Source organism: Numenius arquata, chromosome 11 (assembly GCF_964106895.1).
Source record: "Numenius arquata chromosome 11, bNumArq3.hap1.1, whole genome shotgun sequence".
Classification (NCBI taxonomy): domain Eukaryota; kingdom Metazoa; phylum Chordata; class Aves; order Charadriiformes; family Scolopacidae; genus Numenius; species Numenius arquata.
In genome coordinates, this window is record NC_133586.1 from 40,830,030 (window position 1) to 40,900,766 (window position 70,737).

The 70,737-nt window shown below is 46.2% G+C and overlaps 1 protein-coding gene across 1 annotated transcript; it reads left to right on the forward strand.

Annotated features, from left to right (window-relative positions):
- Positions 1-10,592: 10,592 nt before the first annotated feature.
- Positions 10,593-59,577, forward strand: KLHL3 (kelch like family member 3). Its single transcript, XM_074155459.1, has 15 exons — positions 10,593-10,606; positions 19,118-19,234; positions 22,217-22,323; positions 27,604-27,725; positions 36,855-37,017; positions 40,005-40,114; positions 44,906-45,022; positions 45,996-46,145; positions 48,781-48,898; positions 49,653-49,850; positions 50,667-50,768; positions 53,783-53,911; positions 57,343-57,483; positions 57,686-57,829; positions 58,084-59,577. Exons 1-15 carry the CDS (start codon positions 10,593-10,595, stop codon positions 58,110-58,112), a joined length of 1,761 nt encoding a protein of 586 aa, XP_074011560.1. The 3' UTR covers positions 58,113-59,577.
- The last annotated feature ends 11,160 nt before the right edge of the window (positions 59,578-70,737 follow it).

A 70,737-nucleotide genomic window follows, 5' to 3' on the forward strand; every position in this document is an offset into this window, starting at 1 on the left:
AGAGGAAGAACTAAGATGAAGTGAAGTATATAGCTGGCATGTAAATAATAATAATTAGTGAGTGCAGTCACTTTAGGGTGGTCACGGAGACAGAAGTAAAGTAACTTTAGTTTGCTGTTCCTTTGTTTGCAGTTCAGTTCTGAAGTATACCTTTCTGAAATGATCTCAATAATTTGATGTCCTGTTCAGGAATGAGTGCTGGATGATGTTGGCTTCACCTGTGAGAAATAGGAAGTGAGAGCAATTAGTTTACTTTCAGCGTTTAATAATGAAAGTGCAGTAGTTTTCTCAAAATACAGATGTTCTTTTCGTTTTTGTAATCTGCGTGAACAGAAAGAAGTTCCCCAATTCTCTTTTCAGCACCTACAGCATCACGGCATAGCTCAGCGCAGTTTTTTAATAGTAATGGATATTCATGTCAGCTCTAAAGTAGAATCTGTTCTTGCTTCCGATTCTTGTGTGCCTTGTACATTTTATTTGGCTATTAAAATCAGCCTAACATACGCTTTTATAACACTGATGACTACTGCATTTAAAAAGAAACACGCTGAACACCTGTATAGGTAATGAATTGATCCTTGCATAAATGGGTGGAAGTACCTCTCGCTTGTTTGTTTTAACATCAGGTGATGCAAAGGCAGTTTAGAAGAGCAGTAATGGCTTTGGTCGCAGTAAATCTCTGCGGGTCACTGGCGGTATCACAGTATTTGCCAAATAAAAGCTGTGCTTTGCCCTGGGGGTGTGTGTAGGATGGGTTGGTGCTCTATGGTGTTCTCTTCCCCCTCGCCCCCCGGCTTAGATCCCTCCTGTAAAGCAAATTTTGCTTTCCTTTAGCATTGAAAGACCTAAGAGGATAGTGTAGGTGGGAACGCTGGTTTGTTACCCTGCCCTGTCAGCCGATACTATTGTCGCCATATAATGGCATTCCTATTGCTGCTGAAAGGGGTCTGAGCCTGAGCGGTGCTGAGGACCCCGACCTCCTGTTTCAGTCCGAAAACAGGGCAGCTTCTTTTTTCTGGGTACCTCAGAATGGTCTTTCTAAAATGCAAAAGTTTGGTTTTAATTGTTAATTACTCTCTAAAAAATAGAACTGGAGGGCGGCACCCTTCTGAGATGCACACGGTAAAGAACATGATATGTTTTGTGAGAGTGGGATTTTGCTCCTGCAGTCCAAGAGATGATCGGTTTTCTAAATAGGAAGTAACTTATCCAAGCCTTTTAAAAAGGATTGCTTGTCCTGTAGTAACTATTATGGATTAGTGTTTATCATGTAATCAACAGTTTGTACCACATTTACGTGGTAGACGTTGTTACGGACTTCTGCCTTCTAAGCTATTCAATAGGAGAAAAGCATTTCCAATACATTTTTCAAACCGTGTGTCTGTATATAATACCTTGGATTAATGCTGGGTGATTGGGTGATGTAGGGTGAAAGGCGATTGATTAACCCCCACACTTTCAGACTTTCACCTAAGCCAGAGGTGTAGTTTACAAAACAAAGGGTTATTTAATGTTTTTTTTTGCATAACTGATTCTGTGATGTGGTACTGTATGCAACCCTTAAAGACGAGTTTTCTGCTTGTTATTTTTGTATTTCTTAACTGAATAAACCAGTTACATCCCTGTTTCACTTTAAAATGTGTTTCCCGATGCAGGCACGCTGTCAGGAGTTTTGAGCCAGCCCAAACAAGCACTAGTTGCTTTTCTTGAGGGGCTTTTTTAGGTCTCCTGCTGAAGTATTCCTGCTCTGTTATTTCTGGTGTGTGCGTGTATACGCACACACGTACGTTACCTCTATTTCCTCTTACCTTTAATGAGTATTTATTTGTACTGTAATGTAATAACTTATTGTCAGGTGTCAGGTGTGTGTTTCTTACAACAAGATAGAAGTCTTTCTGCTACATATCCTTACCTAGGAGTTTTCTATCACTTACCTGTATGTGAGGACTTGTAAAAGGGGCTGATGGAGTTGGGTGCTTTCCTCCTGGATGTTCTGTTGTCCTAGTCTTCTTGCCTTCTTTGCTCCCAGAACTCTCCTCAATTTATTGACAGGCTGAGAGAGTTGGGGTTGTTCAGCCTGGAGAAGAGAAGGCTCTGGGGAGACCTTATAACGTCCTTTCAGTACCCGAAGGGGGCTACAGGAGAGATGGGGAGGGACTCTTTATCAGGGAGTGTAGTGATAGGATGAGGGGTAATGGTTTTAAATTGAAAGAGGGGAGATTTAGATTAGATATCAGGAAGAAATTCTTTCCTGTGAGGGTGGTGAGGCACTGGAACAGGTTGCCCAGAGAAGCTGTGGCTGCCCCATCCCTGGAGGGGTTCAAGGCCAGGCTGGATGGGGCTTTGAGCAACCTGGTCTATTGGGAGGTGTCCCTGCCCATGGCAGGGGGGTTGGAACTCAAATGATCTTTAAGGTCCCTTCCAACTCTAACCATTCTATGATTCTATGATATAAATGGGTGGAAATATATAGTCACCTTTGAACTGGTACCTCTTGTTGGTATGGTTCTAAGAGTGTTTCCCCTTAAAAACATCTAACCCATCTCATGGGGGAAATGGGGAGTGGGAACACTGGAAGAGGAAGGGCTGTAAAGCTGTACTTTGGTGCAGAAGAGAGACATTCTTCAGATTCTTGTATTTCCTGTAGTTTTATCTACTGAATAGACAGAACAGTTAAAAAGATGGAACACTTCAGGTCTAGGCTGTAGCCAAAAAGAAAAAAAAAGGTTTAAAAATTAAAATTCAAGTAGTGTTCTCTGTCCTGGGTTCAGCCTTTGCCAGTAGGAGTCCTAAACTAAGAGTCGCAGCAGCATTTTTTGAAGTACTTTCTCAGTGCAGTTGATGTTGGTGTAACTTTTGGGGTTTTTTTGGCTAAAAGTCTGTTAGGCAAAGCTGCGGCATTGCCTATTGCTGTTATAGAAAGCATCCAGCTTAGAGCACTGGCTATTCTCAGATTGTCAGCCATCCAAGTAACCAAAGCTCCTTAACTTTGAAAACTAGATGTCAAGCCCAGTCAGACTAATAATGCCATCTGTCTGAGGCATCTGGATATTAACCCTCTTAGGCTGCTGCCTGCAGTTTCATTCCTGAATGCTTTCACAAATGGAAAATACACGGATTTGGAAAGAATAGCTCTTCCTCAAAAAAAAAAAAAAATTTAAAAAAACCTGAACTACACTTTGTAGAGCTATATATAATATCGATACATATTGCACTCATTAAACTACTATAAATAACTCTTTTCATGTGTAACGCAGTAAGGAATCGATGCCAATTTAGAAAGGGATTACGTTTCTGGCTGGAAATGTGTCAAGATGCACATTTGCTCGCTCCCATCAAAGTACAAATCACTGATGAACGTTGCAGAAAAATGCCTTAGAAGCAGAATGAGCTGACAAATCTGAAAATAACTTCAGTTGTTCGAATGCTGCTTTATAACCGTGCAACTGCCAAGTGGTTTGTCTCACAGAAGCCCTGTCCTCCCTGGGAAAACTGTTTTGAATTGAAAGGCACGCAAAGCTGCGCGTCTGAAAATGCGCTGGTGGTCTGTAACCTAGTCAATATAAAAGGTGAATATCATCTCGGTCTCCTCTGTCATTTCTGTAACTTTTGCTGCTTTCTGTGGTTTTACAATGGGCTTTTCCTATTTTGTAAGACGCTTTTGCTTACCGCAAAGTCCCGGAGGGAAGGAAATGTGGGTCTAGGCACTGCGGGGAAGAGAACAGATCAGGAGCCCAGTCCTGATTTCCAGCATGTACTGGGATTAAAGCAATGCTGGATAAAATGCGTGTTCTTTTCACTTGTTCTCTTCCTCAGTGGATCAATAATCTTGTTTTCTTGACCGCATGCTAACACAGCTTCAGGGGAAAGCCTCCCTTTCCCAACCACACACCCTGATGGACAAATTACAAGGAGGTGGGCAGAGCGCAGCCCTGGGGAGGCTGTGCTTCCCTCGCTCTTGTATAACAGCACTCTCGCCTGGGTTTTGAAATAGTTTACTCCTGTTTCATCCTCCAGGTCCCCTCCCTCCTCAAAAGGGGTGCCCTCTGCTGTCGGGCTCACTGACTGCTCCCCGGCGGGGTTGCAAAGTGGTGAAAGATTTCTGATGCTGAATTCCCGGTTCTCTCGGTGTGGTTATCTAGTACCTCTTCAGGTTTTACTAATCTTTTAAGTTTACTGGGTAACAAATTCAGCCGAAGTCCTTCACTGTGTGATTTCATTTGGGTTGCTTTAATTGTTTTCTTTCCACCACCGCTGGAATAATGATGCTCCCTTGAGCGAGAGCTCCTTAGAGTCCTGTCTGATCTCAAGTTCAGGATTTCTCTCCCTGAGATCTCTGCTGGACTGCAGGATGGTTCTAGTTGTAATTGCTGATGCCTCTTGCGTAGATGTTTAGCAAAGTGCCTTCTGCAAGAGAAGTACTGTGAGCTTTCTACTGTTCTTTTCATGGAGATGTAGCCTCTCAAAAAAGAGAGATCCCCAGGAGCGTATGGGGGGGTTCAAGCCTGTGCAGTCAGTAGCCTGGTGCGAATTGCCATGCCTTTTTCTCTCTAGGCCCACCCATCCATTATTTTCTGCAACTATAAATGTAGGCAAATTAGTTTTTTTCTGTAATTACATCATTTAGCAGTTGTTATTGGAGTTTTCTTTTACTCCCCCAGCACCAGCTAGAATCTGGGTTTCCGTTCTGTGGCATCAACGTTATTTTTAAAGTCTCTTTGAGGCATGAGCTTGGTGATGAATCACAACCACGTGTGTTTGGGAAAGGTTGGGTTGGGTTTGTGATTAGCTGGTGGCAATGGGGAGTTGTTTTCTCTGTACTGGGGAGTCAGCTGGGAGGGAGTTGGGAAACATCGCCTTTGGAAGGAAGGTTGGGAAGGAAGAGATGGGCTTGTTTCATTGCTGGTGCTGCTCTAGGCCAAAAGTGTTGCAACGAGCTGGTGCCACACGTTCTCTAACGTCCTCTCAAAGTGTGTTTTCTTTCTCCCTCACAGGGTGAGCTTCTGCACAGAGAGAGAGGATGGGAAAGCTGAGCCCTGAAAAGCACACCACAAAAGTCCAGTAAGTGAACAGAAACCTGAGCTGAGCCCCTGACATAGAGTTCCCACCCTGAATATGCTATGGAGATTAAGCAGAAAAAGGGGTTTGCCCAGAAAATGCCAAGCAAGATAATAATGAAGGACAATGCATTATCTGCGAGGAAGACGTGCTGCTTTTCTGTTCAGGTAAAATAATGTGCCTGCAGAAACAATCTTGCCTAAATTTTCATGTGTGGCCGCTGTGTGATTTATTCATTGGTGTTGACGTTGCAGCATGTTGTGTTACGACAGTAGGGTGGTGGGACTGTGTTTCTTAGCTTTTGCAACAAAGCAAAGAAAGTTTGCTTTTGCAAACAAACAAGAACAAAACCTGAAATGCTTAAATACATTTCAAGAAGAGAGCGATGCAATGAGTATATAAGGAATAACAGTAAAGAGACTTGGGCTGGGGTGGGGAGATCCTGAATGAGAATAGGTTTGGTTTTGCTGGTTTCTTAGAATTAATTTGCAAATATTAATTAATATTTGTATGCATACAACATCTTTATGAAGCACACCAGTGGTTTCCCCTTATTACAGAAGCTAGTAGTGGAAGGATTAAGGGATATATTGTAGACAATCCCATTAAAATGATATTTTAACACTTAAGCAAAAATTTTTTGGGAAAAAAATCCCATGTTTTGGACAATAGCCTGAACTTACTCTCAAGTCCATGTGTTCAGCCTTTAGGGAGAACTGTACACTTCAGTAGGTGCAGAAATGGGAGTCAAAACTAAGGACCTATGAGGCAGGGGGACTTGATAGTGTTTAGGCATCTGAATACTGGCCTTTGCTGTTGTTTCGGTGCCCACAACAGTTGTTTTTACAGCTTTCTTCCTGAATGTTAATTTTTCCTTTTGAGTGCTCAATTCTATGCCATAAAATCTATCTGAAAATCTTCCAGCAAGTTTCTGATAAAGAAGTAATATGACTACAGGGCAGGAAGTCTGTGCTGCTGACATAGCTGGCTGCGGGTGACAACAATTGCTTATGCTATAGGAAAGAGTAAGAGGAGGAGCAGGAAGAACATTTTTAGCTGATGTGTTACTGCTGTGGAGGGTGAGCAATGGGATGGCTTACGCTCCAGAAGTCACAGCCTGGGGGTGAAGATGGCCAGGGGTGGTTATTCTAACGGTGGTAGCGTTCTGATGAAACTGTTGGAGCAAACCCACTATTTTTATAGGAAGGGTGATTTATGTTAAAGATTAAAGGAAAACGTATTTCATAAACCCCAGTGTTGCTGGCCGGCAGCAGAGAGGAGTGTGAAAGTGAGACATCTACCAGCAGAGGGCAACAGTCTCGGAGTCTGGAGATGCTCATGGCTTCTGCAGCACCTCTGCCTGGGGAGCAGGATCCTGGTAGGGGGAGAGTGCCGGGGTGGATGCTCCAGCCCCCTCTCCTCTGCAAATCACATGCTTCAGAAACCAGTGCTTCAGTGGGAAGTCTCTTACCTCTTAGGCTTCAGCTGCCAAAACATCACTGATTCCGGCTCTAGGAAGTTCCCTACCTAGAAGGTCTCCTAGAGCTTCCTTTTGAGCCCTGTGGTAACTTGGATCCCTGTGACTTGCTGTAGTGGCTAAATTTTAGCTGCTGTTTTGGTTTTGTTATGTGAAAGCAATATGGCATGCTCTAAATTCTAGCAGTGGTTGGGTAGCAGTTGCCTTCAGGACTTCTCTGCCAAGTGCTCCAGGACCATTGGGAGCCAGTGCTGTACCCAAGTACCACCTCCACATGACTTTGGTTAGCCATGGAGATACTGAGACATCTATTTCAATAGATACCTCTCACAGTTTATCTTGCATTAGTTATCTTAGTTGAGCTTTTCCCAGAAAATGTACAGTCTCAGTACAGATCTATCTAAATGAATATTTACTTAATTAGAATCATAGAATAATTTTAATTGGAAGGGACTTGTGGAAGTGATCCAGTTCAAACATCCCTCAAAGCGGGATCAGCTTCAGGGGTTAGATCACGTTGTTCACTTTTACATATATATATATATATATAAAGTTTGATTATAAGATTGAGACATATATTTTTCATTTTTTTTTTTTTTTTTAAAAGATATAACTTAGGCTGAGAAGATGCAGCCTTGGAAGCTTCCATGAGTGCAGTGTTTTATGTGTTCCTTTCACAGCTCTTCAATGCAGAAGCCATAGTTTTTTAAGAAAGATGATTAATAGTTTAGTGGAGGAGATTATACAACTAAAAAGGAGAGCTGCTAAAGATAGCAAATTATTTATGATATATAGCTTTTGAACCTGTATATTGGTATGTATCTGGAAATGGGCCTATACAGAGGAGTGAGGACTTCCTGACTGTGCTGTATTTGAACTGTATGGTCCTTTACTGGATTTTGGGGAGGGGGGCCCTTTATGGCTTCTGCTGCAGCTGTGGAGATTGACAGGGTGTTGTCTGGGCATATTGTTGCTCTTCACAGAGTTAAATTCTCAGAAGCCCTTGATGTGCTTTACTTACAACCTCAGGGTTAAATCAGCTGGGAGAGAGTTTGGGATCAGATTGGCAGGGTTGTTTTTATTCCCTCCCTTCCTGGCATTTTTACTGAAGAAATTCCTTGCTGTTGTAGGGACACTGGCCATGCTTTGATCTCTTCTCTCCCTGCAGCTCATTAGAGCTGGGGGGTTTAGTCCCTCACTGTAGATCTGAAGATTCTCACAGGAATCTGGAAAGGTTTTGGTGGGCCAGGGAATGGTGGTACTGGTTGGAACGGGCATTCTGTGGACCCTTCTGCTCTGAGCGTCAGTTGTACGATTGAAGGTAGATGAGATGTAGGAGGAATTGTCCAGCGAAGGGCAATGAGGATGATTCAAGGATTGGAGCATCTCCCTTACGAAGAAAGGCTAAGAGAGCTGGGACTCTTTAGCCTGGAGAAGAGAAGGCTGAGGGGAGACCTTATCGATGCTTATCAATGTATCTGAAGGGTGGGTTGAAGGAGGAGGGAGCCAGACTCTTTTCAGTGGTTCCCAGTGACAGGACGAGGGGCAACGGGCACAAGCTGGAACATAGGAAGTTCCATTCAAATAGGAGGAAAAACTTCTTTACGGTGAGGGTGACAGAGCCCTGGAACAGGCTGCCCAGGGAGGGTGTGAAGTCCCCTTCTCTGGAGATTTTCAAGACCCGCCTGGATGCAGCCCTGAGTAACATGCTCTGACATGCTCTGGGCAATCCTGCTTCAGCAGGGGAGTTGGACTAGATGATCTTTATGGTCCCTTCCAACTCTAAAAATTCAGTGAAATTCAGTGAATTTAGCACTACTCAGGACTAGGAATTTTTGAAAGAGGCTGGAAAAATTCCACCCATTGGGTGTTGCTAATTCCTTTTAACCCGCCTGCTCTTTCAAGATATCAATCTTTGCACTTAAAAACACTCAAGAAATTTTCCACTTGGGGCTGTTACCCAGCCACTATTATTTTGCAAGGCTGCTGTAAAGATAATCTCTGATTACCGGCACATGCCTTTGTCCCATTCCAGCAAGGACTACTCACTGGTTTGCTCTTGTCTGTTACTGGGATTTACCTTTCCGTGGCTGCTATCAGCATTTGCAGAGTCCAGGGGTACATGAGCCGGTGGGGTAAAGCACATAAGAAGGTATTGCTGGGTTGGTTCAACCTGGGAGCCTGGTTCCTGGGTGGACTGAAGCGAGACGTCGATTTTATGGCGAAAGCCTAATATTTTATTATTTAAAAAATATATGCTAATAAAAATACATGGGTACTTTGCAGCAATTTGAAGACCTGCTCTTGTATCTGGAATTTTTATGGTTACTGAGGGACTTGCTGAATGGAAACAAACTCCAGCCCTTGTTTTCTAGGTGAATTCTACTATTTTTAATATAGTTACTTTTTTTCTCTGGTTTGAACTTGTGTCTTGCTGTTTTGCGTGTTGTGCATCAAGAGTGTAGGACTGAGCGGGCACTCGGGAAGTACCTGAGGATCTGGATGTGTTAAACCGCTAGTTTAACAGGATTCTCAAAGGGAACACGCAGGAATTTTGCCTGAATCCTGTGTGGTTTGACTTCATGGTTTTATTTGTATTTCTTCTGTTTATGGGGAGACTGCCAAATAGTGTTTAAACAGCAGGACTCTCGACACTCCATCCCCATGTGACTTTGATAAAATCCTTTAACTTCCAGGTGTGTTAAGTTTTCTTATCTGAAGAGGGGGAGTGATGACTAGTTAAGATTCTCAACCAGCTTTTGAAAGCCTCATGTGGAACGTGCAATACCATCTGTTCAGTCATAATTGCCGTTATATTTTAAAAGATGTGAGAAACGTAGGTTTAGTAAGGAGGAGGACGTGGTTTGAGGTAATTTTATTTAGGAAAGAGATGGAATGGTATCTTGCAGGAGAAATCTCTTGATGCTTATATCTTGGCACAAGAATATCCTGTGAATGGAAAAGTAATGAAGAAAGTAAACGTTTCTTGTCTTTATTATAATTGACCTCTAGAGCCTCATTGTTGCAGAATAAGGTTGAGAAAATCTTTTAATAAAATGGGGGGAAAATATAGATTGAAGTTGAAGTCTCTGCGTTTGTGTCAATTAGAATAAAAATGGCAAATATGATTTAGTCCAGTGCTTCAGGCTAAAGAGCCCCTGCAGTTTAGAAGGACCCACATTGCCTACGCAGCATGTATTTGTCCCGGTAGATCGCACAGAAGGACAGCAAGACTCTTATAAATTGAGGAATTTTAAAAATTGGGGCTAGATCTTGCTTTCTGTGGACGGTGTGGGGAGACTCAGGGGGGGCTGGCACCCTCTCCCTCATCAGCAGGTCTGAGCATCACCAGTCCTCTCCTGTCTCTGCCCTGTGCGCGGGCTGGACCTCGTGGTGGGTACAGGGGATTTTCAGTCCGCTAGAACTTTCCTTTAGTCTATAGGTTGGACGGATTAATGTAGCTACGGGCCACTTGGCTCATCCACCATCTCCCCAGAGGCCACCTCTGGAGCGGTGGAGTTAAAGGCACTGATCTAAGGACTGAGATCAAGAGCCGATGGATGGGTGGATGGGTGGATGGATGGATGGATGTTGGGGAGACAAGAGCTTCTCCCCGCGGCAGCCGGCTCCCTCCTGTCCCGCTGCCCGGTGGGTTCCCGCTCTTCACCATCGCTCCCCCCCGCGTTAGGGGACGTCTCCGGGCGGTCCATTGACCCGTTTCGTTCCTCGCTGCCGTAACCGGGGGCTGTGCCAGCGGCTCTAACCGGAGGCGGCGGCGGGGGCCGGGCGGCGCGGTGGGGCCGCCCTCCGCAGCTGCTGTTGCCCAGAGACGATCGCAAGCTCGCCGGGGGAGGAGGCTGCGAGGAGGAGGAGGAGGAAGAGGAGGCGGAGGCGGTGCGGGCTGCGGCGGCAGTCGCTGCGGCGGGGCGCGGCGGGGACGCAGCGCTCCGCTCCCGCAGGAAGCGGCCCGGGGCGGGGGCGGCCGCTCGCAGCCATGCCGGGCCCGGGGCGCTGAGCCTGCCCCGCCGCCCGCCCCGGCCCCCCGCCGCCCCGCACGATGGAGGAGGAGAGGTAGGGACCGCTGCCGAGCCTTTGTGTCCTCCCCGGCGCCGCGGCGGGGCGAGGAGAGGGGGGGGTGTGTGTGTGTGTGTGTGTGCGTGCCCGGAGGGATGCGGGGTGGGGGATGCTCGGCGGGATGGGGGATGCTGCGCGGCGGGGATGGGGATGCTCGGCGGCGGGGATGGAGGTGCCGTCCTCCCCCCGGGAGCTCGCCGGGGCTGTGCGCAGGCATGCGGGACACGGTTTGAGGGGATTCCCGCCCCCCCCCCCCCGTCCCCATTCCCACCCGCTTGCAGAAATACCTTCTGCCATGGGCGCCTGCCGTGTTATTACTAGATGTTGCAATGTCATGGTGACAGGCGGCTTGGCCCCGCGTACCCACACCGAAGGACACAGAGTGGTTTTTCAGTAAGGATGTGTTTTAGATCTGAAGAACGAGGGAAGGGAGGCTGGCCGCTCCAGCGGGTGTTTTCTGGCATCGCTGGTGGAGCAGGAAAGGTGGGCTGGTGTGCTGCAGGGTCACTCCGTCAACGAGATGTGCCTCACCAAACACCGGGCTTGTGTCTGCCTTGTTTGTGTCTTGAGCCTCCAGCAGTTTACCCGCTGATATTTGCTGCTTTTTTTTTTTGAATAACGAATTAAAATCTCAAACGTCTGTGAAGCCTTCAGGGGTCAATTTACCTGTGCGTGTATGTGGAAGCTGTGCATCGCCCGGGTGTCACAGCGGGCAGGAGGGGGTCCTGTGTCTCCCTTGCACAGTAGCTGGTCCGTATATACTTTATTTTCTGCAAGGCAGCTATTTTGCTCCAAAACGGTGTGCAGAAGTGCTCACAGAGCCGACCTGATGTCCACTGAATGCATAAAAGAGGTTATCGCTGCACAGGGACTTGGTAGATACCAGAGGGATGTTCAGTGTTTCGGCTCTGCCTTCATTCTCCCCGCTGTCGGGGTGCCTTTTGCTCACTTGTGCTGCTTCAAACTAAACGTTAAGCTGGTTTGGTTTTTTTTTGGGGGGTATTTTTTTAAAAAACAGGATGTGCTGAGTGCTTCCTTTTGTGCTGGTGACCTTGTAGGGGGTGGGGGAACAGAGAGGGGGCTTGATCTGCTGGTAGTAATTGTCAGGGCTCGACAAAAGTTTTGTTTAAATATGATACATTGGAAAATTAAGCTGGGATCGACCCCCAAATTCTGGAAATTTTCCCTCTGTTGAGGGAAAACACTCACAGCAGCCTGTGGGAGTTGCTTTCCAAGCTCCAAAGGGCAGCTTTTCTACCCTTATGGGACTCAAAGGTTGCAATTGTTTGTGTATTTAATGTGCAAAACAAATCTTTCAGCCTGCCACATCTCTCTTAAATTGCAATGTAGGGCTTCTGCTTCCTGACATGCTCTGGGCAATCCTGCTTCGGCAGGGGAGTTGGACTAGATGATCTTTATGGTCCCTTCCAACTCTAAAAAATTCAGTGAAATTCAGTGAAATTCCTGTAAGGGTGTGAATGGCCACCTCTGGATATTAATCCAGATATTAATTAATTTCAAGTGCCTTATCTTGTTGTGCTAGATGCCAGTCTAGGGAATGGGTTTTCTTTCTTTTTTTCTTTTTATATATATATATATATATGTATAGTCTAGTGTTTGAGGAAGTGGAGCAGAGCTGTTTTGATACCCCAGGCTGGGATCATCCATGGCACTATTACTTATTACCTTTTTTTACGGTTACCAGCAATGTTTTTTACGGTTACCTCATTTTGCCTGGAGGCCTTTCGCTGGGAATACAGCGGTGAAAAAGTCACCGGAAAAGTACCTGGACTGTTTTGCCTTATCCATTTTTTTCCAGACCACCTGTTTTCAGGACATGAAGGACCGTCCCCGTCAGCACGTTCTCTGCCTGTGGAAGTGGGGAACGATTACCCAAATTGCTGCTTGTATTTCTAGTTTTTTTTGGGAAGAGGAAGGCGATCCTGAACTGGTTGCGGGCAGTAACGGTGTGGGGTTTGACTCTTGGCAAGGAAAACTGGAAATATTCACCTGCTCTCTAGTTGGAAAGGGCATGTCGTGTGGGACTGCGCGGAGGCTGCTTTGCCTGCTCTGAGCAAGTCCTGGAAAGAGGTGTTGAAAAATGACCTTGGTGGACGAGCACCGTGGGCTGGTTCTGTTCCCGTTCTTGTACTTTTGCCCCTCGTTTCAGCTCAGATCTATGTCATGCAGATTAGGCCTCAAATTTTACACACTCTGACTTTCATGACAGCAGAATTCCCTCTGGTTTTCAACGTTACTGCTTTTTTTCCATTTTTGTAGTCGGAGAGGAACGCGTTATTGGTGCTTGCATCACCTCTGACTCTGGTCCCAAGCCTGCCCGGACTCAAATATCCTGATAACTTGCACATCCGAGTTGTTCAGTGGTATCATGTGCCCGTGGCATTGCATGTGGGCAGAAGCAGCCGGAGGCAAGGGGGATTTAACCTGAAACATTCACATTTAGCAATAAATTATTTCAGAATCCTGATTTTCTTTTACTCTGTAGATAGGGATTTTCGTTTTATGGAGAAATTACGTGAGGCATGATACTCTGGTTCTGAGTTTGCAAGACGTGTTTGAGTTTGAACAGGAAAAAAACCCTGGAATGTTAATTTTCTTGGCTAAAGAATTAAAACGCCCGTAACTTTATCTTTGAGTGGGGGTAGTCTCTTCTTAGTATTTGTTGGAGAAATATTGTATTTACCTTTGAAAGCAAGTGGTATTGTTATATTTGAGTTATTTTGTGTTGTTTCCATTACTGTCAGCAAAGACTTTTCTTCTCAGTAGTTACTGAAGTCTGCTTTTCCCCTGAGGTCATCTTTGATATGAATATCCTTCTGGGGATCTGTTGTATACCAATTGTGTGTTTTTTCTAAGCTAATGTCTCCATGTTGATGGAAAAAATTCAACAAAATGGGAAAATAAAAAAATATAATCCTTTCCATTATGCTACCTCCCATATGTTTTAAGGATAATATGTTTCTCAGAAATCCTCTCAAAAATCCATCTAAGTATTTGGATTCCTTCACTCACATTTTTTTCTGCTATCATTTTATATACCCAAAGAAAAATTCAGAATTTGATATTTTTATGAATATGCCATTACACGGACATCTTACTGTGTCTGCCTGACTCAAGAAATAAAACTATTGAGCATAACACATTTGCTTCATGATTTTGGCTATTGATTCTAAACAGAAAATTACTCCAGTTAAGGTGAAACAATTTTTCATTTTGCTAAGACTAAATTAATATTTTGGTCTCCATTTATCTTAGTAGAGGCATTTAAGTTTTGAAGACTAGTGACTGCTATTGGGTATCTATCACATTTTCACATCAGAGCTATGTCAAACCTGTCAGAAACTGAAGATGAACATTTTACAGCGATGATTGTAACGTATCCCGCAAAGAAGCTCCATGGGCCTTGAAAATTTACAGTTAGCATGTCATTCTGAGTTAATACAAGGATTTGAAGTGCCCATGGAGGTGTTGGATTGCCCGTGCTGTGGGAGGGCTGGTTGCCAAGCCCTGTTGACTCTTTGGCCAACCTTGGGGGGACCGAAGCTCCGCAGTGTTACGGGACAACCCGGGAGAACAGACCTCAGCCAGCAGTGTGCAGGCAGGAGATGAGAGCAGCTCCCCAGAGAACCCCCCCCAAATGCAGCACAGTGGGATGAGGTTGGGCTGGGCTGGACTGGATACGCCTGGAGTCCCATCGTCTCTTCAATGTGAGAGCCTGGTGGAGGAGGACCTTCGTGGTGTCCACATGTGGGCTTGGAGCTGAGTGCGGTGGCTGTTCTCCCAGAAACATGAGCAGAAGCTCATCCTTCTCTGCTCCGAAGGAGAGCACATTTGAGATCTGCCCCTCCTTTAGGGTGAACTCCTGGCTCCAGTAAAGCCAGTGGTAGAATTGGTTTTGGCAGAGTTGAGATTTTTGTTCCTGGGGTTTACCAGCTCTCCGCATGGCAATAATCTTGCCAGGGGACAGTTTAGCTCTAAGGGAGGCTTTTATTCTTTCACGTAATCTACAAAGACATCTGTAATTACGCTGGTAACTAAGGCAACCCAACTTTATAGTTGATACAGAGCTACGGGTTATGGGTTTTTAAAATACCTTTCTGTGGGTCGGTATGTGGCCGCTCAGGCAGGAGCTGTGCTGTGAGCCCGCCGGTGGGTCCTGGGGAGGGGGAACACGGTGTAAACGGGGTTGTGATTAGCTTCACTGGCTTAATTTGGGATACTCAAATCGGGGTTCGTTTGTTCTACTCGGGGACGCGCAGGAGGTGGCGGTGGGGTTGGCACTCTCTGAAAGGAAGAGCCTCTTTGCTTATTTTAGGAGAATCCTGCTGTGTCCCTAACGAGGATGTTCATCTGGCCCAGGGAAATCAAATCATTTGTCCATTCGCTCGGTGCGCGGCCTCAGATAGCCCAGGAATAGAACAAATTGCTCCTGGCAGCCGGCTTGCCAGTCCCGCTGGTGTGGTAGGACATCAGCGAGGCAAACGCGGAGGTGCTGGGGGGAAAGTCTCTGTGATCACGAGGTGTCCGGCACGTCCGGGTGGTCTCAGGCAGTGCCTTTGATCAGAGGACCCTGTTCCACCTTTGCTTTCACTGAATTTCACTGAATTTTTTTTAGAGTTGGAAGGGACCATATAGATCATCTAGTCCAACTCCCCTGCTGAAGCAGGATTGCCTAGAGAATGCTACTCAGGACTGCATCCAGGCGGGGCTTGAAAATCTCCAAAGAAGGGGACTCCACACCCTCCCTGGGCAGCCTGTTCCAGGGCTCTGGCACCCTCACTGTGAAGAAATTCTTTCTCATATTCGAGTGGAACCTCTTATGTTCCAACTTGTGCCCGTTGTCCCTCGTCCTGTCACTGGGAACCACTGAAAAGAGTCTGGCTCCCTCCTCCTTCAGCCCACCCTTGAGATACTTATAGGCGTTAATAAGGTCTCCCCTCAGCCTTCTCTTCTCCAGACTAAAGAGTCCCAGCTCTCTTAGCCTTTCCTCATAAGGGAGATGCTCCAATCACTTAATCATCTTTGTTGCCCTTCGCTGGACTCTTTCCAGTAGTTCCCTATCCCTATTGAATTGGGGAGCCCAGAACTGGATGCAATACTCCAGTTGTGGCCTCAGCAGTGCAGAGTAGAGGGGGAGAATGACTTCCCTCGACCTACTAGCCACACTCTTCCCTATGCAGCCCAGGATTCCGTTGGCCTTCCTGGCCACAAGAGCACATTGCTTGCTCATTGTCATTTTGCTGTCTACCAGGACTCCCAGATCTTTCTCTTTGCCCCATTAATGTGATAACAATGTAATAAGTGTAATAATTCTTAGCGTTGTGGGTAAAAAAACCATGAGAAAAGGGCTATGCAATGCACGGTTTTGGTCTTCTCAGGTGTAGCTGTTGCTTTGTGGCAGGTTGTGTTTGCTTGGAGGGTTTAGGTTCCTGCATTTTTACATCGGAAACCTGTTGGTGATCTCTGAGAGTGTGCGCACGGGGGTGTGAAATCTTTCTCCCAGATAAAATCATCCTCCGTCCATTAGTGGAACACAGTTCTGTGGCAGCTGAGTCAGTCTCAAAGATGAGTTAAAGGCTCCTGGCCATTAGTTTTTCAAATGTGGTTTTTTGATATGAGTCATTTGAAAAAACTTTAAATAGCATATCTTGATTTTTGTTGAAACAAGTTTTTAGCCAATCTGCAATATTTTCTTATGGTGAGCCTTTGGCAACATGCGAAATCCGCCCCTGCTAATCAAGCTGAGGATGCCTTTTAGGATGCTTTTTAAAAAGTTACTTTTCATGCTTTTTAGGAAGGACCGATTGATGTGTTTCAGAAATTCTGAAGGAAGGTTTTTTCTTTTAAAATACACAGAGAAATGTTGGTGGAGTTGAGGCTTTATGAAGGCTTGTTGATCTGACATTTACTTTGGTGTTCAATGAAACTTGCCGTGTCCTTTGAACTGTGTCTCTTGCCAACGGAAAAGTTTGATAATAATGAATCTGGTCTCCGGCACAGGAGGGCTAATAAATAAATCTCAGCGGTGTGCTTTTTCTGGTTAGAGAAACCTCATGATTTTTGTGTGCGTCACTTCATTCTGGACCCCGCGAGGTCCATCGTGACCATGACCGAAGCAGTGTCCCGCGGAGGTCCAACTGTCCCACCCCGGGAGCGATGGGTACAGCTGTTCCTGCTGCCGCCTTTCGCTTTCACTTTCTTTTTTTTTTTCTTTTAGTTTTCTTTTTTTTGTTTGTTTGTTTTGTTTTGTTTTGTTCCTGTACGTACGTGTGTTGGCTCTGGAGACTGAAAGCTCGGTGAAGTCACTTGCAGTTCCAGAGCCTCATTTTTCACTCCCTGGCTCCTCCAAGGGCAGGTTTAGCTGTTTAAAAAGCAAGGGTTTACACTGGGATGTTTAGAGCTGTGGTCGGACTTCCCTTGGCCTGAGATTTCAACCGGGGCTTTTGATAGATACAACGCTGAGGCTTAGCTGAATTTGGCTGTGTCCCTGGAGCAAGGAGACTCCCTTGCTGGGGGGTGCGGACTTGGGGAAGAGCTGAGTGCCACCGTGGCTCTGTGCCCATCAATGCTACGTGTGGCACAGAATGAGTCCAGCTTTCTTTGGGGACAGAAAAGCTGTCGTTGCCTGGTACCGGTCCCTTGAGTACTTAATGTTTAACAAGAGGTACTCTCCTTTCTGATTTTTTTTTTTTTCTTTCTTTTAATCCAGACATGCTAAGCTAATTGGATGATGACTGTAACGCAGTCTGGGAAGTTGTCTCCCTCATCCAGGACATGTGCTGAGTGTTGCTGTGCTCAGCCTTGCGGCTTCTCTTATGACTGAAAATATTTCACTTGCTCAGCAAAGTGAAGGAATTGGCTGGGTTTTGGCATTAACCTTTGTCTCGGACACAAAGCTGGAGGCCACTCAGTATGCAGGCGTGTATTTGTGCAGCTTGGCTGCTGCTCAGCATCCTGTTTCTAGAAGAAGGACAGTGCAACCCACCAAGGACCGCTCGGGGGGCAAAGAGCTTTGTTGCGGTGTCAAGGGACACGGTGCTGGTAACAGCCACCGGTCGGGAGCAGGCAATGGGGAGGGTGTAACGTTCGGCAAGGGCTTCGCACTGTCAAAGGGTTGTAAGTTGTGAATAATTGTGTTTTTTCAAAGGAAAAGTCACTGTGTGTGAGTATACATGTATATAGATAGATATGTGCATGCATACAGACCTTAGCAGAGGCTGCTAGGTGGTTCTGGGGAAGGATCCCTCCACGCTTCCCTGGCTTGGTACCTTCTTCAGACATCATCTTCTGGTCACCTGTAGGGTCAGGATGCTGAACTGCCCAGACTATTGGTTTAACCCATTTCAGCCTTTTTGATTGTGATGCAAGACGAACTAAAAAAAGGTGGCAGGGAGGAGAGGACAAACATGAAGCTGAAGGAGACCGTCCTTTGGAAGGAAAACTCTGAGAAGGTCTTGGATCTGATGCACGGTGGTGATGGGGTTACCTCCCAAGGTCTGCCATTCGCTTGGGGCTGGCTTTTAACATGGACAACCTTGCTTGACTTGTCCTGTTTGCCTTCACCTGCTGGTAGGTCTGAGGGACGAGCTGTGGGTTTGAGCGGGACAGGGACCTTGGTCTTAAGTGCTGCTTTTTTCATAGGTGGAAACCTTTAGCTCCGAGTGATTTCCCACACTTCCAGACCAGGGAGGTGGAGATATTGACCTTATGTCAATTCTGTGTAAAGAGCCAATGCTCCAAACAAAGTAATGAGGACACGGATGTGCCTTAGGCACCTGTTGGCCTGGTTAGACACAGCACATAACTGGGTGCATCTGGTTTGACATTACCTTTATAGCTGGTGGTTCTGGTGGGAAAGTCTGGTTTAATAATTCTTTCTATACGTTTCAGTGGCACTAAATAGACCTAGTTCTAAGCGGGAAGTGGCCTCTGTAAAGCTAATGCTTTGGAAGCTCTGCAGGGAGTTTTAATAGTCCTTTTCTACTTGCTCTACTCCTTTTCTACTGCTCTATGGAAAAAGATACAAGTCGCGTATTATATGCTTACGTTTTTCACGTGGGACATTGAAAACTAAACTTCTCTTTCTCTGTATGGATGTTAAAGCATCCATGGTACTCCTCTCGTTCCCAGTGCTGAAGTCTTATTTCTATTCAGTGAGGCAATTATGTTCTGGCTTGAATTTCAACTTATACTGCTTTCCTGGCCCGAAGCCTGTAAGGCTGGGCTTTGTCCTCAAGTGTTTGGCACTTTTTCCTTTTCTTCCCTGCTGACTGAAATGTGGGCTGGGTTGGCTTTCAGCACCCGTGCAGAAGTAGCTGCATTTTGTGATACTCTTCATATGGTGAACCTGAGCCGACTGACAAACATGCGACTGACTCCGTGCATAGTGCCCCGTGCTGCAGTTTTATGATACTGTTTTTTTGTTTTTTTTTTTTTTAAATTGTCACTGAATCAAACTTTCTACTCCTTTTTTGTCCCTGTTTTTAGCATTAAGCAGAGTTCCCGATCCTCTGAGGCAGCTGAAGATGAAAAGGACCAGCGCACAGTGACAGTCAACCCCTCTCACATGAGAAAGGCATTCAAGGTCATGAATGAATTACGGAGGTACACTTTTGACTTAATGGGCACCCTCTCTGGTTGAGCAGAAATGTGCTGATTGGAACAGAAAGGCTTTTAGGAGACTCAGGAAAAAGAAAAAAAAATGCCATCTTTGTCACAGCTCATGGTTGTGTGTAGGGTATTAATAAACAAGTAGGAAGAGAGAGCTAAAATATAGCCCTTTTGTGGTGGGTTGTTCTTCCCAGTCTCAGACCTCTCTGTCTTCCCAGCAGAAGGAAGCCAGCTATGGCTCAAAAACATTATCTGAGCAATAGCCTTCATTTATAGATGATAATTCATTTTGTCTTTTCCATTACTTAGAGGAAGTTCAGCTGTAAACTGTTCTTAACTGAGCTAATGGTCTGAAAACCAATAATAGAACGTTACAGACATTAAGACACCTACGCATAATTACGGACCAAAGATTGTTAATGTACTGTTCTTATGCTCTTTAACTAGCGGCGTCGCTCAGTCTGGGCTTAGCACTCTAAAGTAGGGGGTGAAAAAAAAGCAACAACTCGGGAAGAATGTCAGCTCTCTCTGAAAATTTAAAAATCCTGATATTAGTTAAAAAAGAACATCTTGGTCTCTACACAGCTGCGTGGGTGTAGGGAGAATGGAGGCTGTGAAAAAAAATATTGGCACACAGAGTCTTCAAGAACTGCTGTCATTACATCAGCAACGTGGTGGCAGTGGTTAAACCCGAGTTGTTCAGCAAGCGTTTCTCTGACTAGCTCATTTGAGTCTTTTACCATTCAAATAGAGACTTAGAAACCCAATTTTTGAAATAATTCCTATGGAAGGTACATGTGTCATACATGTGAATGTATGTGCTCCTTGCTATCCAGGTGATATGATGAAGGCAGATAACACCCTTTACTCTTCCTGCACGCTCAAAGCATTCAAAAGATGCTGTAATAGCCACCTCTCTTCTGTGGATTAAGTAGTTTCCCAATATACATGTTCTCCAGTGTAGAGAAGGATTAGAAACCTCTCCTTCCACAGATGTCTGACAGCGATTCTCAGTTGCATAGGAACAGAAAATGGAAATATCCTTCCCTTGGAACAATTGCATGAAGCAGAGTATGGGTTTTTCTTTTCTTTTCTTTTTTTTTTTTTTTTAATTGGCATCCCTCTAGTCCTTTCTTTGTACTGAAAGCAAAGGATCTGAAAATAGAGGTTTGTGCAGCTACGTTCAGACATCTATTGTGCTACTATTATTCCTTTGTTAATTGAAGCACAGTGAGGATAGCTGGAGACTGACAATGTTTCTTATTGCCTGTAGTTAGCTAGATCTTGTGGAATGCTGGAATGATAAAATATAGAAGACTGAAAGCTGCCCTTAAGCACCTGTTTGATGTTTTCTTCTTCTGGGCACTTCTTTTTGTCAGCTCCTGCTGTTGTCCTGGAATATACAGTTCTCACATCTATTGTATGTGCATCCAGCTTGCCATCCTGTAAGCTGTCAACAATCGGCGTTAATAGCTACCTTAAATAGTAGTGCCTCCATTCAAATGCATCCAGAAATCTCATACAGAGGGTCTAGAAAAATCTTGCTAAGCCTTAACCTATTTGCTATATGTTGCTCACTTGAAATTTTTAGCTTTCAAAGGCAGATGAAATTCATTTCACGAGTGTGGTACTTTAGGCTAAAGAGGAATTGAAGAGAGCATCTTTTACAGAAGCTGAAGGAAATGAGGAAGCCTCCATTAGGCTTCCTACAAGGCTGTTAAAGAGCTCCCCTCATTGCCATCACCCCTTCCAAACTGGGGTGAATGTGGAGCACAGACTACCAGTTCCTACTTCCTTCCTGTTTTCCAGCTATAAACCTCCATTTTACAGATGTTTTGTTCATGTATTCCAATACGTGGAGAAGAGGAGACATACCTAGTCCGTTAGGAAGCTCTGTGTGTGTTTATTTGATATGCAGTTTCCTAAAGACAAACTGCAGCTTGGTGATAAGCGTTTCTGAAGAGAAGGCGACATCTAGATTTACAGACCCTGATCCTTTTTCAGGCTTGACATTTGAAAAGAACACCCTTATTTTGCATTTGTATGCTCAAACATCTTAAACCGACTTATTGGGAGGCTGAGCACTTCTAGCTGTCTGCATCTCCGAAGCTCTGTGCAAACATTAACTAATGAATCCTCAAAGGACATACGTGAGGCTGGTAGAAAAGGTCACTAGTTAATGAAGTGACTTTTCCAAAGCTGTACAATGAGTCTGTGGGGGAGCTCAGAAGTTTTTTGATTTCTGTTTGGAACCCTGTGCTTTGTCCCAGTGACTCTTAATCCCAGACAAATTCCTGTGGTAAATGAAGTCCTCAGGCCCGTGGATAAACTCTAGTGGTTGACATCTCACTGGGAGATGGCTGGGGTAGTCTCTGCACTGGTAAGTACCAGGAGATCTTTTGGTGGTCGTGTTCTGTAGGGCCAAACATGGAAGGAAGTACAGGAATAACTTCATTTTTCCACTCTACCTTTCCCCTGTGGGAAGATGAAAGCACTGCTGGTGTTCCCTTGCCACAGCTATTTCTTGTCTTACAGATCTACTAGAGCTTGGCTCCAGGTAGTGCCCAAACTTGTAAGCTCTTCTGTGCCCTCTCCAAGCCCTACTTATTTGGGAGGTGTAAGGAACTGTTCCATCCATTATTTGGGCACCATGTATGCCTAGTTTGGCTTCAAAATATCTTTTTTTCTTTCTTTTTCTGGGAAAAGCAGAACCACAGGCAGGGGAGGGAGGATTCCTGCCTCAAGCAGAACCACAGGCTGCAGCATTGGGAGGATTCAGGCTTTGCTTTGTAGGTGAACACTGACGGGAGCCGGTAGCCAAAAGATTAGTGGACCTTCCACTGGGGTTTGGCAGAAGCTCAGGTGCCTTATCTGTAGTGGTGGGTCTTCTGCTTACTTTTTCAGGCTATACCAATGTAGCTTTTTGCCTGACCACGAGTTCTGAAATGATCTTTGTCTTTTCTGGTGTTTTTCCAGCAAGCGGCTCCTCTGTGATGTGGTGATTGTGGCCGAAACTGTGGAGATGGAAGCCCACCGCGTGGTCCTTGCGGCCTGCAGCCCTTATTTTTGTGCGATGTTTACAGGTACTCTTCTGGTGCACCAGACACTGCACTCGGGTTGAACGGGCCATTGCAAACCCAGGGGCTTCTGGTTGTGTCAGTAGGGTTAGATCTGCAGTTTGCTGGTCACCCTTGGGTAATTCCTTGGGTCACCCTTGGGTAACACCCTTGGGTAACCCTTGGGTAACACCCTTGGTCATTCCTTGGGTAAAAGGCACAGTATATGGGTATGGGGGGAGTGGGCAGCATGTGGATAGCACAGGAGAAGGTTACTATGAGGTTTGACTCTCTGCTTTTCGGGTTGGGTTTCACCACCACCCCCCCTCTACCCCCCCTTAACAAGACCTTGGGTTCTCTTGTTAACATCAAGCACGTGTGCAGTGCCCTGAATGTTCATGGTGCACATCAAAGAAGTTGCTGGCACAGAAGTTGTAGTTTCAAGGCTCAGCCCTGCCGATACTGATTTGCAGTGGTGGGCGTTTAATCTTTCATGGCACTTTTTGCTGCTGCCCGAAATAACACCGTTGTTCTCTCGATCCCAGTGTGTTTTAGCAGCCCTGCCTGTGTTTTTGCAGCGTGCAGTCCCGTATATTTTGGTAATGGCTGATGCAACCTCAGCGTGAAGGGAAGAAGAGGACAAAACTAGTTCTCTCTCTGATCTCCTAATCCCTGTAGCATGGGCCCTTTGGTGGCTGTGCCCAGGTGGGGCAGCAAAAAAACCTGTGCCAATCGCAAGGCTGGGGAGTTACCAGTTAAGTCATTCTAGTAAATTAGTTGTGTCAGGAGCTGCTTAGCTTCCTTCTTTTTTCTTGCCCACCTTTCCAGGATAGGAACAGACTTAACCAAATACAAAGAAAATGATTTTATGCTCCAGGGAATGGTTGTTACCGTCCCTCAGCTTCAGCGTAAGTGAGGTTTGGGGATTTTGCCCCTGTTTCGTGTTCCTTTGCCTGTGGGTTGCTGCTGCTTTGTAAAAGCCTTGAGATTAGACCTTGTTTTATTTGCTTTACTGGAAGCAGAACACAGCATTTCTCAGGAAAAAGCTTGTCGTTTGGGAAGCTTTTTTCCCTTTGTGATGGAGGTGGCGGGGAAAAAAACCTCAGGTGTAAACAGATGTCTGAACGTGAGATGAGATGTGAGGTTTAACCGTGGTGGCTTTGTCGGTGTGGTCAGCTAAGGTGGAGAGCATTTCTGTTTCCTGGGGCACTGGAGCGGGTTATTAGCCATGGTGGCGAGGCAGAGGAGCAAACCCTGCTCAGAGCCAACCGTTTGCACCTCGGGGAGGATTTGAGAGCACTCGTGATGCTCATTCCTGATGAGAAGTTTAAAAAAAGAAAAAATTATTGGAAAAACCCCTCTGATCCTTAGAGGTCACCTGAGCGGGAAGGCGGTGGTGCCGGGCTGCTCGTGTTTCCATGGAGGAATTCTCCGGGCCGTGTAATCCCTCACGCTGCCGGTTAAACAGTAATCAGCTAACCGCCGTCATGTGGCCGGCTCCCCTGGGCTGGGTGACAGCCTCGGTGCCCGCCGGTCCCCTCCCCCTGATACGTCCCCGGGGGCAGCAGGTCAGGCAAAGGCCGGTTCTCCCTTGGCTTTTGGGCCGACGAGTCCCAAATTTCTAGGGTCTGAATCTCCCTCTTGCAAAGAGCGTGGGATCTCCTTCCAGCTCTGTGGCTGTTCGTCCTCTGGAAGGGGAGGTTTTAAAATCACAGCTTGAATGTTGGTTGCTTTTTGTGGTTTGGGGTTGGTCTTTTTTTTTTGCATTGCACATCAGCGATGCAGCCCAATGACTGGGGGGCAGCCACGTGGCCTGGGTGTTTGCAGGACCGGGCAGGAGATGCTTGTGCACGCTGAGTCCCCGCTGGAGGAGCCACTTTCTGGGGGTTCGGGGAGCTGGAGAAGTCCCCTGGCAGCTGCATGGTAGTGACTGATGGGTGTAAAGCTCCAAACAGTGGGAACCAAACTGAGACCTGCAGCTCATCCGCCTACACCTGATGCTTGCTCTGCCTGTCCCTGGGGGTCGGGCCTGACTTTGGACTTGTGAATTTCCTTGTGATGACCTTGGGGTCTTTCCTGAACCATCTAGTGGTCCTCTGGTTAGGCATTCCTCTTTGAAATAACTTTGGGAAGTCCAAAACTAAGCAGGCACGTCTTCTGTTTGTATCTTCCACTGCTGAAGGAGGGATGGGACCCAGAACTTGCTGAGTGTCCCTTCCCATACTGGCTTTCTAGAGCCTTTTGGATGGTGACTGGTCCTTGTTGGCACCATTCTGTCGGGGTGATGGGCAACACTATTTTGTATCTGTTTAGAAGAAAAAAACAATCATTTCAGAAAGGATAACGGGTACTGCAGCGATGCTGCTGGAACTGCTCCTGTGTGGTACCTGGGGGAACTTCAGAAGTGCTGAAGGAGGAACCAGCAGCGCAGAAACCTCCCTTGCAGGTCTCCTGTGCTGCTTCACAGCACTCGTCCCGTGGGTGAGAGGCTGTGATTTTGTTATCCAATGCACTCGTATTCTCCTACAGCACATTTCTGACTTAAGAGAGAGCAAAAGCTGTGTCTGTGCACTGGGAAGCCTCTCTGGAGTGCGGTATGGAGGAGGCAGGGCAAGCTGCGGTGCTGGGTAAACACGGCACCGTGAGCTGCTGCAGTTTCGACTGTAGCTTATCTTGTGACAAAGCAGGAGAGCTCTGCTCTCTCCCGGCCCTCGTGAGCAGAGGGGAATGGAGAAAAGCGCTGCTGGGTGTGGAGCGTGATGCATGAAGAAGCCCTTCGCGAGGGGCTGGTGCCTGCAAAGTCTGGCCCCTAAAGAGAGTCTGCTTGGAGCCACTCTGCCTGTTTTACCTGCCTTTGCTCCCTCCTGGCCTGTCCCTGGTGTCTGCCTGGCCGCAGCGCTGCAGGGATGGGGTCTGTGCAGCCCCTCGTCCAGGGCAGCCCTTTCTCTGTGCAGCCTTTATGTATGAGAGACGATGCAGGTGCTTTGCGTTCTTCTGTAATTAAGGTGTCAGGTAAGGCATGAGTCTGAGTTACGAAAGACATCCTGGGGGCTGGGTTTTGTGGGCTTTGAGGTGTGGGTTTTTTTTTCCTGAAGGGATGTGGGATGAGATGCCTTAATTGACCTGTTCTTTACAGCTTGCGTTTGCCTTGGGTCTGTGCTTGGAGCAGGGGGCAGCTTGTTGCCCGCTCCAACCCCTGCCGTGGTTCGTTTGTGCTGTCTTCAGGTTCTTCCTCACTCCGCAGCGGTAGGGATGTGTCTGGAGCAGCATTCCCTGGCACGTAGCAGGCACTCGATCACGCCAGCATGGCTGGAGGGGTCGGATCCCATCACACGAGACTTTCTCATGGCACGCAGCACGATGCCAGCGCAGAGCCAGGGGAGGCCGTTTGCATGCAGGGCTGGCAGCTTGCTGGTGGGTGTGGAAGCCCACACAGCCTTTATTTTTGTTCCCTGTGTCACATGAACGCCACAAAGACAGATGATGCTGTGAGATCGGGCTCTTCAAGCTATTTCTATATCGATCTCTGGGTGTGAGTGCCTCTGAGCCCCTACTCTGCCCCAAGGGTCCCGGCGAGCACTCCAGGGCTCCAGCTGCTCCGCTTGCCCCCCCCTTGTGCCCATTGGGTTTGGCTGGGTGCTCCTTACAGGCACCCCCAGCTCCATCTAGGCTGCTGGGGACTGGTCTGTTCTCAAAAGCCCCCTCCAATCTCAGGAGACGGGTCTTTTTGGGGAGAGGAAGTGTGTGAAGATGACAACATTTATTTTGTCAGTTAAAAAGTCCTGCCTGCTTTGAAGACCTCCCAAATGTAGGTCATTTATCCCTTTGTACTGTACATCTGTATTCATGGGCTTCTCTGAATAATGTTTCATTATTTAACTTTAAAAATTGAATTTGGGGCAAATATTATTTCTGTTTACTTTTCCCTTGGGAAGTTGTTGGCTCTTCTAATACTTACGGTCTGACCCCATTCCTGTTATTTACCTCCTTATTGGCCTAAGTGAAGCCTGCAGAGTTCAATTTCCAGGATCCAGATTTTGCTCAAGCTCGGACCCCCTTTAGCATCTGACTCTGTGCTGTGCACTTAATATGCCCGGCCACAGCTTGTCGCACACTGTACAGCCACGTAGGCTGTAATTACTTCTTCCATAGGCTGCAGGAACTATTTTTCCTCTTAATCCCACAGCAGTACTGAGTCACCAGATTTCTTAGAGTAGTGATTATTCATTCCCGGGTTTAAGATTTGACATTTCTTCACGCTCTCCTTTGTTTAGCTTTGTTTTTTGATTTACCGTTTTCTTCCTGCTTGGGAGTTCGTTCTTTCTTTGTGGTTCCTCAAGATCTTGGCGATTAAAACCTAGGTGAGGTCACCGTGTGCGTGGACACTGGAGGGGCCCCGGGGAGTCCTTTCACCTCCCCACAGCATGCTTTCGTTCCTGGGACGTGCTCCTCTTATGCTCTGGCTATGTGTGTGTGGTGCCTGCACAGTGTTGGCCACAGCAGCGCTGGGGAAGGGGCACATAAAGCACTGATTCATGTATGGGCTTTTATACAGATAGGGGTTTGGCTTCTGCATCCATAGGGGAAATTATTGCTCTAGTTCTGCATGTTTGGGGTATTTTTTTCAAGTTACGTATTTGGAGAAAAGATATAGTTTAGATCCAAAGGCTGCCTTGCTTCTGAGGTGCGAGGTTGGGAAGGCGAGAGATGAGAAATACGTCTTTGTGCCCAGATGTGTTGTGTAAGGTGTAACTGTGTGGACAGGTTATGGCAGGGTGATTTAGGAGAGAAGCTTTCAGCGCACTGGGTGTCACTGCTGGCACGTGTGCTCGTTTTCCTCAGCAGGTTTCAGGTTCTTCCGAAAGAAGGAAGGTAAGGCTGCCTTGCTTTTATTGTAGGGTAAACCATGAAGCACCCTAACTCAGCTGTTGCAACTTATTCATCTACCTATATATGTGTGTGTGTATATATATATATAATTTATATATATATAAAATAAAGAAAAAAGCCCTCGTAAGTCTTGTCCACAGCGTCTTTGAGTCTGCCTCTATGATGAGACATGGTTGAGGGTTACACTGTATTTGGGTTGGTTTTTTTTTTTTTTTTTCACTAGTGTCTTCAAATGTTGAGGTGATTTTTAGGTGGCATTAGGAAGCTTCTGGGAATCTCGCTGGTTGTCCTTTGATGGTCAGGGATAGTGTCAGGGCAGTCTTTTTAGTCAGATACCAGGAGGATGTGCTGGATGTGTGGGGAGCAATGACGTTCTTGTAAAGCAAACTCTAACTGTCCTTTTGAAATGAATTTCAGGAGACATGTCTGAAAGTAAAGCCAAGAAGATTGAGATAAAAGACGTTGACGGGCAGACGCTGAGGAAGCTGATTGATTACATCTACACTGCTGAGATTGAGGTGACGGAAGAGAACGTGCAGGTAGGTCTGGTTCAGCGCCTCCTGTGGAGACCCAAGTAAAAAGCTTGAAACTGAAAGGCACAAGGTCCTTCGCGGGCGAGTGATCTCTTCAGGCTGCAGAAAGTAAAAGGTTGAGCTTGAAAAGAGCTACTTCCAGCCTCTGTTTAGTCTGCAGGCACTTTGCTGCTTTCCCTGCGCTTAAGTCGTGTTGCATTTAGCTTTTGTGTGGAGCTCTTTTAACGAGAGTAGGCATTTGCCTTCCAAGAAGCTGTGCTGACTTGTGGGTCAGTCTGTCGAAGGTCAAAATAGACTCAAACAAGCAGTGAGTCAAATGTTGTTTTAAGGTCATGGCCAAGGAATCTGGCTGTTAGTTTTGAAATTCTTCTGGGTAGTTTGAGTTGTTTGGCAGAGCTTTGAGTGGAATATATTGCTCAAATGAGGGCATTCTTTCTTTTTCTTTTTTTTTTTTTTTTAAGTGTGTGTGTGCTCTTTCTTGAGGTTCTTTGTGGTAAATATTTGTCTAGAAGTGGAAAGAGTAATTGAAAGGCAGCCCACAGTTAAAGCAGGATGCTCAGGAAGAGAGCGTTTTGCCATGTCACATGGCTGTGGCTGCTGGTGAAGCTTTCTCTTTGACTCTGCTTGTATTTGTGGTAAGAAAATGGCTGTGCACTTAGCCACTGATTTCTGGAAGGGATGCTGGGAGCTCATCTCTGGATGTGCTTTATGGTTGGTCTCTGTTTTTGTTTGCAAGTGGCTGGTTGAGTTTGTCTTCCCTTCCATGACTTGGATGCTGGGCAGGGTAACAAGTCTGGGCCTGTGATGCCGGAGAGAGAGAGGCAATGCTGCTGCGTGCTCTATGTTGACCTAATTAAGACGGCAAAATTAGCCTGTTTCTGCTTGAAATTAGGTTCTTGCTGTGGACAAGCTGCTGAAGGGCCTGGAGAATAAATCTTATGAAGAGCGGTTGAAGGAGCTGGGACTGTTTAGTATGAGGAAGAGGAGGCTGAGGGGAGACCTCATCACTCTCTACAACTACTTGAAAGGACGCTGTAGAGAGGTTGGTGCTGGTCTCTTCGCACAGGTAATTAATGACAGAACAAGAGGGAATGGCTTCAAGCTCCAGCAGGGTAGGTTTAGACTGAACATTAGGAAAGAATTTTTCACAGAAAGAGTGGTCGGGCATTGGAATAGGCTGCCCAGGGAGGTGGTTGAGTCACCATCCCTGGATGTGTTTGAGATGTTTAGATGTGGTGTTGGGGGATATGATATAGGGAAGAACTTTGTAGTGTAGGGTAGATGGTTGGACTCGATGATCCCAAGGGGTCTCTTCCAACCTGGATGATTCTATGATTCTATGACAAGGTGTGCTTTTGTGTTCCAGTCCCTCAGGGAGGGCACAGGTCCTTTCTGTCCCATAGCATGTCACTCTTCCTGCAGGAACTTGGACAAAACTCTGAGCTATGTCCATGTTCTGCCATCCTTCATGTTCTAAGTCTGTGGGTGCTTTTTCTTGCCTCTTCTGCCCCACAGTTTTACAAACTTGACCTTCTGGCATGCTCTCAGCCTGGCAGTTGTCACATTGGTAGAAGTGTGGACCCCGGTTGCCCTATGGTGAGGCTGTGCAAGCCAGCCTGCTGGAGACCAGCAGTGAGGAGACCTTCAAGGTGCCATCACAGCAAAGCAGCTAAGGCTCAAAGCCTGCTAAGGGTCGCCTGGGCTAGTTGTCTGCTGTGTAGCCCGAGCTTAATTAACAGCCTATAGTCAGGATCATAAGGAGCTGTGATGCAACATCGTTTGAGTAATACATAGTGTGTGGGGGGAAGGAGTTCCTTGGACCTCTGGGATCTTCTGTTGCTGGAGGAAAAGTGACTCTTACACACTCTTAGGCTGGTCCCTCTTCCTGTGGGAAATGTGAAGACTATATCCACGTGTTTTCCAAAACGTATGCTTTCCTTCCATGTTGCTGGTCTTCAGGTGGCCCAGAAGCACCCACTCGGCATGTGGGACGTGCTGAGCTCAGGCTACCATCTGGTGTGTTGGCCCCAGTCCGTCTGCCATGAATGGAGCTCTCTTGAAGTGCAGACGTGTGCTCTGGATGTTTTCCCATGGGAGCATTTCGGAGCTCGAGCGTGGCTGCAGCTGGGTGTAAGCAGCGCTGTGGGAGCATCTCAGTCCGGCACTGCTTTGGCAGCAGAGACCTGCCCAGAAGGTCTATGAAGAAGTCCAGATGTTACCTTTTCTGAGCAAACGGAATGCTGTGGTTTTGAGTAAAACCTAAGCAAAGCCTGCGTTGTGATGGCCTACAGATTACAAAGAGTTAAAGTGAGAGCCCTGTCTGTATTTTGGCTCCCGTCTCTCAGACAGTAGGATCAAAAAATATAAGTTTGGTGAATGCTAAGGTTTGGACATAAAGTTTTTTCCCAATCTAAAAAACAGGTCCTTTTTTCTACATGATTTATTTAAATAACCACCCTGTGAATAACTATAAGCTGGAGGTAAATTAATTCATGGGAGCTGAGAAATGAATCTGATCTAAACCAAAAGTAACTGACTAGTTTAAATTTTATTATTTGTTACAACATTCATGTTGAAAATGTTTTATGGAATTTATTATCATTTTGTGATGAAACCAATAGAAAGTTTAAAGACAAATTTTCACCCTCTCTCTGGGTGTTTTACTCCTGACCAGGATGCCATAAATAGGTTAATATTCATCTGCAGCCATAGGAAGAAAAGTTTACAGAAAAGAATATTATGTGATTCCTTGGAAAGGCTCACATCAGTGAAGGCAAACAACATGAACAACAACGTATGAAGCTCCTCGCGGTCTCTGGTTTGCGTTAGCACTGTCAGCCTTTGGAAGGAGTGGGCAGGTTTGGTCCCTTGTCACACCGTCAGCCATCGGGCTGGAAGGATGCCTCGGTAGTACTGGTCTGTGTTACTTCACAACGTTCCTTCACGGTCTTGTTTGAACGTGGTGAGACTTTCTCTTCTCCCAGCAGGTACCTCCTGAAGTCTCCTGTTGCCATACCATGAGCTCTAATTTTCTAGCAGGGTGAGGGTGCGTTTTAAAGGGGTTTTGTGCAGTTTGACACACAGGTTTTTCAGACTTCTTCAACAGCTGGAAGAAGCAATTCCTGGGTATAGGTGCCAGGTAATTCCATTGTAGAAACTACAAGAAAATGGCATTGACTGAACAGACGCAGCCAAGCTACTGAAACATGTGAATAAATGAAAAGACAAATTCTTGTCAGTGAGCAGAATTAACATGAGAAAAAGATGGAACAGCAAAGGTAACATGGGAGTGCAGGAATGAGTGTTCCCAAGGGTGCTCAAATCCTGAGCCATGCCCTCCCCTTCACAACAACAAGCCTTTTTCACAGGATTTTTGTTGTTTCTTTTCTAATAGAAACTGGTCTCTTTTTTCTTTTGGTATGGTGGTCAGGAAGTGAGACTCTTTTTTTCTAAGCACGTATTTTTGTAGCTGATTGTCATTTCATTGCACAAAGTTATTTTTTTTAAGTGAGGAAGGATGTGTGTACAAGGGGCCAAGCCTGTGTAGTCAGTTCCAGGCATCGTCTACGTAGTGAATTACTGGGAGGATAAAGGGGAATTTCGGTCCGCCCTAGCTCCGTGAGGGAGAGCACTGAGCCCAGGTGGGACCGAATACCTCTCTTCTAGCTCTGTTGGGAGTATGTGGGTGAGAATTGGCCCAACAAATGCAATCTTCTTTTATTCATTGGATCTTCATTTTCACAGTGAAATTTCAAGGCAACACAGATGCGGTAGTAGGAAGGCTCAGGGGTGAGGGATGATAGAGAGGCTTCTGTGCCGAGCATTTGAGATTTAACCTCTCACTTGTTTGGAAGGCGTGGAGCAAGGAAGAATTTCTGTCTTCATTGCAGTCACGTTGTTGTCTCAGGAAAATCCATCCTGGGATTTCTGTCCCGACTGCTTTCTGTTGTTCCTTTTCTGTTGCACCCCACATTTGAAGGTGGAGCTTGATAAATTTGTTAGGAAGATGGTTGTGCTGTACAGTTTCTGTAAAAGAGGAAAACTAAAGGGAGCGACTTCACAGGTGCTTATGTGCAGCCCTGGTTGGCTTCAATGGAAACCACATGCACGTCAGAGCACAGGGCCTGCTGCTCCATACCTCTATGGAATAGCTGGCTGTTTTAACATCAGATCCTTGAATTTTTCGGTTAGGTCTTGATTTTGCAGCTGAACTGGCTGCCTTTCTGCTTGCTTTACAACACTCATATCAAACCTACCAGCTCAGCGAAGAGTGATGGCAGCAAGGTCCAGTGATGGAGAAGAGGCTCAACGTGGTGTTCTTGAGCAAAGCTGAATGAAGGGGAGATTTGGGAGGAGACTTTTCGTTCTCCTGGGCTGTCCTGTGAAGGCACCTGGACTTCTGGCTCTAGACAGTGAATACAGTCCCTCTTCAGTGTGTCCTACCTATCCTTACTGATGGCACTTAATTACTTGCAGGCAGCCTGTGAATTACCCTCCCAATTAAGAAAGTCATTACCATTAGGGTTGTAATGATTCACCCAGAAAAGTCATGATTAACCTGACTTCACAATTAAATTCTTATGAATGAGGTGCAGCATACCCTTTGTGGTGTGTCCTTGTATACTAACACAGTTTGAGGTATGGCTCATATAGAAAGAAGAGCGAAAATGTGTCTGGGAATCAGCTGCCTGGAGGAAATAGGTGTTGAAACTGTCAGATTTGCAGACATAATAGTTGTAATAAAAAATGGCTTGAGAGAGAAAGGAGGAAAAAAGCTTTGCTAGAAGCTGTAGCATTTCCTTTTCAGAAGTGTGCTTCTGCACCTCAGCTTTCCCTAGGGACTTAGGGCTTCAAAACAAAGGCAGGAGAGTATCTGGCAGATGCAGTTTTAATGATAAAGGAATGATAAGTGGGTCAGTTCATCTCCCTCCCCCCTGTTCACTCCAAAATCAGCAACTATAGCAGGTGAAAGCCCAGAGTGAAGCAGAGGGTCTTTCAGCTCAGCTTTAGGAGGTGCAATAAATCAGGGCTACCTTCCTCCCTGGAGCAAAAGCTCCTTGCCATCACCCTCCTGGAGTGCCCTGGTCAACATCAGGGCTGACTTCTCTGGGCTCTTACAGCAGTTGGGTTGGGGGCCCTTCCTCGGCCTATGGAAAGTCTTTTAGATTGGATTGACCTAATAGGTGAGGAGAAAGTTATGGATGTGGCACCAGAGGGCTGAGCCGTGTCTCATGGATGTGTCTCCATGTTTTTATCCCACTGTTTAACCAAGGGATGGTGTATCTGCTCTGTGCGGTGAAGTTGGAGAAGGTAGATGTGGAGGGAAGTTGCCAGCAGCTCCCTTGTTTTCTCTCTCACCTCTATATCCATTCTGTGATCCCTTCTCCTTCTTAGGCCTGTTCCTGGAGAGGCTTTGTGACTCTGATCCTGCTATACATGTCTCTGCCTTGGCTATTTCACCCCAGGTGGAGCATTTAAGTAGAAGGACCATTGTTCGCCCTCAGCACTGCCTGGTAGCAGCTGGGGAGTGATAAAGCCTAATTGCCTTCCTAACACTGAAAAGCCACGTTACAGTAATGTAGTTTTATCTCCATTACTTGTGCCGTTTTAGAGGTGTTCGGTTAAAACCAAGTATTTAACCTGCCTCGCAAATGCAAGATCTGGGTGTTTCTTTGGTCCCGGATTCCCCTGGGAGCTGCCTCCCTCTTTGGGCAGATGTGCAGTCCCAGCTGTGGCCCTGCATGTGCTGAGGATTACAACCAGTACCCTTACCTGGCTTCCAATTTAACTAAATTGTCAAAGCAGCTTATAAACCTTAATATATCATATCCCCTGCCTTGGGGAAATGTTCCTCTCCCCATTTCGCAGAGGAGGAATGGTGTAGGTTAACTCTTGGCCAAGGTTACCTGGAAGGCTGTGGCAGAGCAGGGAACTAACCCCGGTCTCTGAAGTCCAGCATTAATACCCTGCCTATTGAATGAACCTTATAGCAGCACAGAGCACTTTTGGCTGAAAGATGTTTCTAGTTCAGAGACATCAAAGGTTTATGAAAGTATTTAATTGCACAGGCAATGTTCTGTAAAACCTGAGACTGGTACAGAGCCTGCAGAGCGAGAGAGCGCAGCTGGTGTGAACTGCACAGTTATGGGTCTGCATACATATATATATACACACACACACCCACCATAAATGAGGTTGTGGACATAATTTCCTTAGCAAAGAAGTCAGTTTCAGTATTAATAGCAGGTAATTTTGACATAGTTTCAAAAGACAACTGGATTTTGGTATGGAGGCTGATCTGGTAGAGAGGCCAGCTCTCTCTAAATCATTTGCAGTGGTTGGAGTTCAAATATTAAAAGCCAAAACTAGACCCAAGTGAGTAACTTGCCTGGATATTAATGGGGTTGCAGTTTGGTCCTGCTGCATGTTTAGGCAGGGCATTTCCTCTTGTTATTTCTAAAGGAAACAGACTTTGTGCTAGCGGATATCCTTTGCTTGCTTTTCACCTTCCCTGGTAAAAACAAGATGAGTGGTGAGACGTTCAGCTGGGAAATGAGAAAGAGAAAATCCACCCATCTCCTGATAGGCTATTTATATCCTACTTCTGAAAAGTATTATGTGATATTGCTCCTTTCCCAATAACTGCCGTGGCCTAAGGCTCCTTCTGCGCTGCCGGGTCAAGAGCAGTACAGTCCAGGGGGCTGTAGCATGTGGGTATGAGTGATGGTGGTGAGTACCCTCTGTTTTCGAGGCAACATCCCAAAACGCTTGCGGTGAGCAGCCTACCTGGATTCGCAGGAATCCAGGATGGATGGATGGGGGTGCAGGGAGGAAGCTCTGGCTGGTAGGTGGCTAGAGATTGTTTGCAGGGAGTCTGACTTCTTTACCCGCCGCCCTCATGCAAGTCAGGTGCTCGCATTTCTGCTGATAGAAGGAGATGGTTCAGCTAGATAGAGAGGGGTTTGCAGCTAGGTTTCAAAAATGCAAGTGCATTGCTATCTTGATTTAATCAAAACCACAAACTAATCTCCTCCTGGCATCATGAAGTTCGGGCCGAAACGGGCACCTGGGTTAATGGATTTTTTTAATTATGATTTTATTTTATTGTTGCCTGTTGGGCAGTCAGACACTGTAAGCTGGGCTGGAGCTGGAATGCATCAGCGGCTTAGAAAAGACCTGGGACAGGTTCTGAGTGTCCTGCCCCGATGTGGAATGGCACTGTGGGGGCAGGCGGGCAGGGACAAGGAGGGGACATCTTTTTCCCTTCTTTGCCATCAAGACACAGGGAGGTGAATGCTGTTAACCTGTTTGTTTTGTTTAACAGCCGCTTGGTTTTTTTTGAGTTGGAAATAATTTCCCGGAAATCTGAGCTCAGATGGTGAGCACAGATGCCCGGTTGGAAGGACATGTGTGAAGCAGCCAGAGCTACGGAAGAGCTGGGATAAGACATGTCTGCAGTTGCTGTACGACATAAGAAAGGAAATAGCTGATGTCACGGACTGTAACATCCCAACTGACTTTATTTTCTACTTCCTCTCCTGCTCACTGCCCTCAAAGGCTGTTTTTCCAGCAGATGTCACATTCCTGATCCACTTTGTCTCCCTTTTCTGCCTTTAGTTTTGTAGACACAAAGTGGTACCTCATTTTTAGATGCAGTCATGAACCACAAGTGTCTGCAGCGTTTTGTGTGAGTGAAAAAGAGGGCTGTTGATTTGAACAGTTGGCCCCAACTTTCCTGAGAGCTTTGCTGTCACCAGAACCTGCTTGAGCTTCTGTGAACTCACAGAATCACATGGGGTTGGAAGGGACCTCTGGAGATCATCTAGTCCAACCCCCCTGCCCAAGCAGATCCACCCTAGAGCAGGTTGCACAGGAACGTGTCCAGGTGGGTTTTGAATGTCTCCAGAGAAGGAGACTCCACCACCTCCCTGGGCAGCCTGTTCCAGGGCTCTGCCACCCTCAAAGTAAAGAAGTTCCTCCTCATGTTTAGGTGGAACGTCTTATGTTCAAGTTTGTGCCCATTTCCTCTTGTCCTGTCCCTGGGCACCACTGAAAAAAGACTGGCCCCATCCTCTTGACACCCACCCTTTAAGTATTTATAAGCATTGGTCAGATCCCCCCTCAGCCTTCTCTTCTCTAGACTAAAAAGACCCAAGTCCTTCAGCCTCTCCTCGCAAGGGAGATGCTCCAAGCCCCTAATCGTCTTTGTAGCCCTCTGCTGTACCGTCTCCAGCAGTTGCCTGTCCTTGAACTGGGGAGCCCAGAACTGGTCCCAGTGCTCCAGATGGGGCCTCACCAGGGCAGAGTAGAGGGGCAGGATAACCTCTCTTGACCTGCTGGTCACACTCTTCCTGATGCACCCCAGGATGCCATTGGCCTTCTTGGCCACAAGGGCACATTGTTGGCTCATGGTCATCCTATTGTCCACCAGGACTCCTAGGTCTTTCTCCTCAGAGGTGCTCTCCAGCAAGTCAGCCCCCAACCTGTACAGATGCATGGGGTTATTTCTCCCCAGGTGCAGCACCCTACACTTGCCTTTATTGAAGTACATCAGGTTCCTCTCTGCCCAACTCTCCAGCGTATCCAGGTCTCACTGTATGGCAGCACAGCCCTCCGGCGTGTCAACTCCCTCTCTTACACAGCAGTTTGGGCACCCTGCTCATAAGCCAATATGGTTTTGTTGGAAATGAGAAGGTTCATGGTTTTCAGGAGTGCTGGGCAGCTATGGGCTTTGAATGTGATGGTGATGCAGATAAATAATATAAAGCTCTTCAGGGAAAAAATAAATCAATCTGTGTTCAGGACCTGCCTGCAGCAAAGCCAGGAATTCAGGTGCTTCCACGGTTGCCTGCATTTTGTCCTCACTTTACCTGCTTTGAGGTGCTTTGGGGAGAAATGTCAGGAGAAGAGCTCCACTTCTAGCCCAACACAGAATAGCTGCTTCCATCTCTCAGAGCACAGACAGGGATCTTCTGGATATGGATAATGCTAAAACTTTAACCTTCCCTCTTGTACCCCACAGGGATGTGTCTGACAGGATGTCCCTCTGACGGGGAACTGTATCTAATTTGTGCAAGCTGTGAATCAAACTTTCTTTGTTGCTAACTCTAATTCCCCCCTTTCTTGCCTTTGCAGGTTTTGTTGCCAGCTGCTAGTTTATTGCAATTGATGGATGTTAGAAAGAACTGCTGTGACTTTCTCCAGTCCCAGCTGCATCCCACGAACTGCCTTGGAATCCGAGCTTTTGCCGACGTGCACGCGTGCACTGAACTGCTGCAGCAGGCGAATGCCTACGCAGGTGAGGGAAGGGTCGTCCCTTTGTCGAGTTAAACCTGTTTCCAGGAACAGCGACTCATAGGTCAAGCAAGATCAGCACATTCTGGTTGGTCTCTTCACGCTTCCAGTACTAGAACAGGGAAGGGAATTCTTTATCGGGTTGTAGACTTGTAACTTTCTGTGATGCCGCAAATTGTGAAATGCGGTTTGGTTGCAGGGGAACACCTAAGGGGGTAAAAAAACCAACCCTGATCCTCTGGATCCCAGCCCACAAAATAGTTCCTCAGTGTGTTCTTAGTAAGCTCTTTGGCTGCCTGCTCAACAGTGGAGTGTTGGCGTGGTAGTGTCCTCCCCGTGAGAGCGGGAGGCGATGCTGGGGATTTGTGCGTTCTTGGAAGAAATGGCACCAGGCAAAATTAAATCTTGTGGGTGGGAGTGGAAACTCTCAGCTAAAATTGTCGTGCAGTTTGAGCCTCTGATCCATGGAGCAACGGCCACTTACCCCAAGGGTGGAGAGACTCGTGTTTCTTGAGTAGATGTGTTTGGTTGCAATAAGTAGGTGCAGGCAATGGCTTTCAGCATTTCTCATCTATGTCGTAAATGTAAAGCCGTTCCAAGCAGCCCCATGCTCTTAACTCCCCAGCACCTTCCAGTCTCCTCCGGCAGAGTTGCCCTTGACCTCTGCTTGGGAGAAGCTGGTAGTTTTCTCTACTCAGTTTGTTTTTCTGCTTTTCTGTCTCGTTGTATAGGGAAAATACACCTGCTGTCTCCCAGAGCACCTGCTCTGTCCTGCAACATTTTCCTTGGTATGGTTTGGTCCTTAATTGGACCATAAGTAGGCTCAGTGGAATAAAAATGTGCCCACCAAGTCCTCCCCTATTCTCCTGCAAATAAAAGTAAAACCTTTTCAGCTGCTCTGGCTGTATTATCCCCTGGAGGAAAAGGTACCCTGGAAGGAATGGTTAATTGTATAAAGGCTTGCTTGTAATATCTCATTATCCTTGCTTCCAGGCCCTGTTTAATCTTTAACCCAACAAGCAGTGCATTCACTGTATATTTATTTGGTTGTTTGGCAATTAGAAAGTCTGCTTTGTTGTTTTATTGGCCTTCGTAAGTCCCAGTTAGTACAACAGCCCGTGTAACGTTAATGGAACTCCATTAATAAAAATGCCATTAACATTCTTTTCACTATGTTGTTTATGTAACAGTGTTAAACCAAGACAGAAGTCCCCAAGCTCAAGAGTCCGTGCGTGCATGGGCTCAGTTACTTGAGAAATGCTTAGTTCTGTCCAATGGATAACTTTAGTAGCTGGAGGAGCCTTCTTGATGCAGGCACACGTTGCTTTACTAAAATCAGTAAATATTTTTACTTGCTTCCAACGAGTAACAAGAGATCAAATATCTTTCTACTGCCAGATGCCAGTCCAGAATGAATAGGTGATTGTGTCCAGAAGTCAGAGTGCATCCAGATTACTGTGTGGGGAGCATTTCCTGCTTCTCAAGTATTTAAGGCCAGAAGGGTTCATTAGATTTTATATATGTTTTCCAACATAACGGAGTATTAAGCTTTATCCAGAGACTGCTATTTTCAGTCGGAAGCTTTGGCTTAGCTGTGGTGCTTTGGTGGTCCCCGTTAGGCCAAGAGGGGTCCGTGGCTGGGGAAGCCCAGGTGCCCTCTGCAGCACCAGAGTTGGTGAGGAGCTGTTGAGGTGCGATCTCCAAGGAGCTCCTCTCTGGAAGTTATACCAGCTTGTGTCGCTGGAGTGCTGCTTTTTGGCAGGCAAAGTACTGTGCAGAGGTGACAACTGGAGGCAGATCTTGCTGCGGAGGGAGCTCTTTGGATACACGAGTCTGAGCTTCTCAATCTAAAGGGATTAGGGCTTGAAAAAAGCTGCTTCAGACAAAGTGTCTGAGATTCATGTTTCCATATTTCAGTCAAAGACAAATGGGACTCGGCAAATGGCAGGTGAGATTAAAGTGGCACATATCTGTAACAAATGCTTGCAAAACTAAACTTGTCTGCAACTGGCTAACAATGGGTTTGACCTAGAAATTATTTTTTAGAAAGTAATTCTTTCCTAGTGCCCTTTGGCTAGAGGTAAAGCTTGACAGATTTGGTGATCCTTTTTGGACCTGTATTGCAATTGGTGATAATTCTTCCTGTTTGGGATTATAAACAGTGATGTGTATTTCATTTTCAAGTGGCTCCCAAAATTACGGCATTGGAGGGATTTGGAAGCAAAAAGGGAGAAAAAGAAATACAGCTGCAGACTGAAGTGACAAGAGGCAAGGCGGCTGGGAAAGATGGGTGCTGAGAGTTTGGAGCAGGAGAAAGGTTAAATTTACACATTTTGGGGGAAAGAGGTAAAAGGTGGAAGGAGAGAAGGAGAGCTGATCCCATGTGCATGCATGAGATGAGGATCTCCCCCTTGTCCGTCTCTCTGTGTGTGTCTCCTTGCACGTGCAGATTCAGCTGGATGCTCTGGGATCCCTCGCTATTTGCTGCTGAGTGTATGCACCAAACTGACTGGCTGATTCTAAAGATGGGCTTTTCTTTGAATACCTACAAATATCAAGCACCCTTGCTGGAGTCTCATCCAGGCGTTGAGCAGATCTGATTCTGTCTAGCTTGTTGAAGTGGGCAAGAACTGAATCTCGAGGTGGCCAGGTTATTTATACTATTTTAGAAAGGCATTGGCACTTTTCTCAATTGCCACTTCTAATCATATTTGCCGCTGGAAGGTACTTGGTGGCTTTTCAGAAAATTAAGTTCCCGTTTAGTGTCATTTATGGAAGTGTCTCATGGGGCTTGCGTTACTTGAAATAACATCAAATTTCGTTACCTTGCTCTGAGACTATTTTCTTTTTCTGTTCCACCATGCAGTTGTGGCACGTTGTGTCTCGGGTGCTCAGAGCTGTAATAATAGCAGTTCTCTGAATGTCCTTCCATTGACTTAAAGCATGGATTTCATTATAATTTTCTGTTCCCCCTTTTCATTTGTTGAACAGAGCAGCACTTTCCTGAGGTGATGCTAGGAGAAGAATTTCTTAGCCTTAGTCTGGACCAGGTTTGCAGTTTAATATCAAGTGACAAGCTCACAGTCTCCTCTGAAGAAAAGGTACAGTAAATTGTATAGCAACAGTCAATGTAAGAATGCTGCAATGTTTCTAGCTATTACATCGGGAACTGCTCTCATGTTATGCTCTTTAGAGGCGATTTTCCAACAGAGCTCATGTGGAAAGGAAAATTAAAAATAACGTGAATCCTAAAAACACATAAAAATGACCTTCACTTGGTTGTTCTTTGTAGGAAGTAATGATTCTCAGATCCATATCTCCTCCAAAAGCCCTGGGGGACAGAAATGAATACCTTCCCTCTCTGGAAAACTAGGACCCTCCCATCTACTGTTGGTGTAAAGCTCTTATTACCTGCCATAAAACCTCAAAAGAAGGTGAATTTCATTAGGCCAGTGAGGAGTATTGGCTTCTGTTGCATGTTGGACAGAACAAATAAAGGAGGTCCGCAGCCAAAACGAAGGAAGGAAACTTTTTTCTAGCATCATCAGTGTTTTTAGTGGAAGAGAGGAATAAAGGCACTGATTGATGTTGTTTTGTGGTTGAAATGTTCAGCACATCTTGTGTGGTCTGTAGTCCTAGGGAGAAGGGTGAGCGGAGGTTATGGTACTTGGTGAACACCAGGTCCAGCCCCTTTCTCTGGTGTGGGCTTCTTGAATGACCCTGCAGCAGGTTTCTGGGGAGAGGTACATGCCTTGAGTCCTTCAGCTCACCTCTTAGTTGTTGCTGTGGGGAGATGGACACTTGTGGGAGGCTACAGGAGAGCTCGAGGATTACGTGGCTTGTAAATTCAGGACCTCTGTTGCATCCCTGTTGGCGGGATGAGGCTGGACCTGGGTGTGCTTGGTGCTGCTGGTCTGGTCTGAGCTGGTCAGGCTGTGCACCCATCCTGCTCAGCCCCTCCGGGTCGCAGACATGGGAGTGCTTGGGCCCATTGGGACTATAGAGCTTGCCAGAAAACCTGCACTATGTGAGGTGCAAATGCAGCGATGCTTCGTTCAGATCCCAAGCCAGCAATCTTGGGGGCTTTGGGACTGCGTTTCCGCAGGCGTGGGGTCTCAGCGGGTGCTGGAGGTGCCACACAAGCAGGGACAGAAAGGGAAAAAACAAATGGCGTGAACTCACAGCAAAATCTCTTTGCGTGAGCCAAGCAGCCTGCCAAGGGAAGTGCAAGTTTAGTAACCAATTTTTCCAGTTCTGTGCAGCATTGTTAAAAAGCTTTTACTGGCCTGGTGCCCAGAGAAATCAAAGTACTCCCTCCCTCATCTGAGCTTTATACAATCAAAACCAGTATTTCTTTAGCTGATTGTAAAAGTTGAGAGTGCAAGGCAGTGGAAGGAAATGTAAGCATAAGCTGCACGTTCAAAACAGCAGATATGAATAACAGGAGAGAGGCAGAGCATGGGGCTGGAACATAAACATGAAATATGTGCTGGAGTCCAAAGAAGTGCTGAAAATTTGGGGCAGACTCTTAGGCTGCTGTTTTGTATTAGCTTCATGTCAGAGAAGCAGTTTTCCTGACTTTTATTCTTCCTATCTGCTGATGTGTAAGATACACACTATAAAAAAATTAATATGTGTATATGTATAGTGGAAAATCTGAGAGCTAAATTGTCGCAGCCAGGTTTCACGAGAGATTCCTGTTGTTCTCACCGTGTCTCATACGTGCACTGCAGCCTGTGAGCCAGGGCGTCTCCATCCCTGGGTCACTGGGAAGGTTATAGCTGAGTCCTACCAGGACCAGGAGGTGACAAGGCCAGGGAGGGAAGCGTTGCCCTTATAAAGCTTCAAGACCAGGTGTGTGTGCCCAAGAGCTTGTGCCTTCTCCCCTTCCTCTGCCGCCCCCCAACTAATACCCATTGGCCTAATAAAATATATTCTATATCTCCACCGATTTTTTTGGCATACTTCTATCCCTAGGCCATCAGGACTGCAAAATTGTCTGCTACCATAGAAATCTATTTTAATTGTAAAATGGTGACAACGTTTCCCCTTTATTCAAAGATTATCCTCCTTTCTCTCCCTCTCCCCCTTGCTTTTGCCAGTCTCTGTGGCTGCACAGGCCCTTCTGGCCTAGGGCAAAGGTTTATTTTGGTCCCTGCCTGCTCTTTTTGCTACAGCTGAGTACTTTGAAGACAGTTTTTTCAATGCTTTCTTTACCTGACCTAATTGGCTCTTTAATTGGCACAGTGTATAAAAGCAAGGAAAAACTACTAAAAAAAAAAATAAATATCATTTTTGTTCAGATTTACTAATGATGTGTGAAATGGAGGTGCTTCCAGCCCTTGAGAAATGACTCCCCCCAGCTCAGAACAGTGACAAAACCAATGTTTAAGAGGGTTGGGATTTTTGGATTGGGGGTTTTTAAGAGAGCCCAGTAATCGACTCATCGCCTCATGCCACTATCACACAGTAGAAGCTGATGCACAGTTTGGTCCCTCGCTCCTGGGAGTATGTGACAACTGGATTTTTGGCTGAAGAGACCGGGAAAACATCTGGGTTGCTCTTTGCTTAGGTGGTGTGCAGAAAGGGGATATTCCAGGCTCTTACCCTTCTGTTCCACAGAGTGGGAAACCTACTTCTCCCAAGCTTGGGACTGCTCCTACAGCCAGGCAGATGCCAGCCACTAACTCAGCCTGTGCCTCTGCTCTAAATTAAGCAGTGTGGGAAATTGCTTTGTTTCATCCCACCCCGGCAGCGGGTCTGGCACGGCTGGAAAAACCCGGCAGCTGCTGGGGGTCTGCAGCGGGCACAGCGTGCGGAGGGAGGGCACGGCAGTCGTGGAAACAGATGTGGCCTTTAAAAAGAGATATTGCTGTCTCGGATTAAGATTTTCCCCCCTTCTCATGAAGCAAATCGGAGCCAATGGAAGGTGCCAGAATCTGATTTTTTAAACATTTCTGTTATTTTTACAGTAGGCACAGCAGGGTGGCACCAGTGTATGCCTAACTCAGGAGGGGTCTCCAGCACCAAGGAGGCAGCTTATTCCTTGTGCACATTTGCTTTACCTTCCTTTAAGACTTGTTCACTGTCATCTTGGTCTGTAGCTGGGTACGTCCCCATCCTGTGACCTGTTCCGTAGCTCAGCATTTGTGCAGAAGAGGTTAATGAAAAGCATTTTCGTTGGCTAAACATTTGCTTTATGCTCCTTCCACACTCATTTGCAATTAAAAGTCTTGCAACAACCCGGTTTCTACTTTAAAGTCCTTGTAGCTGAAGTGAAATTGTTTGTTTGTTTGTTTGTTCTCATTTTAAAATACTTAAAGGCTCTGCAGCACTTATTTTCCTCTGCATTTGCAGGGGTTTGATTACACGGCTCCCTGTTGCGTTGCTTAAATCCTCATCGCAGTGTCCTGAATTCCAAACAGTTCAGCAGGAGCATTTGTTGGCATAGGAAATGAGGCTGGTACTTTATTGCTTTTTAAAAGTATATAGTTTAGCTTAAGAGAAAGAAACCCCTTTCCACTCTGCCTCTCCTTTGTGGGAAGACGCATCTGCCGGTGCCTCCTGCAGATACATTTGCCAGCAACAATTGGGGACCGAGGGATGGTGCCCTCAGTTCTGGTTGATTTTGTCCAATTAGTGACCTTGGACCAAACAAAATGGTTTCTTGGGGAGTCACGGGATGGGTGGAAAGAAGGAAAAAGTATCTGTGCAAATTGGCCTGACCGCTTGGTGACCCAGGAGGGAAGCTCAAACCACGGGCACGTGCCGAGTGTGCCGGGGCGCGGGGCCAGCTGTGCTTTTTGGGGGAAAACACGGGATGGATGCGGTCCTCAGGAGGGGCTGTGCTCAGGACACCCCCCCGCCCCAAGTAACCGGGCAGCGAGAGCACTTGGGGAATTTTGCCCGTAGATGCGAGGGAAGGGTCAGAATTTAATTCTGACTCTGCAGGGAAGCCGCACGGCAAGGATCCAGAGCCTGCTGTGCAGCGTCTGAGACTGCACCAGCCCCTCTCCTTGCCTTGCTGGGTGTTTCAGGAAGCCTTTCCCATTCCCGGTGACATTTTTAGGCCTTTCTCCTGGGAGCAGAGAGGTTCTCAGTTATAGAAGTGCATGCATATTTATGCAGAAGCTCATGTAGGACGCTTCTGCCCACATCTGCTCGTTGTGTGGGGCTCTGCAAGGGTTCCTGCTGCACGGGGTTGTTTGTGAGCGTGGAGTCACAGAGTTGATATTTGGATGCTTATCTCAACCGGTCGGATCTGGGAGTAAAACTAGATTTTGGTTCCGACCAGAAGTCCAGCGTGCCCTTGTTTTCCTGCAGAAGTATCTGGCTATTTTTAGCGGTGAAACGCATGCGTGGCCGCAGGCAGGGGTTTTTCCCGCGCCCACGGTGAACTTGTCCTGAAGACTCCTTGGATTTTGGGGGGAGTAGGGGGAACTGGCGCAGTGATTAAACATGATGGTGAGCGTAGTGACTTACGGTGTGGCCAGACTCCGTCGGGAGGGGAGGTCTCTGTTATCAGGAGTAATCTTTGTGGCTGATTTCATGCATAATGTCCAGTGCAAATGTCAGCAGGCTAATTAACTTTCCTGGCCGCCTTCCAGGACTAATGTCCAAGAGGTCTACGATTGTCCTGGACACACGCTTAGCTTTGAAAGTGATACAGGCACATCTAGATGTGAAGTTGCTTATTAATATGCACGCCCAGCTCACCTCTTAGCCGCCGTGGTGCTTGTGCTCGGTGCATAGTCACAGCTTTGTCATCTGTTCGATAGAGATCTTGCACCTCCTTCCTTCGATACTGTAAAATCACAATGCTGCTGACTTCGGGTTGGTGACTGCGCGAGCCAGTTCTCTCTTCTCCGTTTAATTGTACTTTATCTGTGTAGGTCTTTGAAGCGGTTATTTCTTGGATAAATTATGAGAAGGAATCTCGCCTAGAGCACATGGCTAAACTGATGGAGCACGTTCGCCTTCCCCTTTTGCCCAGAGATTATCTTGTACAGGTTAGTCTGCAAATAAGTAATTAATACTTGCACTTAAGCTGCTGGTAGCTCCTTAATCAATGGCTTGGCTGTTTGTGCCTGAGATGGGTAATCTGGCATATCGCTAAGTTTGTAAACAGAGGGATAAAAGGAAAAACTGGGTGGACTCTGAAATTAATGTGTGTGCCCAGAAACCTTCATTGAAATGTGACCTGTGCTCCTGCCCCTCATGGTGGAAGCATTTAGAAATTAAAATCTTGGAATTTTTCATCCTGAAAATACCCAGGTGATGGTGTTACAAGCTTGTGCAGTTTTTTTTTCCCTAATGCACAGGTAAATTTAGCTTGCTGAAAACACGTCATGTGATAATTTTGGCTTAAGGTGTGTTCTGCACGTAGAGATGGCTCTGTGTGACTGGCAGGTGAGGTGCTGTCTTAGAGATTGTTCTTGACGAGTTAATTCCTGGATCTGGGCCTTGATAATGAGCTGAGAATCCCCAAAGAAGGGGTTGGCAAATGGGCTCTTGGACTACTATGCTTCATTATGTTTCTAAAAATACCACTACAATTGAAATAAAATTGGTATTCACAAGATGAACCCACCATGTAATTTTTTTTTCTCTCAACTATGTCTTCTGATTGCATAAGAGATATTGCCTCTTCTTAAAAATTCTGAGTCAAATAACAGAAGTTACTTATTTTATACCCAGACTCCTGGGGAATTCTCTCCCGAGTTGAATGTGTGGCAGAGGGTAGTAAAATAGAGGGAGCACTGCCACGCCTGAGTGATACTGGAAAAAGTGAGAAGCTGGGATGTTACTGCATGTGTTCCTTTGGGAAGAGCTGGAAATCTGTGTTTGTCTTCTGCATTTTTTTTTCTTGATACTTTGGAAGAGAAATTGCAGATTTCACATTCCTTCTACAAAGCTCCTTGTGACCTGTTGCCACCAAGTACTTCAGTTTAAATGATCTTTCATGTGTGTGCGTGTTCTCAGACAGTTGAAGAAGAAGCTTTAATCAAGAATAACAACACCTGTAAAGACTTCCTTATCGAGGCCATGAAATATCATTTGCTTCCTCTGGATCAAAGGCAACTGATAAAGAATCCTAGAACAAAGCCGAGGACTCCCGTCAGCCTGCCAAAGGTAAGCCGAATTTGTTGCTTTGTGTCACCTCACACGGTGTTACTGGTGGCATTTTCTGTCTTTGAAAGGAACTTGTGTGCTTGCCACATTATTTTTCACTAACTCCACGATTGTTCTTCGAAGTGTTTTACTCCCTCTTCTGGTATTGCCTGTGCCCACCAAGGATTTATATAATTAAGTTGGGTAAACCTAGATAAACCCTTAGAAGAAGCAATATCTCTGCTCCCAGGGGCAAGGGTCTGCTCTTGAAGCATTTTGTCAGCCACAAGTGGTTTTTGTGAAGGGCTGTTGCTGCTGGAGCTGCAGCTTGGGAATCGCTGCCCTGTGGAGTGGCAGCGGCTGCAAGCAGCTGCCTGCGGTGCTGGGAGGGTTTCTGCTGGCTTTGTAGCACTGCCCTGGAGCCCTGCTGAGGAAGGTCACAGTAGGTGTCTTTCCTTTTCCTGTATCCATCATCGGAAGCCAGGAAAGCAGGAAACAACGGCATCCAGACCCGTGGGCAGGAAGTCTGAAGCAAATTTCCATAGACTCAAAGCAGCTACTGAGCAAATAATCCTCGTTACTCCCCACAATTATCCTGCAGGCGTGTGATGCTCTGGCCACCACTTCATTAGTCAGGGAAAAAAAATGACAGCAGAAACTATTTTCCCCATGCCCCAGAGTTAAATGCAGCTTGGCACAATGTCTCTCAACAGCCTGTCGCTGAAGTTATTAATAAGCATTTCAGAGATTTTAAGACATCAAAACCACAGTGTATTTAGAAGTGTTGTTTTTCTAAGCACAAATCCTAGGGAGCTTGGTTTGTGGGATGGTGTATGAGATCTGTGCTGTCTGGGACTCTTCAGATCTTTAGATACTGAACTGTCCGTTGAGAAGTTGCTGTTCTGCAGAGTCTGTCGGTGCATTGTGTCCTTTCTGCCTGCTGGCGCTGAGATGAAGTTGGTAGAACACAGCTTTGGGTGTCTCATGAAGGGCTGATGTGACCCCTGTTCAAGGACTAAAGTAGTTAATGATGAAAATGAACAGTGAACCAGTGAGTTCAGCACTTCTACCTGAAATAGAAGTTCTCAACATCTTCAAAGCATGACCTATGAGCACAAACCCAAATCTTCTGCAGGTCTCTCCTCCCTTCTTTTTAACTGTAAAGAAAGGGGAGAAGGTGATGATCTTCCAGCAATCCTGTTACTGAGAAACTTTCATCTCATCTGTTGGTCCCACCGATGAGGGATTACCGTCTGCTGTGAAATCTCTTAATTCTGTAATCGTGTGAAGCTCTGCAGCTTTCCATGGAAGACTGTTACACAACTAGTAGTCAGGTTGCTAATTTAGACTCAATTTGCTTTCTAATGTCGCGTTCTCGTCTTTGTAGATCAAACAGCCCAGTATTTCCATACTCTTCACGTTCTTTAAATTGCTGCCTAGCTCTGTACTTTTAAAGCAACTGTGGCTGGAGTTGAGCTCATTACCCCAGTGACCTCAGGTGAGGATCTTATCTCCTCAGCTACTCACAGCCGACTTGCAGAGGCTAAAACCAGTTTCCCGTCTACTCTTTGACCATATTTGAAGTGCCGTTATCTTGCTTCTAGCTCCTTGGCCTTGTTAAAATCAGATTGTCTTGGGTAGTGTTTGCTTCTGCCGATTTGCTGTGATAAGGGGAGCAAATCTTCCCTCTTGATAGCTGTGGAAGGTAGAAACGAGTCCAGAACAAAGTGCAGGTCGAATTGTTTGTTGGCGCAGGGGGTTTGGATGCTGCCTGTGCATGCGTTGGTCCACAGCACCCATGATGGGGACTCAGGAGTGGTGGGCAGCCCTTGAGTCTGAGCTGTTGGCTCCTGGGACCACCACCCCTGGGCAAGTCAGCGAGTCCATGGGGAGTTTGTCTGCTGGTGGCAGACAGGGCAGATTTGGGAAGGACCATGTGCCATCCAGGTCTGCTCATTTTTTCACCGGTGTCCACCACTTGCCATGGCTGGGAATGGAGTCTGGGGCTGGAAGGATCTTTATCCGGGAAGAACTCTTGTGCTCCTGAGATTGCCCTTGATCACTTTCACATAGATCTTCCCTATCTGTAAGGAATTTAGAGTTTAATTACTGGATTTGCATCAATACATGTTGTAGCCAAAAGCCTTAACGAAGCTGACAAATCACTTCCTTCGCCAGCCCAGCACCTTGGGTCTTAGTAGTCCTGGTGATTTCCCCGAGTGCCGTCTTCCCCGCAGGTGGCAATACAGCTGTCAGGTTTTATTTGCTAAGTGGCATCGATTATTTTTAGCACCACCGTGGAGATAATGACTAAACAGTGGGCTGGCTCTGGAAATTACACTGGCATCTTCTTCACTTAAAAATACTTCTGCAGTGAGTCTTGTGTGTGCGCTGGTGCAAAGTGGTTTTGTTTTTTCAAGGGGAACTAGGGCAGGCTGCCCACCTTGGAAACAATGAGGAAGAATTAATGGAGGCTGAAATATTTAGCATGCATTAAGTTGGAGATAACTTTTTCCTCTGCTGCAGAGGCTTTTAGTAGGCCTGCAGAATGTTTTGGGTAGCTGCTCTTGATCAGGTTGTGGTGATGGTCTCTTTGCAGAGACCAGCTGCCTGGGCTGGTGTTTCAGGTTTTCTAGTTTTCGTCTTCCCTCTCCAGGTGATGATCGTGGTGGGTGGACAAGCACCAAAAGCCATTCGTAGTGTGGAGTGCTATGATTTTGAGGAGGAGCGGTGGGATCAGGTTGCTGAGCTTCCCTCGCGGAGATGCAGAGCAGGTAACAGGAACACTTTTGTAATGCTGTAACCTTTTTTTGTTTTTCCAGTGCAGCTTTTCAGAGCTGGATGGATGTCCTCAGTTGTCCCTTCTGCCTTCCTATGTGCCCCTGGCCTCAAGCAGCTCTTTCTTTTTGCCATTCCTTTCTCCTCTTTCCCTACACACATATATCATTCTCATCCAAGTGGATGCCCTGCTCTCCACAGTGGTTGCTCCTGCCTGTCTGCCCTCCATAGCCACTGTCTCCCCTTCATCACCTCTCTCTCCTGGCTGCTACTCCGTCAGCATTTCCGCTCCTCCTCCCATCCTGCTGGCCTAGCAGGCAACAGGGATCCAGTTTTCTGTGCTGGTTTCCTATTGAAAATCAAAGGAGCTGAGTCAGGCCCTCTCGGTGCTGAGGAGGTAGGTGATGGAGAACAGATCTGTAAGTTGGGACTGTTCCTCTGAAGACATCTGAGAGGGCTGTGAATGTGGATCACCATTTGGTGTCCTCTCTGGCTCAGAAAATTACTCATTCAGGTGTGAAATCCATCTGTGCCTTATGTTACTGTGTATTTATGTGCATTTCACCTTCCATATGACATGTATGTTTTATCATACTTGGCTCCAATGCTCTTAACCTGAAGAAAATGCCAAAGACTTGCCCACGTTCTGCTCTTCCCTGCTGTCTTACGCACCCCGACAGATGTCTGATGGTACTCGCTTCCCAAACTATTTGTAAAACCTCCATAAAAATCTCTCTCTTCTTTTACCAGGTGTGGTATTTATGGCTGGCAATGTTTATGCTGTCGGGGGCTTTAACGGCTCTTTAAGGGTACGGACGGTTGATGTGTACGATGGCGTGAAGGACCAGTGGACGTCCATAGCCAGCATGCAGGAAAGAAGAAGCACTTTAGGAGCAGCTGTGCTCAATGACCTCCTGTATGCAGTGGGCGGCTTTGATGGCAGCACCGGTAGGTGACTGAGCAAAAACCAGGCAGTGCCTGACCTGAAAAATGTGTTTTCAGAGCCCCCTGCAAAGACTGCAGAGCTTTAGCTGAGGTTTCTGTGCCCTTCCTCTATGATTTTGTAGAGAAAGAGCCAGAGATTGGGGTTACTGTGTGTTATAACTAACCACATGCACGTTCTGACCCATCAGCAATTGCAGAGTATCTCACCCTAGTATTTTCTTTAGTGGTACAGTTCTTTCAGTCTTGTTCTTTGTATGACTATGCTTATTGTGGACTGAAAAGGGTTTTTTTTCCCCCTGGTTTTAGTTAAATTTTGCATAGCAACATGAATAACATGGCATGTTACAGGGTCCGTGTGTCTGGAATTGATGTTTAAATTCACACCTCTGCCTCTGCTGTAAAGTTTTTGCCACTTGGTTAAGCCCTGAAATTCACTATTTGGGCTGGTGATGAGGACAATGCAATGGGGTCTGGGGGAATTTTTAAGCCTTTGCGTGGATGTTTTCTAATGCTTGAAAGGACGTGGGACTTTTGGGCTTGGAATCTGGACTCTGCTCCTCCTCGGCATCCCCAACACATCAGAGGGGCAGGAGTCTCAGGGCAGAGGCTGTGGGGTAACAATTTTTCCAGCTGCTAACAAAGTGGCGTTGACACGCTGGCCCCGGGCTGAAAGGCAAGGGACTAGAAAATGGGGTTGTAGGAGTGTGGGGGGAATTATGGGCTTGGGAGGAGGTGGAAGGCAAATGAAAGTGCAACACCAATCTTTTTTTCTTCTCTTTTTTTTTAATTAGAAAACCTGTGTATCCCCTTTTTAACTAGGTCTGGCATCAGTTGAGGCCTATAGCTATAAAACCAATGAGTGGTTTTTTGTGGCTCCCATGAACACAAGAAGAAGCAGTGTTGGAGTTGGAGTTGTGGAGGGTAAGAAAATCAGCAGCCGTTTCCGTCCCGCAAATGTTACTGTGTCAAATCTGAACGATTAAGTGCAATAGGAGGAACTGCAGGAACTGTTCTTTAGACTATCTCTACTTGTTAAAGATTTATTTCATGTGACGTAATCTCTACAGCTTTTTCCATTCTCCTCTTTACCTTAGTGAAAAATCATGTGTAGCTTTCCAAGAGCCTCAGACCCGTATCAGACCAGCCCATGCCTCCTGTGAGTGCCATTAGGTGTGTGCAGGTTTCTTTGAATCCTTATTCCTCCTGGGCTGCTTCTGGCTGGTGAAAGCAAGTGGGATTGTGCAGTGTGAGCTGTTGCTATCGGCAGACGCTGCGTGGATGGAGTACCCATCAGAAAATCTGCTCAGCGAGAGAAACAGGAGCGCGTACTTCGTCCCACAGCCCCAAGCTGGCGGTTTGGCAGGAATACTAAAACCTGTGTTTATTGACATCAGGCCTGCCGGCACGCACGGCACAGTGTGCTCTGGTTTGTAAATGAGCCGGGAGCGACGACAGCAAACGCTGGTGCTGCGGCAGCTCGGGAGTGAGGTGGGTGGAGAGGATGCTTGGAGGGACCGCGACGGCTGTTGGCACCTACGTGTCAGCACCAAACTCCAGTGAGCTGGAACTGAGCAGCTCGGTTTGGATCCAGGAGAAAGAACAGTTTAACTTGGGAACCTTTTCTTCCTTTAGCAAAATCAGTTCTGAAGCAAGTGAAAGGTTTTATTTGACCTCCTCTTTAGCGTGGCGGAGCAGTTTCAAATTAGTACAGTGCGGAGCAGGCGCTGGCACGAGCTTTGTTTTAAACCGTGCTTTGAAGTGGTTCAGTTCGACCTGTGTGAATAGGAAATCTGTGAAATGTGTTTACGTGCACAAAATGTGTTTAAGTGAGGAAAGGGAGGGAAGATAAAGTCAGAATAAATAGCGGTGGTTGTGCTAAATTTACATATTTTACAAGCATCTCCTTCAAAACTGGCCTGTGCTTGTGAAGTGCTGGGCTCTGGTAGTCAGTGGGGTTTACTAAAGTGGGTCAGTTGTTTGAATGTGGGGCAAATATCAAGTACGTACCTGAGAGAGACATTTCTATGGACATGTTTTCTGCTGGAGACATATGAAGTCCTTTTTCTTTGCTTTGTTTGACAGCGCAAATAAGTGTTGTGCATGTTGGAGTCCATGATAAAAATAAAAAGGGCGTGTGGTGGGGAAGAAGAGCTGATTGTATTGGTGCAGGGAACAAGCTGCAACCTGTAGTTGTTCCACCATGTTCATCTGAATGTGATGAAGATTGATCTGATGTCTGTGGGTACTGAAAATATCTAATAATTGATGCAAGTCAGGGAACTTTACTTTGTTTTACTTGGTCTGGCACTCTTGCCTTGATTTGTTGAGTAACACTGGGCGAGTTGAAGCAACAGCACAAATGAGAGTTTGAAACCTTTATAGGAAGATGCAGAAGGAGCACAGTCATAAACCTGATCCTTGCAGACCTCTCCTAATGATCACAGCCTGAGGAGGCCACGAGTGGAGCTGAAAGAGAAAGAAAAGAGCTGGCCTGGTTTTGGAGCCTTGCAAGCATCAAGGAAATGGGAGGTTGTGAAAGCATAAGACTGTAGATAACTGCTGGCGGGAGCCCAAGTTCCTACTTGACTAATGTGATCTTCTTCTATGACAAGGTGGCCAGCTTAGTGGATCGGGGAGAGGCTGTGGATGTTGTCTACCGAGACTTTAGTAAAGCTTTTGACGCCGTTTCCCACAGCTTTCTTCTGGAGAAATTGGCTGCTCATGGACAGTTGCTTCAGGCATATGCTTCACTGGGTAAAATCTGGCTGGATGGCCAGGCCCAAAGAGTGGTGGTGAATGGAGTTAAACCCAGTGGGTGACCAGTCACAAGTGGTGTTCCCCAGGGCTCGGTACTGGGGCCTGTTCTGTTTAATGTCTTTATCAATGACCTGGAGGAGGGGATTGAGTGCACCCTCAGTAAGGGAAGGTTTAGATTGGATATTAGGAAAAATTTCTTCACCAAAAGGGTTGTCAAGCATTGGAACAGGTTGCCCAGGGAAATGGTTGAGTCACCATCCCTGGAGGTATTTAAAAGATGGATAGACGTGGTGCTGAGGGACATGGTTTAGTGATGGACTTGGCAGTACAACATTAACGGTTGGACTTGGTGATCTTAAAGGTCTTTTCCAACCTAAATGGCTTAAATGCTAAACAAGCTGATAGATGATACAGGGAGACGAGGAGAGAGTATCAGTCAGTCCTGTGAACAGAGGACATGGTGGAGCATCAGCCTTGTTTCATGTATGGTGTAGTCCCGTGACATCTGATTGTGTTTTTCCTGGCTCGGTAGGTGTATATTATTCAGCTTTTATTGAGTCGAGGTGGGGGGGGGGGGAAGATATACCATGTGAGGTATACCTGTGAGGGTCTCCCATGGTGTCTTCTCTGTCGTGGTCACTTGGCACAAGTAAGCAGGCTAGCCTCAGCTGTGGTTGGTTGGTTTTGATTTGTCCCAGGTTCTTCAAAATCATGTCTAGGTTTCCGTGCAGGTATTATATTAACATAAGAGGCTATTGCGTATTTATTGCTCATGTGAGATTGTAATTAATGTACAGTATCGACCTTTAACAGCACACCTTGCCTTGTGGCACCTGAACAGGAGGAAACACTCCATCAGCGGAACATGCTTTGATGTTACTTCTTCTCCTGGGCCAACAAGTCATTTGGAAAACCCTCTGGGCTTTTGGCTTCTAATTAAGCCATTGTATCATGTCGTTTCCTTGTCTTAGTTGACAGCTTTAACGGCTTTAAAAACAGTCCCGCCTGTCTGCGAGTGTACTTCAGATCCTTTCGCTAGGATTTTTCCCAGAAGTCCCAGCAGGTTTAGGCACGTCTCCCCAGGCCTCCCTCAGCCAGGAACTGTCCTCACCTGGGGCCCTCAGGTAACGTCAGTCGGTCGTAGCCGTAATGCTGATGCCAATGTGTGTCTCTTCCAGGTAAGCTCTATGCCGTGGGGGGTTACGATGGAGCGTCCCGTCAGTGCCTTAGTACCGTCGAGCAGTATAACCCAGCCACGAACGAATGGACCTACGTAGCCGACATGAGCACGCGACGCAGCGGTGCAGGTACTGGCTCTGAGATGTGCTCTCCAGAACTGGTGATCGCTGGGTTCTCCTCCGCTCATGGAAAGGAAGGAGAAGTGTGTTTTGGCATTGGTGGGCTGGCAAGTGCAACCTGTTATTTCCCCCTCCTTCCCATGAGGGGAAAATCCATAATTGCTTGGAAGCTCTCAGCAGCTCTCCTGACTTCGTTAAAATCTGCCAAATTGAAATTAATTTCTGGATTAATGAAATAGCGTTCAGTGTTTCTAAGTTGCCTTGCTAACAGATGCATCTTGCTTGTAAGCAAAGAGTTATCTTTCCGAATTGCCAGCTGCAGGCTCAGCCGGGCACTGGGAAACCAAGCTGCACCTCCTTCTCTCATTTAGGGGTTGTCAGATGGATTGTCCTTGTGGACCTTCTCTGCAAGCATCCATCCAGTGGGTGCTTTGCAGCACAAAGCACATCTGCACTGGGTGATGTGCAGACCAGGTCAAGGTAACAAAATCCATCTCAGATTGCCCCTGCTAAGCTAGTTTTTAGTGTACCTTTTGCTGGCAAGAGTTGGTGATTTGGAGGATTAGAGGCAAGGACATGTTAAAAAAGGATTATATTCTAGGACTATATTCTTGATGGTTTCTAATTTACGGATGTTAGGCCAGCTAGGGATTTGTTCTGTCTGAAAGGGACAAAAGCTTTTATCCGTTGCGCTTAAAATCATGTTCAGATGAAAGGGAATGTGTTGGTGTTGGTCCTATTGCTCAGTGTGTGCACCAGGTCCTCCCTGATGTCACATTGTGCAGTTCTCATTGTACAACAGCCAAAATGGCATTTGCCCAGAGGTGGCCGAGCCTGGAGCCTGCCCTTTGTGTAGGGGCTGCAATAACCCTGCAAGTTAAGCTGTGGTGGGAATTTCCTTCCGAGCTGGGCAGTTAAGAGGCTGCTCTCTACAGTGTCTGTCTTTCCTCGCTCTAATACCTTTTCCGTAACTCCAGGTGAGGCAAATATGGTCACACACTGCTGGTTTGAATTCAGCTGAAGAGGTTTTTACTATCTGTTTGGTGCTTAATCCTAGCCTAAGGCAACCTTATAGGAGAAGAGAGTGAGTATCTCGTGTTGTTAACAGCATGTTGAAACACAACAGGACGGTTTGTGCTTGTAGTGAGATGGATTTTAGTGATTTCTTCTTTGTTTGAAACGCTCCGTTCTGAGCACTGCTTTGCAAGTGAGTACATCTCCACACGGCAAGTCCGGTATTAGGAATGCTCTTACTTGCCTGCCAAGTAGCCTGGCAATTTTCTGTTCCCAACCCAAAAGCTGAGCTCCTCAAGGTCTGGTTGTCACCCAGATGCCCCTCCAGTGACTCCCAGTGCCACTCGTGGTGCTGCAGCACAATCTACCCTACAGCTCCGTAAATGAAACCACACTCCGAGCTGCCAGCATCGCCGCTCCGATGCTGACATCTAGTGGAGGTGAGGACGGGTGTCCCCAAGGCCCCGGAATGACCCCAATCCAGGCTGTGAGTCGATGTAGATGTGTGGGTGCTGGCACTGCTGGGTTTGCTGGGCTTTCCCCCCCGGGAGGGATGTCCTACCCGTGTGTGTCCTATCCCCTGTCGAACCACATGGGGAGGCAGTTTTAGGTGGAAAAGCCTTAGAGTCTTTCCAACTCTTTTACTCTCCTACTTGCTTAAGTTAGTTTACTAATTACATTTTTTCTTAAAAGTATAAAATTTTTGCTAACAGCTGAATATGGTCAAACGCTAAGGTGCTGCAACCCCAGGCTGCTGGGCTCAGATGCGGTGAGCTTTCCTCACCAGTTGAATGAGTTCCCATTCCCCAGTCACCTGGGAGGCACCAGCTCTGGGGCCAGGACACTGGGACATGTTTTGCTCTTCTTAGACGGTGCATGTTGGAGTACCTCAACCAGGTTGAGAATCTTACCCAGTAAGGTGGATATTTATGGCAGTTAGAGATTAATTACTAGTGTTTTCCAGAGATGAACCATGAATCCCAGTGTCATGTTGGGATTTCAACATCTGGTCAAAGCCAAACCCAGCAGTAACAAGTTAAGAAAATCCGGAGAAGAAAAAGGTGATGATGGTAGCCCTGCAGCAACATTCCTGTGCCCCAAACGGTGGTGTGCCTGATGGAGCTTTAATTCATCTCTTGGTTTCCATTAGGTGCTGGCCCATTTTTGGGTGAGGGAGGAGCAATAATGCTCAGATGTTTTCCCTTCCCACCTCATGTTGCCATCCAGCAGGTGGAGCGTGGTGGCTGCTGTGGTCCATGCTCCTGTTGACTGTGGCAGATCTTGGAGCAATGTGACACATTGTATTTTTGGGATGTGACATACCACCAGGAGATGTTCCCGTGGCACCGGAGCTCCCGAGCCCAGATGGTGCCTGCTCTCTCTGGCTCACCATCACCACGTGCTCCTGTGCTGCACGTGGCAAACAGGATAGATATTTGCACAAGGGCCAATTTGAAAACCCATCAGTTTTATGCTGGTGGGGCTCCTCTCCTCCCTGTGAACGTGCTTCTGTCTTTGTGCCTTTCAGTCATCAGCACAAGTCCATCTTCAGGGCAGAGGGACTGTCCTGCTGGTTAATGCCCGCGGCTGAAATGATGCAATTCAGATCTATGTTTCTGTTTTACTAACATCCCACCTTGTTAATTTTAATAGAGGCCTTTGAACCTATTAACGAAGATATGTTGCTGGAAGTTTTAACTCTCACGGATTGGTGAACATTTTAATTAATTAATTTACTTAAGATTAGGCAGAAGCACCCTTCATATCCTTGTCATTCCCAGAGTTTGAGATGGAGGCCTGCGAAAGCGGCTGGGACGGTGTCCTTGGAGGCACCTTGTCTGTGCCAAGTCCTGCTGCCATGCGTGATGGCATGAGTGGGGGTGTGGGGGGAGAGGAACCCAGTGGCAGCCTCAAGAACGGGAGCCCGTAAATTGTTCAGAAGAGGAAGGGTGTCCAAGGGATGAAGCCATGTGGCACAAAGGCAGCAGGAAAAGCAAAATTAAAGCTCCTGGAATTGGGAATCAGGCTAAAAGCAAAGGGCCCCATGGCAGAAAAGACTGGGCAGGTAGGGTTGAGGTGGGATGGGATGCAGCAGTCAGGGAGGTAAAAAGAGAACAAGTCAGTCCAAAGAGACTAAATAAAGGCAGACGAGTGTTACGGGACTAGACTATTGATCTCAGATAGACTAAGATCTACCTGAGAAGGGGCACAGCCCTGAAAGACAACATCTGTCAGGCATTGCTGCGCAGGCCTGTCGTAGTGCAACGTGGTGGCTGGGTGGAGAGTTGACCCAGGTGATCTTGAGGCACATGTGGCCCATGTTTCGGAAATGCTTTGGAGAGACCAAGATAATACCCAGTAGAAGATCCAGGGACGTGCAACCCTTTTCCCTGTGTGTTTGGCTAACGCTGGGCTCTGTTTGGCAGGTGTTGGTGTTCTCAGTGGGCTGCTCTACGCTACCGGGGGGCACGACGGTCCCTTAGTAAGGAAAAGTGTAGAAGTCTACGATCCAGGAACAAACACCTGGAAGCAAGTAGCAGACATGAATATGTGTAGAAGAAATGCAGGTAACCACAACAAGCCTTTCTGTGGTGTTTGGTTGCAGTTGTGTGTGTGGTTTTCAACGCGACCGATGCGCTAGTGATGTAAGCAATTGGTATTGTAAGAACGTGATAAAAATGGAAGATGAGGTATCTGCTTGGGAATGAATCAGAACATGTCATGGGGGTTGAGTTAGCCCGTGTCTAACCATCTGCGCTCTGCTTTGAGGTGTGTGTGCGGTGAATGGTCTCCTCTACGTGGTGGGAGGAGATGATGGTTCCTGCAACTTGGCCTCGGTGGAATACTACAACCCCATCACAGACAAGTGGACGTTATTACCAACCAGCATGAGCACGGGGAGAAGTTACGCAGGTAAATAGTTGGTGGGAGAGCTGGCAACAGCTGGGGTTATTCATAAACTGGAGGGCTGTGCCTCCCGAAGCTTTAATCTTACTTTTTTTTATGTTTTATGTTTGTTTTTAGTAGAGGAAACTTTCATAGAAATAATAGGCACCTCTCCCTCTGCCTGCCTGTTGCTGGTCTTTGGCTTTGCAGGATGGATCTGAGCGACATCGCAGCCCGGGAGCTGCTCCTACAATAACCGTGTCTGTCCATTCTTATAACAGGAGTGGCTGTGATTCACAAACCGTTGTGACACATGGTCGAGCCAGTGCGAGGAGCAGAAGTGAAGTGGATCCAGCCAGGTGGTGTTGGGAAGATGACTGACTTCTGACTTGACCCATCTCATTGCTGTTAACGTCTTAGCATGACAAGTGATAACGTTACAAACATCATCTGCTCTGTGGCGGATTATCCAGCAAAGCAAAAATCCCTTTGGGGACACGTTCCATGCTAGACAACGAGGTGTTGCTTGTTATTTGTGGTGCAATCAACTGTTCTTCTCAATGGCTAGTGTCCTGAGATAAACACTGTGCTTGAACTGCAGGCACCGAATTTCTTGTGTGAAACAAAACTGCTACGTTTGGGCATGTGAGTAAAAAAAACGAACACTTCTGGATTTCTTCACTACTGACGCTCCGTGCACGTTATCAGTTGAACTCACTGTGCCTGGAGGGTGGACTTTTACTACTGGCAACTTCTGAGTACCAACCGAGAAAAGCAGTCAGCAGAAACGGGCTGGACCAGGGTGCTCTGGCTTGAGCGTGACGCTGTCTCAGTCATACGTTTGTATATGCCACTGGACTACTGTATGTGTCCCTGAAATGCTTGTCGTATGGTGGAAATAAATACCGTGTGGTTTTTCTACTTGCCATGAATGCTGTGTGCTGTACCTGGTGGGACCTGCTGGGCAGTGCCTTCCCTGGGGCTGAAAACTTCGCAACCCCACAAAACGTGTGCTGCTCCAATGGGGTTTGTTGCTCCTGTGAAACAAATGTCGCTTTGAATAGAAAGTATTCCCAGCCCACGCGTTTCAGCTGTGCTGAAAGCCCCGGTTCCAGCCCTGTCCAGCATCTCGATGCCATTTCGTAATAGAGCGTTTAGATGTTAAAAGAAATACTTTATGGTGCCATTAATGTAGAGACATTACACATGGTGAGAACCCTCCGTCACCCGCGCAGTGATTAATGAGCAAGGTAAAATACCTGCAGTGTTTTAATGCTTCCAGAGGATGGAGATTAACTAATCACTGTCACTGTAATTGCTATTTTAATCTTGCCCGTACTGAAGGTATTCCTCTATTAGTATGAAGAATTCATAAGATTATTTAAAACAGACAAATCTGGCTCCAGCTGTACGGTAGCTGTCTTGCTTACATCCCAAATTCTTAAAGCTTTCTGTTTGACTTTAAAATACCTTTTTATGTCTCCCTGTGAGCTCTGGCATGCTTCTGCATACAGGGGTGGACTCCCAAAAGACTCCCCAGCTAAAGAGAACTAGTGAAGAAAAATATTTTATCCCTTTTTTTTCCTTCTTTTTTTTTTTTTTTCCCTTGGTTGTTTGTTTTTTTGTTTCAGATCAGCTGAGACTTTTCTGTAGTGGGCAGCTGGCCTGCAGGACCATATCTACTTATGTTGGTGTCGAGCTCCAGCACTGCTGTTCTGCTGGTTTCTTTCTCCATAGATCTCCTATCAAAAAGACTCCGTGTGACCTTCTACAGTAAAAAAAAAAAAAAAATAAAAAATTAAAAATTTATTTCGGAGGGTTCTAAGGCTACATCACCTTGTGCAGCTTTTGTAGAGGAGTGAGTTACTTCTTTAAATCAGTAGATTTTTAGTGGTGGAGTTGACACAGTCCTTGTAAGATGGGTGCCTGTTCCCTGTGGGGGAAACAACACCTACCTTTGCTGTGTCACCTCCCACAGAGGGGGCTGCCCTTCATGGGGAACATTAGGTAGCACCCACTCCTCTTTGAATGTTCTTTTTTTTTTTACAAACTAAAGCAAACTGTCCAGAGAAATGACAGTGTTATTCTTGATGTCTACCCTTCCATTGTGTGTCAGCTTGGAGGTCTTGAAAATAATAATAATAATAATAATAATAATAATAAAAATTCAGTCTTTTCTATAATACCCTTTAAACCTTTTGCTTTGGGTTCTACCATGTGCAGTGAAACATGCCAAAAATTGTAGTGCAACGTGCTGCTCTTCTTTGAGGTGTTGCTTACTGTAAAAGCTGTTGAGGCTGGTAGGAACGTGTCCCTGAGCGCAGCTGCCTTCGTATCAGTCCTGAGATGCGTCTTTACGCTGACATAAAGAAGATGATGCCTTGGGTTGGACTCCAGTTCCCTGCCCCAAAAAGGTCTTTCCCTTACACGTAGCCTGTGGAAATAAAGGATAAAGGGGGACAGGCAAAGCGTTTTGGTCAGAGTTACCATCTCTTGTTAGACTGAGATGACCGGACAAAGGTGGGCAAGCATTTGGGCACTTCATGGCCCTCATTAGGTGTGGTGTAGACCTAGGGAATGTAAAGCTAAATAGCTGCTATATAGCCCAACTACAGCTCAATAGTTGGAAGCAGGTACCAGCTAACCTTCTCACACTCATAGCATCACTGGGGCAAAGACAAGCGTTACCCAGAGACTAAGAGTTTATGTGGACTAGAGATAAAATCTCGTAGTTAGTGCTAGGGAGATGCAAGTTGAAAATTTGCCGTGTTTGTCAGATGTCGTGAAAGGTGAACATGCCTGAAAGTCGGATAATTTTCCCCCTGCTATGTGTCTCTTTGTAAACCTTCCTTGCTTTATAAAGGAAAACAGTTTTTGGTGTTTTTCTGCTGTTGTAAAATGGCATTTCTGCCCATTGCTGACCTGGGGCTTGCTGGACAGGGCTAGGACTCGCAGCCCTTGCCAGGGACGAGCGATGCTGTTCCTGGCTGCAGCCAGTTCTCAATGGCAAAGGACACGTTTCTTTCTTTCCTTCTCAGACGTTGCAGTGTCATGCAAGTCAAGTGACCTCGTTTTCCAGCTATGCAATATGAACAACCGTAACGTGTGACGAACCAGCTGTATCCCCCCCGCCCCCAACCTTGAAATGCTTTTTGAATTTGTCCGTCTTTGGCGTGTGGTTTCATGTTTGTATTGTTAATTCTGAGCACCTGAGCCAGATCCTTTAAAGATTGCCTTTTTCTAGGACTGAAACCGTAGTGTTAGTGCTAACAAATTTTACTGTAAATATTTTTATAAGACAATTTTAAATAATTTTTTGGATTGCTTTTTATGGTCGTCAATGACACTTCTGTTAAATTCTGGATCTAATTCTTACACTCCAGTGCAGTTCTTGCTGGCCGTGACGTAGGTGTGAATCTGTATGGTTTCTGCACAACAAATTAAAGGTAACTAAGATCTGGGATAGCTCTTATGTTGATTCTAACATATTAGAAGGACAGCATTGGGCTTAACATTATGAGATAAATTAAAATCCATTACCTCAGTCACCAGGACGCTCTTAGATTATTAGTTATTTTACAACAACTTCAATACTCTGATTTTATTTTCTTGTGCCACGTGTTTGCTTCCCGATGTGCTTGGTGGACGAGGTGTTTCTCAATGATTTAGTTTCTCAGCTCCTCCGTGAAGCTGGAGGATGCCATGCCCACAACAGCTCACGTGCAAACCCCCCCTGCCCCCAGCTGCCAAATAATATAAAATAATAATTGCAGGAGGTTTTGTAAAAGCTTTACAAACCGAGCTCAGGCTTCTTCCTCACAAGGGTCCTGTGTGAACATGAAGGCTTTCCTCAGCTCTCCTCTGTTGTCGGCTCTTTTTGGGGGTCCCCACATGGTGACCCCTAATGGGATTCTGGCCATGGGTTTCCCAAAGGTGACTTGGCTCTTGTGGGGAAAGCATCCCCGGGGACATGCACCCCCAAAACCCATGAGCACCGAGGGGGGGGCACACACTGGGTTTGCAGAGCAGGCGAGCGTGTGTAAAGCAGGGATCGGTTTGCCTCAAGTAATCTGTTGTTTAAACAAGTTTGAATCAAGTCCATCTTTTCCATTTGTGCCTAATAGATAAATTGGGGGTGATTAAAACCAATTTTCACTTCATTCAGTTTATCCAAATACTTTTTTTTGTACAGATGTGTACAGCACTGTAATTACCATAAATACACTTGGCAGCATTTGCATGACACCACCATGAAAGCTTAATGCTCTTCTCTCGTTTGCAGTGTTTGGAGACCAAAATGCTTAATATCCAGCGATGTGTCATGCCTATTCATCAAGCTAACATGATGGTTCAACAGATAAATGCAGCTTGTTTTTAACCTTTGGGATCCGTTACTAATAAAACGTAGTGTCGAAGCAGTTGCCCCCTTGGCTTTACATCATGCCCGTAAATCACATTCACATGAGCATAATTTGTTGCTCAAAGCTACGGCGTTTGGGAGTGTGTTAGACGTTATAGTCTGGAAATGAGCGTATTTACTTTTTTTTCCTCTGCCCTTATCTTTGTTTATGGATTTATAAATTATTTTCCTCTGCAGTGACAATAAAAAAATATTGAGAATTTTAATTTGTATATTTTATGTATAAAAACCCTTTAAGAAACATGGATGATTGTGAAATAATTTACCTGGGTGTGAAATTATTTGTTTTTGTAAAACAGGCTTTGTTGGTTCAATAGCTGCCAGTATAACGTAATGAGTCGGTTGGCTGTCTAAGCTAATTTTTTTAATTAAAGATTTTTTGCATGAGTGTGAAGGACCGAGGACTTTTCAAAGTAATTCTCCTGACAGCTGTCTTGTCCAGTGCGACGAACGACTCAAGAAACTTTCTCCAATGGCATATTTATATTATAAAAGGAAATCAAGTTGTAGTTCCCCATCCTTTAATTTGAATAAAAACCGGACTAATGAAACTCTTCTGGGTCTGTTTTGATTTCGTTGGCTTCTGACAGCGAGGAACAATCTCATCACTCCATGTGGCTTTTTTTCCCCTCTCTTTAATTCCAACAAATACAAGCCCTGGGTTCACTTTGTGTCCTTTGGAGTGGGGCAGCGGTGCTCACACGTGCTGATGCTGAGAGGGCCTAATGCTGGAGGACATGCTGCTCTGATGCTCTCCTGGGCTCTGTGCTGCTTCTTTTCCGAGGGAAGTTTAAGGCCGTTTGGCTGCTGGGCGGCAGGAGAAGAGCATTTCTCTTGGGATGGGAAAGCCCTTGGGTAGGGGCATCGATGGCAGAAGACGGAACCTTCTGGTGAATATGATTGGGAAATGAGAAAACACGAAAAAGGAGAGTTAACCCCCACGGGGTCAATATTTCTTAATAACCCCGTAAAGTAACACATTTCCTACACCGCCGGAGAGATCAACACGTTTAACAGGTAGCACAACTCATTTTGTCTTATGTTTATGATACGTCTCACTGAGCGCTCTAGTTTTCCAGAAATGCTCCTCGTGCCTTATCTGTTAGTAACGATGGTTGATGTCAAATTTACCATGTGGGACCCAGAAATTTAATTACCTGATGCACAGGTAATGACATATTGTGGGTTGCTCTGTGCAGCTGGGGGACTTTGCCACTATTCCTTATTTTATTTCAAAATGACGGCTCTCCTGCAGAGTTGGCCCATTTTTGTTCATGTTTAAATTGATAAATCTATAAATCTATGAAGCTGCAGCTAAAGAAAATCCTTTGCAATGCAGGAAGGAATCTCACTACCTGGATTTTGTGGCCTGATTTTTTTCTATTATTATTGTTGTTTCTTTTTGCATCCTATATTTTAATCTTTTGGTGTGTGTTGCACCCCAGATTTCACCCTTGCAGCAGCTCCCACCTTGTCTCATGCACTCAAAAGGGCAAGTGCTTTTGCAGCAAGGAAAGGAATAGGGGAAAAGTCACCCGGTGGGGTTGGATGGTGGAGCAGCTTTGGTCCTGGACCAAAGTGAGCATTTATTTCCCCATGGCGCTGCACTGGGAAGCGTGTGTGAGCTGAGCAAGTTCACGTCCCACCTTGTCTCTGCCAGGTCACCGTGCGGCTCTCGTGCTCCTGGCTTGCAGGAAGGCTGTTCCCAGGCAGCATCACCGATGTTGTGAGATGTGGTGATGTTGAGACTTTTACCTGCTGAAAGGCACTCACTGTGTTCCTCCCTAAATGCTCTCTCTAATACGCAAGCGGATCCCCTGAACATCTCGGAGGTGATGATGCTCCCTCCTGCTGTTCTCCTGCAGACTCCCTTGCACCCACGCGTTTCTCAGGGTGGGTGCCCCAGCCTGGGTTGCTGTTGCCAAGCTCAGAAAAAACAGGTCCCCTTTTTGTTGCCGGGTAGCAGGCATTTTGAAATAACCCAGGATGAGATACGCTTCTTCTGCAGGAGCGGTGCTGTATAATTGGGTACATGACTCATCCAGAAACGGAATCAAGGGTAGGGCAGGCAACAACCTCAGCTATTGAAATCTGATAAAAGATGTACCTAAATCATAGACCTAAATGAATAAATATAGCCAAAGAGGGATTCCCTGCATCCCTGTGCCCTGAACTGCAGCGGGAAGTTTGCCCAGGATCTCCTTTTTCCAAGCAATGAGGATGTGGCCTGGAGATGGGACATGGATGTGGTGGCTTCAGGAGGCAAAATTGCTTCTTCCCTGGCTGGCAGCTTGTTCTTTGGCTGTGCTGATGGTGCTATGTGATGGCAAAGAATAATTGCAATTAAAAAAAAATTATGTAAAATCTGTTGGATGCTTCTGTAAAGCAATAGCCTGTAGGAGGCACGGAACTGCTACAGAAACATTGCCATGAAGCACGCAGTGGTTTCTAGAGCATCCCGCAGTTGCTCAGTGACTAATGATATTGCTTCATATAATGTTATTCTGCACTGTAAACAAGCACAAAATCACTTAACTACTTAGTGACACGAAATATTCCAAGAAATTTGCCAAAGTGATTAATGTTAATGTTCTTGTTCAGCAAATTGAATGAGGTTTAATTGGCACAGCTGCTGAAGCTCAATGCATTTGATTTGGCCCCCGTTTACAAACTGTATTATCACGAGTTGTCTCCTCTTTCTTTCACCGTGAACCTTTGCAGCCTCTGCTAAGCACATTGCTCAGTAAATTACAGGTCTTAAAATGTTAGAGTCTCTTTTTTCAATCAGTAAAACTTCTAGAGGGGCCCTTTAAAGGATGTACAATGCCTGTCCCAAAGGATCTGTTCTTCTTCTCTAAAGCATAAGAGGTTTAAATGTTATTTTTTTAATGTCCATCTCATACTTCTTTACATTATACACTTTCTACAATGTTATTTCACCCAAGGGTGAGTTTGTCCCACTGGACAAAATGCTGAAGTATAATTTAAATCATGTGCTTGAAGTCAGAGTTGTGTTGGAACAGAAATGAACCCTAAGACTTTATTTAAAACTTATTAAGGATTTTTAAGCACAAGCAATTTCTCCTGATGAGTCCCAGCTGCCAGACCTGTGCAGGCAACATCAGAAAAACTGCACTTGTTCATAAGACCTTTTTATCTGCATTATAAGCTGGTATATGTGTTGGCTGCTTATTTCCTTTTTTCTTTTTTTTTTTTTTCCCCTGGGAAGGGGTACTTCTTTCTGCCCTGCGTTTTGTCCCACACAGCTCAACTTTTCTGAATCTACCTAAGGAAATTACTAGCCTCTGTTTTTCTGCCAGAGGAGCTGGGAAAGTCACATGGATCTGAGATATACACACAGACAGAAAGCTTTGTTTTACTTTATGCTTTACTCACAACCAAATCTCTTCACGGTGCCCCATTCCACCTCCCTGCAACTTTCCTTCCTGGAACGTTTTCCCTACTGTACGTATTGTACAACACCCCCCGCTCTGGTGTGAATGGCACGAAGCTTCCAGCTTTACAGGGCTCCTGGGCTTGCAAAGTCACCTTGTCGATGTGTTGGGGGAGCTGAGCAACCGCCCTTCCAGCTGGAGCTACGGGCACCTGAGCCAAATTAGAGTTCAGGTCTTAATGACTGGGAAATATTGCATGTGGCCCCTCCTCCTCCTAGGCTGGAACCCTTGTCACTTTACTCTGGTGGGGTTTTTTTGTTTTTTTTTTTTTGTTCCCATGACAGAACTTTCTCTGATGGAAACTACAATATTTATAGAGCTACAGTCTTCCAGACAGCTCTAATTTAATTCAGAATTGCCTAATATTTCTTACCAGTGTTAAGAAAAGTTTAATGAACCATCAGTTCGCATGTTATCAGTTTCGTTTGAAATGCAATAATATATATGATGTATGTAATCACGTGTGTGTTAATGTGTTGCTGTTGCATCTCAGGGCACACGTCGTGCCAGAGCGTTGGAGCTTTGACCCAGTGCCCAGAAATCCCCGAGGCAGCTGCACAGACCTGCAGTGATGACAGACCTCAGTTAGTTGGTGGAAAAAATGCTGTTGATAAGTTGCAGCTAATTTGTGGACTAATGGAAAACAGCCTGGGACACTTAACTTGTGGTTACCTAGAGAGGTGACCATGATAAAATCGTTCCAGCAGTGTTAGATTTTGTCTAAATTGACTTTCCAAGCTCAGACTAGGTTTGAGTGTTTAAATGGCTGGGGGGTCTCACACTACATGAGTTTCCGAGATTTTGGGAATCTCCCCCACCCTACCTGATGTTTGGAAACCACTTGCTGGCTGTGACTCTGAGTGCTTCTTCTCCCTTTATTCTGACCACATGCTGCTGAAACACCTGCCAGTGAACAGGGTCCCATGATATTGAGGGTTCGCGACTCACTTGATTTGTCTTCTTCTCCACAGTTCTTAAAATCCCCCTTTAGCTCCAGGCTTTGCAAAGAACAAAGGCTGCAGGCCATGTCTTAGCCCTGGTGTACCACAGTCCAGGCTTGACCCAATGGATGGAGCAAAAGTAAAAGGAGGTTTAAAAGACCTGTGGGTTACAAGAGCCCAGAGTGTGAATGGACTCGTGGACTCCGTGACTTAAAGAAGTCGTATGTCTCAAAAATCAGCCCAGTTGCTAGTTATATATCTTGTTTTTATTAGCTATGTCTTGACTGTAAAACAGGCCTCTGCTTTGAAAGCATATGAGATACTGGGAATATTTTGGCTTATCTAACAAGTTAAACTGGTGTTATTGGGAACAAGCAGTGACTGCAGTTGTTTTGTTAGGGAGCTACCTTAAAAAAAAAAAAAAAAAAAGGTGGGGAACCAGGTGGAGTGATTACTTAAAACAGGAACACCTGCTTGATGACTTGAGCCTTAATTGTGATCAATTGGTTCAAGCTGCAGGTGGGGATTGCTCTACCTGCAAACAACCTTCGTCTCTTCCCTGGCCACTCTGCTCAGGGGAAGCTTAATCACTTTTCTGGATTTCCTTCTGCTATTTCTTTGTGAGAAATGCCTTATACTCCTCGTGAGTCCCAAACATCTTGTCCCACCTGCTGAAGACAGGAAAGCAGTTTCTATGAAAGTTGCTGTGGTGTTGGTTGTGGAAAGCGGTGTCTGCCGTGAAGAGGATGTACTGGAGCAGATTCCAAGGGACCTGTGGCTGAAGAAAAGGGCACGTTATGTGAGGATGAAGCTCCAGGAGAAACGGTATGTTCAAAAGGGGTAGAAGCTCTTGGCGCTGGGTTGTGCGTGTTGCACGGGTGGCTTGTGGCTTGGCTAGATGATGGGTGTAAGGGCCTCTTGCTGCAAGTGAGCCTCGTGTCAGGTATTTTGCAGGTGGTGGAGGTGGCATTTGTGCAAGGTCGCAGTGAAGTTTTAGGTTTTCTCTGTTGTGCCTTCTCTCTACATCCCTGATAACTTATGCTGGAAGAACAAAAAGTGCTGGGATCCCTCCCGTAAGTGTAGAGGATGTTTTCCTACAAGGAGATGTTGCACTGGGGATACAGCATCACAGACTTTCTCTTGGCTTAACCTGTCCTTGGAGCGGGAAATCTCTTTTACATTTAACTCGTTCCAGTGTTTAACACACTTGTTTATGGCAAAGTATTATGTAAAGTATTGCAGCCTCTGGTGCTGAATGAAGGAACGTAGGGGTCCGTGCTGTAACCTTGCTGGAGGTGGGATGCGCTGAGGTGCTGGCTGCAGCCGAGGCTCCCAGCTGTCCCAGCATGGGTGATATATCGGCAGCCTGTTTGCTGATACAGGGTTTCTGAGCAGTATGTGGTCCTGAAAGATACATCAAGCGATACTGCTCCTCTGGTTCATTTCCAGGATGCTATTTATTGTTATTTTTTTTTTCTTTCCTTTTTTTCCTTCTTCAGCGCTTTCCCTTTGTCCCCTGTGTGCATGCGGTGTCAATGACAACCAGCCCTGCAGCTGGGGAGCATGTTGCAGCTCCAACGGGGTGTCCAGCAGGCGGGTGACAGAGGGGGGGATTCGGGGGTGATGCCCTTGTTCAGACCCCCTGAGCTACAGCAGCAGCTGAGGAGACAAGTGTCAGTCTAACAGGCGGTGCAGAAAAAGGAGGAGGTTGGGAAGCACAGCCAAGAACAAAGATGCTATCTTCACAGGAGGATAGATCGAGATTATAAGAGATTTATCAGGTTGCCATTGGTGCAGGGAGGAGAGGGAAGATAATTCCCATCTGGGTTGTGAAAAATGCCTCTTACCTGAAGACAAACTTCATTTTTTTCTTTTTTTTTTTTTTTTTTTTTCTAGCCTGAAGGTGGCATTGAGCTTTAGAAGTTAAAAAAGTATGTAGGTATATTAAACTTGTGCAGAAAACAAGCCTTAAACCCTTATCCGTGAGGAGATCTAAAGGGGAATCAAAGGTGGGGAACCAGATGGATGTGAATTACTCAAAACTGTAAGGGAAACTGTATGGTCTTTTTAGTGCTGTGTGCGAGAGAAAGACACTTCAGGTAGTTCATAGATCAAAGGAGAAGGCAAAAGGCAAGAACTTGATGCTAGCAAAGGACAAAATACTTCCCCTCTTTCCCTGTCCAAGAAGTAGAGAGTCAAACCAGTACTTGAAAATTTCCGGTCTGGCAGATTTTTGTGTTGTTATTTACCTGTGCGTATCCATATTTCTCGGTAGAAGTGCTGTGAACCAAACCCACACCATGAATTTTTGCAGAAAATGTGTATTGTAGTGAAGAAACCTGCTCCTCTGATGATGTGCTCTCCCAGGGGGATGTATAGGGAATGCAATGCATAGCAAGTAGTGCCTGCAAGACATACATCTGGTTTGTATGGGTGGGGAGCACTGGATAGGAAACAGTCCTGGCACCCAGTAGTTTTGTCTTTGTTTTCTCACTTTCCTGATATTTAATACTTAGTTCTTTGTAAATTTTGAGTAGAAAGGTCACGTAACTGATGTCTAAATACAGTAATGGCTCAGTACCAAGGGTGAGAGAAGGCTTGGTGAAGCATTAGAGCTAAGGCAGTGGGTTTCATGGAGCCCAGCTTTTCCCACGTAATCTTATTTTGCTTCAGGCACCTTGACTGATTTGAAGATTTTTTTTTCACCTCTTCTCTTCTCTTTCTCCCCTCCCTGTTCCCCAGAGTATGAACATTACTGACTAATGGCTCATTTGATTTTTAGCAAATAATGTACTTTATGAAATATCAATTTTCACTCCTTTTGCAAAGACCATTCCCAGTTCAGCAGCACTCTGGAATGCCATCTACCGTTCATTGCCAATTTATTGTGATTGCACCTTTAAATTCATGATGAAGTTTATGTGAAAATGGGTAGAAGTTCTTGTGATGCACTAATGTGTGCATGAAGTAGTTCCATGTATCTTTGATTATAAAGCAGCCCAAGCATCGAGCAGTAACAGAATACCTGTCAGAAAAGGGAGGGAGACAGAAATGTTAATTGTGGTAATAACTCTTTAGGGGAGTAAAGCAGGTGGTTTTGCCTTTGCCTCTGATATCCTTGAGCTTTTAAGGAGTATGCAATACCATGGAGGCACACAGTCCCAGCCACAAGGGACGTTGAAGTCCTCTGAATAAAAGTAGCCTAAAATGAACACTGGTAGAAGGAAAGCAAGGATTCATAGATTGGTCCAGGCCAGAAGGGACCTCTAAAGGTCATCTAGTCCGACCTCCCTGCAGTCAGCAGGGACACCCCCAACTAGACCAGGTTGCCCAGGGCCTCGTCGAGCTTCACCTTGAATATCTCAAGGGAAGGGGCCTCAACCACCTCCCTGGGCAACCTGTTCCAGTGTTCCACCACCCTCATGGTAAAGAACTTTTTCCTAATATCCAATCTAAATCTCCCCTTCTCCAACTTAAAACCATTGCCCCTCGTCCTGTCGCTGCAGGCCTTTGTAAACAGACCCTCCCCAGCCTTCCTGTAGGCCCCCCTCAGGTACTGGAAGGCCGCTATGAGGTCTCCCCGGAGCCTCCTTTTCTCCAAGCTGAACAACCCCAGCTCCCTCAGTCTGTCCTCATAGGAGAGGTGCTCCAGCCCCCTGATCATTTTGGTGGCCCTCCTCTGGACCCGCTCCATCAGGTCCATGTCCTTTCTATATTGAGGGCTCCAGACCTGCACACAGTACTCCAGGTGAGGTCTCACCAGAGCAGAGTAAAGTGGCAGAATCACCTCTCTGGATCTGCTGGCAACACTTCTTTTGATGCAGCCCAGGATGTGATTGGCCTTCTGGGCTGCGAGAGCACATTGCCTGCTCATGTCCAGCTTCTCGTCCATCAGCACCCCCAAGTCCCTTTCCTCAGGGCTGCTTTCTAACACCTCATCCCCCAGTCTGTATTTATACTGAGGATTGTTTCTTCCCAGGTGCAGAATCCTGCACTTGCTTTTGTTGAACCTCATGAGGTTCAACTGGGCCCACCTCTCCAGCCTGTCCAGTTTGACTGGATTCTTGTCAGTGAGACCTTGACACGCTTCCATCGCTATTCCCAAGTTTCAGGCTTGTC

Excerpts from the sequence above, each read along its gene's own strand:
- KLHL3 (XM_074155459.1), top strand. Across the intron at positions 57,484-57,685 it reads TATGTGTAGAAGAAATGCAG|GTGTGTGTGCGGTGAATGGT; the intron begins GTAACCACAACA and ends CTCTGCTTTGAG. Across the intron at positions 57,830-58,083 it reads CACGGGGAGAAGTTACGCAG|GAGTGGCTGTGATTCACAAA; the intron begins GTAAATAGTTGG and ends TTCTTATAACAG.